The 72,089-nt window shown below is 34.0% G+C and overlaps 4 protein-coding genes across 4 annotated transcripts; 1 reads left to right on the forward strand and 3 right to left on the reverse strand.

Moving 5' to 3' along the window:
* Window positions 1-14,256: 14,256 nt before the first annotated feature.
* Window positions 14,257-16,204, forward strand: LOC133180362 (putative nuclease HARBI1). The gene is made up of 4 exons (XM_061314905.1): window positions 14,257-14,677; window positions 15,349-15,461; window positions 15,746-15,857; window positions 16,167-16,204. Exons 1-4 carry the CDS (start codon window positions 14,257-14,259, stop codon window positions 16,202-16,204), a joined length of 684 nt encoding a protein of 227 aa, XP_061170889.1.
* Window positions 16,205-16,386: 182 nt separating this feature from the next.
* On the reverse strand, window positions 16,387-19,682 carry LOC133180363 (uncharacterized). Its single transcript, XM_061314906.1, has 5 exons — window positions 19,474-19,682; window positions 17,631-17,695; window positions 17,400-17,546; window positions 16,766-16,885; window positions 16,387-16,646 (listed from the first exon to the last, which is right to left on the reverse strand). The coding sequence occupies exons 1-5, from the start codon at window positions 19,680-19,682 to the stop codon at window positions 16,387-16,389; spliced, it is 801 nt and encodes a 266-aa protein (XP_061170890.1).
* Window positions 19,683-20,518: 836 nt separating this feature from the next.
* Window positions 20,519-22,661, reverse strand: LOC133180364 (E3 SUMO-protein ligase ZBED1-like). The gene is made up of 2 exons (XM_061314907.1): window positions 22,119-22,661; window positions 20,519-20,890 (listed from the first exon to the last, which is right to left on the reverse strand). The coding sequence occupies exons 1-2, from the start codon at window positions 22,659-22,661 to the stop codon at window positions 20,519-20,521; spliced, it is 915 nt and encodes a 304-aa protein (XP_061170891.1).
* Window positions 22,662-38,649: 15,988 nt separating this feature from the next.
* Window positions 38,650-40,537, reverse strand: LOC133180515 (uncharacterized). Its single transcript, XM_061315017.1, has 2 exons — window positions 39,074-40,537; window positions 38,650-38,750 (listed from the first exon to the last, which is right to left on the reverse strand). The coding sequence occupies exon 1, from the start codon at window positions 40,446-40,448 to the stop codon at window positions 39,252-39,254; it is 1,197 nt and encodes a 398-aa protein (XP_061171001.1). The 5' UTR covers window positions 40,449-40,537; the 3' UTR covers window positions 38,650-38,750; window positions 39,074-39,251.
* Window positions 40,538-72,089: the final 31,552 nt, after the last annotated feature.

Genomic DNA, 72,089 nt, shown 5'->3' on the forward strand with positions numbered 1-72,089 from the left:
CTACACCAACAACAACTGCTGCAATAGCTGTTTGCAATCCACTGATAGGTATGCTTATAGGAAAATCTTGATTTTTTGCAAATCTGACATGTATGAACTCAAGTTTAAACAATAACATTTAGTGATCAAGACTGCATGCAGAATTATGATTTGCAATTAATGATCTAAATACTTGTTATTCATTATTTCAGACAACTCATCAGGCAGTCAAAACAAAAACATTTCTACATCTCAGCAGCCTGGTCAGCAGTGGCTTCCAGCTAGAACCCCAACAGTATGTTCTGTTTTAAGCTCCTCTGAGCTGAAAGCTCAAGTGAACTTTTCTGATCACCCGTCGTCCGTCTGTATACTTTTGACATTTTCAACTTCTCCTCAAGAACCACTAGGCCAATTTCAACCAAACTCGATACAAAGCATCCTTGGGTAAAGGGGAGTTTAAATTGTTAAATTGAAAGGCCATGTCCCCTTACAAGGGTAGATAATCAAGAAAATACAAAAATAGGGTGGGGTCATTAAAAATCTTCTCAAGAACCACTGGGCCAGCAAAGCTGAAACTTATGTGGAAGCATCGTGGGGTAGTGTAGATTCTAAATTGTTAAAATCATGACCCCTGGGGGTAGGGTGGGGCCACAATAGGGAATCCAAGTTTTACATAGAAATGTATAGGAAAAATCTTTAAAAATCTTCTTCTCAAGAACAGTGAAGCCATTATTTGTCATATTTATATGGAAGCATCTGCAGGTAGTGTAGATTCAATTTTTTTCAAAACATGACCGTGGGGATGGGATGGGGCCAAAATGGACGATCAAAGTTTAACATAGGAGTATGGAAGAAAAGCTTTTAAAATCTTCTTCTCAGGATTATCAAAGCCATGGTTGGTCATATTTATATTGAAGTATCCTCATGGTGTAGTTTGTTCAAATTATGACCCCCGGGAGTATAGTGGAGCCACAATGGGCGATGAAAATTAAGCATGGTAGTATATAGGATCTATCTTCAAAATTCTTCTTCTCAAGAACACCAAAGCCATGATTGTTCATATTTATGTGAAAGCATTCACAGAAAGCGTAGATTCAAGTTTGTTCAAAATCATGACCCCCTGGGTAGGGTGGAGTCACAATGGACGATCAAAGTTTAACATAGGAGTATAAAGGAACAATCTTCTCAAGACCAGCATAGCCATGGTTTGTTATATTTATTTGGAAGCATCCTCAGATATTGTAGATACAAGTTTGTTCATATCGTACCCACTCTCCCTTACTCCTTCTACCTTTTAGGGGTTGTTTGGGACCACTCATGCATTTAAGCTTTTTAATACTAAAATGATTATTGCTTTTTCCCTAACCACAGTACTCAGGTGAGCGATGTGGCCTCTGGGCCTCTTGTTTATTACATTTCAGTATTTGCACCTACTTTTAATGACTTGAGTAGTTAATTGGCTCTATACTATGACTGCCGTGCATGCTTCTTGAGAAAAACATGGTCAATAATCAGCACTTTTGCTATGAAGCTTGACATTATAGAGAATCAGTCAGCTGATGATCAAAATCTCTTGTGCACGTTATTTTGGGGAATTCTAACATGTTCATTTAAGGAATGTTTTTGACTTGTGCGAGTTATTGGTGTGTGAATCACACAGACTTGGCACATAGGCATATTTCATGAAGCACGCTAGGGTATAAGATAACAGATTTACTAACAAAAAAAAAACAAAAGATGAGATAACAAGCAATCACAACATGATAATCGACAATCATCAATGTGTTTGTTGAATCACTGATTCAAATTTCTGTACATAGAAAAAAATTAATTCTTTCAAAATTATATATTCCATTTTGATTTTAAGTATTAACATCATTATCCTTCTATTAAAACGAATGTACATAAATTCCAATCGCCGTCAGGGTTTTTACAGTTACCTCCAGTTTTTACGAAATTTTGCTTGGTGCTATTTTTAGCACTGGGGCATGTGGAGAAAAAAATAATGGAGTAAAATCAGCGAAAAATGCAATATTTAGAGAAAATAATTTTGGAAGGAAAAAACATTAAAGAAAGCAAAACTTCAGTTATGTCCAATTAATGCCCCTGTTTATGTTAAGTTATACTTTTACCATGCATGTCACAAGCAAGTTTCTTAGACCGTGCAGCACTGCTAAGATGTCTGGGTTTGTTTGTCTGTTCATTTGTGTGTCTGTTGACTTTCTGTTTAAAATACTTATACTCATCCATCAGTTTTAGTCATACATGTATTTAAATGAACTGGACAACGCCAATTCTGTATTTTGCATTTTGATTTTAGCAATGTGTTAAGGCAATTAAAATTTTCCAGGTGCTATTCCAACAAGGTCATGCTGGGAAGAATTGCACCATTTGTTTTGACCGAGAAATCAGTCATTTTTTCCTGCCCTGTGGTCACACGACATGTTTAGTCTGTGGTCTGGAGATAGAAACCCACAACAGAATGTTTCCGGTGTGTAGACTACTCATTCAGTAAGTAAAACCATTATTCATGTAATTTTGTTTCTTGTACCCAGATTTTTGTGAAATTTTACAGGCCATTGTATTAGAGATGATTATACATCTGCTCAATGTAGCTGCTGGTTGATTCTGGTTGGTTTATATCCTACTTTATCAATATTTGGAATTGTATTTTGTTTTTCAATATTTATGATTCCAATATTGTTGCATTCATTTTAATAAAAAAAAAATAATAATAATAATACCTGTAACAGAGTAATTGTGTATTAAATATAATTAAAAATTTCCTGTCATTGCAAGCATATTATATTTCTGAATTATTTGAACTCTCCATTTAAAATCACAATGGAGCATTGACTCACTGTAGTTAGAAGCAGAATTAGTATGGATTGTATTTTAAAGGTCTGTCTCATGTGATTTTTCAGGGTGTTAATAGAATGTTTCAATATCTTTTTTTTTTAAATATTCCAAAAAGAAACATTTATGATATTTAGGTTTAAGCATTGTTAATAAGTTTATTTTTATTAAACTGAGTGTATATTCTTTTTCTTGTTTGGTTATAAATAAAATCATTTTGGTTTTTGCACCAGCTTGCATTATGATTAACATCATATATATGAAAGTAAGACATTTTAAAAGCATTTCTAATAAGGAAAATTTAACATAAATCAGTCAACTGAACAAGAGGCCCAAGGGCCTTAACGGTCACCTGAGTATAAAACAACAATCCATAGAGTATAAAATAAACTGATAGAAGAAGCTTTTGTAAATCTTTGATCCTTGGAGTCCAGAGTCATGATTTGAACAAACTTGAATCTATACTAGCTGAGAATGTTTCCGTGTAAATATAACCAGTCATGGCTTTGCTGTTCCTGAGAAGAAGATTTTAAAATTTTTTTCCTATATCTTTCTATGTAAAACTTTGATCATCCATTGTGGCCCCACCCTACCCATGGGTGTCATGATTTAAACAAACTTGAATCTACACTACCTGAGGATGCTTCCACATGAAAATGAATCATCACAACTTTGCTGTTCTTGAGAAGAAGATTTTTAAAGATTTTTTTTCTATATATTTCTATGTAAACTTTGATCATCCATTGTGGCCCCGCCCTACCCCCAGGGGTCATGATTAGAACAAACTTGAATCTACACTACCTGAGAATGCTTCCATATAAATATGACTCACCATGGCTTTGCTGTTCTTGAGAAGATTTTAAAAGATTTTTCCTATATATTTCTATGTAAAATTTGATCATCCATTGTGGCCCCGCCCTACCCCCGTGGGTCATGATTTGAACAAATTTGAATCTACACTACCTGAAGATGCTTCCGTATAAATATGAGCAATCAGGGCTCAGCTGTTCTTGAGAAGAAGATTTTTAAAGATTTTTCCTATATATTTCTATTTTAAACTTTGATCATCCATTGTGGCCCCACCCTACCCCGAGGGTTATGATTTGAACAAACTTGAGTCTACACTACCTGAGGATGTTTCCATATAAATTTCATCTTACCTGGTCCAGTGGTTCTTGAGAAAAAGATTTTAAAAGATACCATTAACTTTTCACTAATTCTTAATTATCTCCCTTTGGAAGAAGGCGTGGCCCTTCATTTGAACAAACTTGAATCATCTTTACCCAAGGATACTTTGTGGCAAGTTTGGTGGAAATTGGCCCAGTGGTTCTTGAGAAGAAGTCGAAAATGTGAAAAGTTTACGCACGACGCACACCCGCACGACGACGGACGAAAACAGATAGCAATAGGTCACCTGAGTGACTCAGGTGACCTAAAAATCAGTCAAATGTAAGTTGTTTAGTTCTCGTATATTAACAATTAGGTACCGTCTCCTGTTATCTTTCCCTTAGAGGGCGCCACAGGCAAACTCGGTCCCGTATCGGAATACCCTCGCGCATTATCATTATCTAACTATCGAAGAAAACGTAAACAAACCGCTGTCAATCTCTTTTTTACCATGCCTGAAACTTGCTGTTGTGTACCAGAATGCAGTAATCGAGGTGGACATGTGTTTCCCTCTGATCAATCAAGAAGAAAAATTTGGATCCATGCAATTAAACGCGGCGAAACCCGTTTTTAAAGTTGGGAACCTTGGGAACCTAAGACACATGCTGTTGTATGCAGGGCACACTTTAAAGCTGATGACTACGTAACTGAAACTCAACACGGTATTTATTTATTTCTTAATCTGCTTAAAACTTTATCAACAAAAAATATTAAGAAAAAGTTGCATTTTCCATGTAAATACTTTAATTGCATGTAAATTAATTTACGATGAACCTGTTCCAGACACTGACACATGCATGCCAATATTTGACTCCCGCTGACATTCCCGATTACACTTGTGATCCAGTAAACAAGAAGCATGTCTGTCAGCTCTATGACACTTCTGGTAATCTATTTATGCATATGTAATAGGCATGATAAGAAATCGTCATTTGTTTACCTTTTTATTTTCATCTCACACTGTTTAAATCTCTGCATGAACAGATGAAGTCTGACAGATGTTAGGACTTTGTATAAGTATGGATAATAACGTAACTAATTACTGGCTAATTCACTGTGAATTTTAGAAATATATATATATATATATATATATATATATATATATATATATATATATATATATATATATATATTGAATAAATTAACATTCATATTTTGTATCTTAATAGATAATAAAATTTTAAACATGTTAAAAATTTGTTTCAAAATAAATAAATTATTTTCAAGGAACTATACCCCTGAGTAAAAGACTTAAGAAAAGTGCGGTCCTTAGTATTTTTTCCTGGGTTGAGCCAAGTCCCCATTCACAAGCCAGATCTGATAGAGCAAAGTCCAGGGGTATCAAGTGAAAATTAGCAGAGGAATTTTCTTCCCAGTCAGACGATTTAGAAATTATATACGCAAGTGATGAACATCAAACAACCGAAGAAGTAGTTTTTGATTCAACAATTGTAACTGAAGCTTCAGAGATACCCAAAGTTGAAACCAACATTTATTTTCAAAATGTGGAGACCCAAACACCTAAATATCCTCCAATGAGCATAGAAAATTTTACAAATGATGATGCTGGTGTTCATTTCTATACTAGCCTGGAAACACTACGGAAATTTTACTTTGTTTTGAGAACTCTAGGCCCAGCTGCCTATTATTTGAACTATGTGTATCATCAAGTTTCAAACATCAGTATTCCTGATCAGTTTTTCCTTGAGCTTTGTAAATTACGCCGCCACACTACAAATTTTGAACTGTCAAGACTTTCTGGCATTTCTGAAAAAACAGCCTCAAATGTATTTTTACCTGGATTCTATTTATGAATAAGCAATGGCGTGAAATTGATTTGTGGCCTTCAAGACATCTAGTTAAATATTTTTGCCCGTCAGATTTTAAAATAAAATTTCCAAATACAAGGGTAATTATTGATGGTACTGAATGTCCCATTAAGAAACCAAAACTTCCTATATCTCAGCAAGCCACTTTTTCTACATACAAAAACCGTAACACTGTGAAGGTTCTTGTTGGAGCAACACCAGGCGGTTTGACATCCTACATCTCTACAGCCTATGGCGGATCTACAAGTGATCGTCAAATCGTTGAAAGATATGTGCAATTCGGTCGATTCAATTATGGCAGACAAAGGTTTTAATGTGCAGGATATGTTTCTACACAAGAACATTCAAATTAACACGCCAACGTTTTTTTAAAAAGAAAAATACGATGTCCTGTGAAACTGTTATAAAAGATAGAAAAATATCCAGTAAACGTGTACATATAGAGAGAATTATTGGACTTGCAAAGACTTTCAAAATTTTAAGTGAACCAATGAACAGTTCAGAATCAAAACTGTCATCTGAAATTATATACATTTGTTTCATGTTGTGTAACTTGAAGAATTGCATTGTGCCATTATATGCATAATTAATCAGATCTAATAAACACTGAATAAAAAGAGTGTTTTATAATTTAAACTTTTATTTACTTATTGCAATTACACCTTCGTATGTTTTGTAAAACATTTTCTCAAGCAAGGCAGATTTGAAGTAAGTTTTGTAAAACTCATCCAATTTTTCTTTCATGTCATTTATAAATTTGTCATTTCTTTCGATAGAAAAGAACAAAATGTCATTAAAAGTGTACACACTCGTAAACACTCACACAGAGAAAGAAAAAAATATAATTTTATAAAGAATAAACTGACACGCCCACGAACAATGAACTTAAAGCTGCGTGTCAGAAATAAATATCAAAACAAAACTTGTTTAATGAAAACAGTAACTTTTGTATTAAACAATAATTAATTTCAAGTCGTTTTAAAAAAGTTCAAAATAGAATTTATACTTTCAAATACTCTTCACTATAATATAACTTTAGAAATGTTTTTTGAATAAACCAAATTGGGAGTTTGTCTGACAACTGTTCACTTATTCAACACTAATATCAGCACCACGGGGCTTCCGTACAACACTGTGTCCACACAACGCTCAGTAGCAGTCTAGACCGCCGGACTCACAGGTCTCCCACTTCTAACGTCTCTGTAGTCGTCTATCCATCCGTTAGACGGACGCTATGGCTTTACCATTGGTCTGTAGGGACGAAGTACACATACATGTAGTACCACCGCCGCCCCTCCGAATGCTCCGATCCTAGACACAAACTGACCACTCACATCTGCCGTCCTAAGCCCCTAGCCCCTCGTATACTCTTTGCCCTAAGCACTTAAATAAATTAAACGACTTTTCTAGAATACTATCAAATAACAGAATATATCCACCTACCTAACACAAGACATACAGACAAAAAGTAACAAACTCCTATAAATAGTAACGAAAACAAGCTTACCGGCTGGAGAAAATAGAAATGACCACACACAGAATTTCACCGTTCCCTGGCTACCGGTTCCAGACTTGTTTCTAGATTTCAACTTAAATAAAGAACGTCCATGGTGACCAAAACTGTAGACGTGGCGTGGAACAAGACTCTTTCACTGCCACGCGTCGTTTCCTTCTGACCCAACCAGTTTTCTACATTTAGCTTAAATACACACCCTCAAAAGTACGGAAACGCATAACCACTAAAACTCACGAGTAAAACACAAAAAGTCAACTTCATCACATTATGGTTAAATAAAAAGAGGTTACAATAGTAGCCTGGTTCCCTGTCCCTGTTATGCTTCGTATACTCCGCTTCACTTGGCATGGATGAGACAGGGGACCAGGCTATTACAATAGGTACTCCCCCCTCAGTGTGTAAAATACAAAAGGGAATTGTCATGAATTTCGGGATAATAATGACGTAGTAAAAGTGCATGGTGATTAAAAAAATTGAAAAGTTGCTCAACTAGTACAAACTTGTTTGAATATGCTGTACAGCTGCGAATGACACAAAGATTATTTTTATACATTTTGCACCGCACCATTCAGCATAAAGCCTACTCTACAGAAACCGGCATTATCCCGTGACAAAAATCCAGGATATCAGCACGTGGTTCATCTTGAGAGACCTACATGTATCTTCATTTTGATGACAATAATTTTTCATATTAATCACTTTTTTACATAGATAAAACCTTTGGATGAGCAAATGCCGCACTAAATTTTCTATTTAATTTTTTAAAAAATATTTTTGTTTTGAAGACGGCCTGGAATAAAAATGAACACTATTTCAGTTTTGAGTATCCTGTGCTTTCCTTGCATGAATGCTTTGAATTGTGAAAGTACTTTTTTGACATGCTAAATTTTGTTAGCGGCTGATTTGATGCTTTGCATCAATTTTACTTGTTGACACTGATATGATACTGATTTTTTTCCTTTTTACAAACGTTTAAAGCGTTTCCCTCCCAAGACATGCAAGATAATTCTGCGGGAAAAAAAACAGTGAGGGTGTTTCTTAAATGGAGATTTGGTATAGCTAATATTTGTAAATTAAAGATATGTTCAAAAAAATGTACGAATTTTTATTCAACACTTCGACCCTACATATGATACGTGATTCTTAAATTTGAACACATCAATAAATAATACGTCATAATACCAAAATGATTATGGATTCTCCACAGGTACTCGTAGACATGACCCCATCCCCCGATATTCAACCCCGGGACTTGTTGGACATTTTTTCCACACATTATATTTATTAATTACACTTATTCATCATATGTATAATAGGATAAAATCGTCAAACCCGAAAATAATCGCTCCACAAAAATACCCAACTACATGTATACATTATACACGTACGAGATAATATGGTGGGGTATTTTTTGTGGAGCGATTATTTTTGGGTTTTCGCGATTTTTCCCTATTATGAATGATGAATAAATTAAATATAATTAATTTCAGAAGTCCAAAAAGCCCCGGGTTGAATATCGGAAGGGGGGGGGGGGGGTCCTGTACACTAGGGATTCTCATGCTTCACAATTTGGTTTTTATTCTATTGTCAATTTGTTTTTTTTTTTTATTAATTATTCTATAGCGTGTTATCTAACATCATTATGCATGTATATGCAGAATGGCCCAAGTGAAGGGGGAGGTTAAGGTGCAACTTTTCTACTGTGTATTACATGACGAGGTGTCTGTATTTCAGTATGATATAAATTAGTTCCATATAATTTTCATAAAGGGACAGAAATATTTTTATTTCGAAAATATCTTTGATAAAAAATTTACATAGGAAAGGTATATGAAGTCATGAATACAATTGAATTTCCACTCAAGTGGTGAAAATTAGGTTTTGATTTTTATTTTTAAAAAATGCATAAAAGGGTTTGATATAAAAGCAATGCGTCAGGAACATTGTCAGGAATAACTCTTCTAACTTCGTCTTGGTTTACATTGCAACGACGTTCCAGTTCGCACCAAAAACTATTCGGACATCCTCTTTCTTCAGGCGCTTCAGTGCAGATATCACTTAAAATGTTAAGATTTTCGCTGCTATATGGTAAGCTAAAGCAACATTCTACATCTCCATACATAATAGGCTGGTTGTATAGCACATCTGGTATACCACAGGGAACTTCAGAATTTCTCTGCGATTTTATCCTATATGTATTCCATAGATGTTTGAATAAATCAAGCCTCAGTTGTATTAAGGGGAGAAAAGAAAACCGCAGACAGTTACACTGCTCAGGGTTGGCATCGTTAAAAAGTCCTCTGTCTCTCAAATCTTTGAAAATATTTCGCCAGAAATGTGTAAAGTTTTTCATTAAAAAACTCCAGAGCATCTCTATCCTTTGATTAGAGGTGGAAGATCCGTACTGGAAGCTTTTTTCGCCATGCATTGCATCTGTGTGGTCTCTCCTAAAGAATGTTTGAAAATCCTTTATAATATCGTTCTTAGTTCCATGATCTGAACGAACAACTCGAGGGACTCTTTTTAGTTTTCATATGTAGTTCATGTAGTATCTAGCAACAATTCTGGGGTTGTTATTTGTATTTGATGCTTCAAGCCAAAGGATTTTCCTCGAGTATCCATCGATTGCCCAATGGATACTAATTCCAAAAGGTTTCAGTTTATCATATCCGTCAATATGAATTAAAAAATTAGGTCCCTTATTGCAATATAACCTTCGTTGAAGACGATGACGAGACCTCTGAGCCACAAAATTTGGACTGATTGCTTTTAAAACTTTACAAATTGTTTCTTGCGTTGTTCTGACTTTGCACACAACATTCTCTAATTTCCACATTGCTCTATATCCCAAGTTAGCATATCCTTCTTGATGGAGAAAAATAATAGTCTCTATGATTACAATCAAAGGACTTTCCATATTTTTCCTTCGTAGACCCAACCGACGCAGAACTCTTTTTAAATGTCCGAAACTCAATGCTATACCATGGACACAAAACATAAATCCAATGACCTCGCTATACTTGTATCCCAAATGAAAATAATGTTGTATCAGTTGATTGATCTGTTTGATCCATGTAGCATACGCTTGAAATAAAATGAAATAAACAGATTCCTGTCAGTAGGCTGGTCATCTGTAATTTTAATGCAATGAATAAGCGTGTCAATGGAGAATTTTTTCTTTGGAAGCAATGTCGCATTTATGTTTTAGGCATTAAGTTGCAGTGTTTTAAATTTCATCCAAAAAAAAAATAAAAACTCCCGATATTGATTTCACCAACAACAAAAGCATGCGTTCAAATGAAATTAAGGTTTAAGGTATGAACCAGAATTATTTTTATTCCAAAATTGAATCATGTTATAAATAAATTTTGACACGTTAATAGAAAGAGCACTAATCACAACATGAAATTAAGAATATGCTTTATATCTAAAAAATAAAGTAATAAAATACTATTAAATTTTTATCGGAAAACATAATAAAGGACACTGTTTTAAGTTAAAATAAGTTGTTTATCTATGCTTGTAAAAATTTGTCCATCGATTTCCTTTTTCTTTTCAAATAACTGTTAAAAAAAACATGAGGAATAATAGTGGCGGATACAGGGATGTTGAAAAAAAGGGGATGCAGTGTTGGGTCGGGGTTGGGACCAACAGCCACACACATTCTGGACACAAAATGGGGCTTTCCACTCTAAATCCGCCAATAAATAAGGGGCATATATATGGAAAAATAAATGATCTCCCGCTGAAATTAACCAGAAGAACCCCCAATTTTTAATTAGATGATCCACAACTGATTGATCTATTCTAGGCTGTTAGCAAAGGAAAGACTTAAAATTAGCGAGGCTTTTTATATATGGTACACACGTGCATATTTGTACTGAAAATCCAAGGATAACAGAGAATTGTACTACTTACAAATGACATGTTCCCCCAAACGCTCTCTCTCCTCCCCCTCAGGATCAAATGAATCAGAACTGCTATTTGTCAGATGTGACTTGCCACATCTTACAAATCATACCGTGTAAATAGGAAAATCATAAGCCAGATATGAAGTCAGATGGAACAGAGACATCATGTTCTATTCCGTCTGGCAAGTCAGATGGTGTCAACCAATCATCAGCAAGGTCAGAAAGGTTAATCTGAATTAGGCACAATTCACACATGGTTTTTTCCCGAACTTTAGCTCCAGATAATTTTAAGATTAATGTGATATATTACATGGCCAAATCATGCATGGAGGAGTAAATGTCATTCCGTGTACTTGATTTGATTATGCCATAAAAGTGAAACAAAACAAACGAATTAGTTAACAACTAATACTAAGAAGTAAATTTATCTGAAAAAAATTGACACAATGTTGGTCTTCCATGCCCAATTCTTTACTTATTGCATAATATGCGTCATGCCCTAACCAGTACTTTTTGTGTTCAAATGGTACATAAGCTGCTTTCATAAAGAAATGGAAAGGTAGTAAGTTATTGCCGTTTTCCATTGTTAAATTGTAAACATAAGAAATTTTGAAGGAAATATTAGTGAACTACATATCTGACAAATCATACAATGTAAATGTAACACTGGAGTCCGATGTGAAATCACATCTGAAATCACATCTTACAAGTCAGTCCGTGTAAATAGGCCTTAATAAATAAAAAATGTACATATCTTTGAATGGTAATCAAAACAAATTCTTGTATATACTTACTTTCCGAGATCTTTTTAATTTCTTTTTCTCTCATGAACATTATTATGTGCTATCTATGAATCCCTTCAGTAAAATGAAGTCATGGTCTTAGGAATTCCCGCGCCCGCTAAGCTATTTCAGTACCAATACTTCTCCCTGGATATATCGACATATTTATGTCAAAATATCTCAATATATAAAAAAAATATATTGCTCCATGTATAATCAAATATATCGATAGAATTCAATCTCGTACATATGTCAATATTTTTCAAATCAATATTTTGTTCTGTCGATTTAACTTTTAGCAATAAAATCTATCAAACAGAAAAAAAACGCTTTAAATTATGTAAAAATATTTAGATATGACACAACATATAAGTAAAAGTAAATAGTCATAACACATTATATGTTAATAAGACAATAAAAAGTAAGACTATGTATGGAGTTATAACACAACAAGTGTAGAGCCATTTACGCTTCCGTACGTGGCGTATAACGTTAAGGAAATTAAATGATGATATATGTTATTTTCAGATATACAAAAAGCAGTCCTGCAATTTCCTTTAAACGGTTTGTAGTTAGAGTTAGGTATTGTGGGTGAAAACCATATTGCGATATATTGCAATATTTTACTTTGAATATTGCAATATATTGCGATATATTGCAGATACATTTACATTAATAAATGTGAATAACCAGAAGTCTCTGATGAGACTATAGCTCTACTGGTCTGTAGGTAAAGGAAAAGTAGCACTCTGATTTGAAACTTAGCAACATGCAGCAATAAATAGAATTATGTATCTTAATGTAGTCTACTTGTGTGTCAAGTTATATTGAAATCAAATAAAATCTGTAGGAGGAGTAACATTTTGAAAGTATTTCACAGAAATTTCTATTTAAAGTAACCATGGCAACACCGTTCACTGAAATCAAAAACTGATATATACTATTATGTATCGTAGTGTAGTCTACTTGTGTGCAAAATTAGATTGAAATCAGACCAAAACTGTAGCAGGAGTAATGTTTTAAAGCAATTTTACAGAAATTTCAATTTTTAGTTACCATGGCAAAACCATTCATCAAAATCAAAAACCGATGCACTAAATTATGAACCTTAGTGTAGTGTACTTTGTGTGCCAAATTATACTGAAATCAGACCAAAACTGTAGGAGAAGTAGCATATTAATGAAATTTCACAGTAATTTCTAATTTAAGTATCCATGGCAACACCGTTCATCGAAATCAAAAACCGATGCACTAAATTATGTATCTTAGTGTAGTGTACTTATGTGCCAAGTTAAATTGAAATCAGACGAAAAGTGTAGGAGGAGTAGCGTTTAAAAGGAATTTCACAGAAATTTCTATTTTTAGTAACCACGGCAACACCGTTCACCGAAATCAAAAACCAATGCACTAAATTTATATCTTAGTGTAATCTACTTGTGTGGCAAGTTATATTAAAATCAGACCAAAACTGTAGGAGGAGTAGCGCTTTAAAGGAATTTCACAGAAATTTCTATTTTTAGTAACCATGGTAACACCATTCTTCAAAATCAAAAACCGATGCACTAAATCATGTCTCCTAGTGAAGTCTACTTGTGTGCTAAGTTATATTGAAATCAGACCAAAACTGTAGGAGGAGTAGCGTTTTAAAGAAATTTTACAGAAATTTATATTTTTAGTTTCCATGGCAACACCGTTCATCGAAATCAAAAACCAATGAACTAAATTATGTACCTTAGTGTAGTCTACTTGTGTGCCAAGTTATATTGAAATCAGACCAAAACTGTAGGAGGAGTAGCGTTTTAAAGAAATTTTACAGAAATTTATATTTTTAGTTTCCATGGCAACACCGTTCATCGAAATCAAAAACCAATGCACTAAATTATGTACCTTAGTGTAGTCTACTTGTGTGCCAAGTTATATTGAAATCAGACCAAAACTGTAGGAGGAGTAGCGTTTTGAAAATTGTTTACAGACAGACGGACGGACGACGGTCACCTTACTATCGCATAAGCTCTTCTGGCCCCGCCGTCACCAACTTTCCTCAAGTCAAAACTCAGCCTCAAGTCTGAGTTTTTCCCTCAAATCACTTACCTCATCCTCAAGTCACCATCACCACATAAATCTGAGTTTTCCTCAAGTGACAATCTTGAGGAAATACTCAAATAATTAAGTGTAACTTAGACTCTACCTTAAACCTACACTCAAGCAAATTAAATATGGCGGAACGAAGACGAAGACGCCGGAGATACAACTTGCTTCGAAATAGGCCCTCAAAAAGAGTCATCCGTGACCGCCTTAATCCCTTAGAGATGTATAATGACGACGAGATTTTCGAAAGATATCGGTTTCGTCGGGCAACAGTTCTCTATTTGCTAGATATGATCGGCAGAAATCTGCTCCAAAGTACCAAAAACAATGCCTTACCCCCGCTGTTGCAGCTCCTTGCATGCCTAAGATTTTTTGCCACTGGAGCATACCACAAGCTTATAGGCGACAGTATGCATGTATCTGAGTCCACTGTTGGGAGATGCTGTCGTTCTGTGACAGATGCAATCCTTGGTATTCGATGGCACTTTATCAGCTTCCCCAGAGATGAAAAGGCAAGGCAAACAAAACAAGAATTCATCAAAATAGCTGGTATGTTCCTTACTTCTGCTTGTTTTTCTTTTCTACTTTCTTTTTTTAGAATCCACAATGAGTAACTCGTGCTCCGGAATCGTCGTCTATATCATGCAGAGTATCATTCGGTTGACCCCCCTTTAAAAAATATGTTTGTTTACAAGTGTTAGTTTTCTTAAAAAGGTTGTCTGACTTGAGCCAATTAATTTTTATGCGCAGAATCAAGAAAATTTATACCCAGCATGATGTACATGAATCTGAGTCCAACTCCTTAGCAAAGATCAATAAAAGTTAATGCTAATGTCATCAACAAGAAATAAACTCATACTTGAATGTGTTTTATATAAACGACACAGTTGTTTTAAAACCATTTTTTTTTGCATCTGACAGTCATAAGAAAAAAAGTTATATTTTTGTTCTCTTTTCTGTCCTCTTTTGCGGGAGGGGTGTGGGGGGGGGGGTGTCTGTCAAATTAAAAATCAGTTAATTAGAAAAATATTGGAACAAAGTTAAGAATTTGTATGTGGATATTTTTGAAATAGCTTGCATAAATATATCATATATTATTATATATTATATTTCTAATGCTTATCGATACTATTTGTATTTTATTTGACCAATGATAGTAAAATTGCAATGACAACTGATGAAGAATATTTATTATTAATATTTCTTTTTTCTATATATAGGTTTCCCAAATGCCCTTGGGTGTGTAGATGGCACTTTCGTTAGAATTATGGCTCCCTCTAATAATGAACAGGATTTCGTTAACAGAAAAGGCTATCACTCGCTGAATGTACAGGTCAGTATTTTTAAGATTAATTAATTAATTAAGCGATAATTTTATTTTTGGGACATTTAATTCTCAATTATAACTTAAAGTGAAAAGTGCCCCCTTCGTCATAGTTATAGTCATGGTTTGAATACTAAAATACATCCCAAAGTCTGGAATATCTGTATGCTATGGCCTTTTTTGCTTGTAAAAGGCCTTGAATTGCAACTAAGTTGGGGCTGACAATACTTCGACACAGCCCCCGTCCTCTTTTTATGCTTACTTTTTTTTATTTATTTATTTCCTATGATAAGTTGGTTTGTGATGCCAAGTTCCGCTTTACAAGCATTTGTGCCAACTGGCCTGGCAGCGTACACGACAGTCGGATCTTGCGGGAATCTGCACTTTGCCAACAATTTGAGAGAGGTTTAAAAACATTTTTTTGTTCGTTGTTTTAATGATAGTTTGGTATAGATAAGTTTTCAACATGTAAAAAATCCGAAAACAAGCATTTTGAATTTTGAATTGTAATTTAGCAACTAGGGTTGTTCTGTAGAAATATATACTGTCAAAATTATTGAAGGTGGGGGGGGGGGGGGATGCACACCATCCCTCCACCCCTTTTCCCGGTTAATACGGGACTATATGCAGATTTCAATGCATTTAAGAGTTGATGTAGTGTGTTTGACATAAATTATGAAAAACGATGACACTAAGATTAAACTTCTTTTTCAGGTCATGCAAGTCATCCAAAGAACATCAGCTTAATTTGAAAATACGATAAAAACCAACACTTGTCACGTGAAATAATAACTGGTTGAACAAAAATAAATAAGTTTGATAATTTTACTGATACATGCATTATTGTATTTGTTGGTATGCTGCCCAGATAATCTTGAATCAAAAGTTTACGATCCCCAACAACTCGTTGAAAGGAGACTACAGATTTGATTAACTATATGCCTGCTGGATTCAACAGACATTCCGGAAATTCAGAATTAAGTTTGCATATTAAATAAGATTTCTTCATTTCAAGAAATTCAATTTCAATTTGCAATTTCTTTTCCTCTGTTTCCAATTTCTTTTGTTCTATTCCAAGCTTCTTCGTTTCTTGCATCAATTTCTCATTTTCCAGTTTCAGATTTTCAATTTCCAACTCCTCAAGGATATCTCTATGTGCCCTCTTTTTCTTCCTTTTTTCCGTAGAACGTCTCTCTGTGTATAAATACATGTATATAATAAAACCTACATATATTTTTTCCTTTACTGTCTATTTAATTTATATTTGTATTTACATTTTTTAATAAACCCATCATCCTAAATAGTTTATTTACCATTAGATGAACTTGAAGCATCGCCGCCAGCACCTCCCTCATCACAAACGACGCCTGTCACTGCTGTTGAAGCGGAACTTTGACAAATCCCTTCTTGTTGGTTAGAAAATATAAATGGTTCTACAAGTCAAATCAGAATTATGAAAATTTTTCTCTTGAATAATAAGAAAAAAAAAATGAGGTCAGAAGAAACGAAGAATAAGTGGCCATAACTTTTTGCCGTTATCACCGATTCCCTTAAGTGCACAAAAAAATATAGGAAACAGATAGCTATCACATATCATTATAACTTTTATAAACTAAAGATATACGCGTATAAGGTAAGTTTTTTTTTTAATTTTAAATATTGAAATAATTTTCTTTTTAAAAACGGGACCCGTCATTTAAAACTTAAGCATATTTACTATAAACATGGAAGAATTATTATATTGCATGCTTAATTAGATTAAAGATTAGATAAAACACTATTTTGATGTATACATTCTTTTAAAAGTATATGACAGAGACGTAAATAATTGTTCATTATGCCTTCTCATTAACTTCTCACTTAAACTTCGCATACACCAACACCAACAGTTACTTTGAATTACAGAACGACCCGGTTTTGCGGGATGCGATAAAACATAATTATTACCATCTGAATCAATCCCACCGATCAACCCTACAATGCTCGGACGCGTATCCATGGCCTGGTAAAGGACCTCCTCAGCTTGGGTCATTGGTGCCGGTGGTGGACCTCCTCCTGTCTTCGGGCGACGAATTCCATCAATTTTATCTTTGGCTACAATTTAAAAAGTTTTTTTTTTTAATTTTATTTCTCTCAAAATCATCGATTTAAATGTTGAATAGTCAATACAGTATTTACCTCTTTGTTTTATGTTGTCATATTTTTTGGAAATTGAATCTGATGTTCTTTCATTTCTGAATTGTCTATAATAATTAAAAAAAACGTTTAAATATTGAAGTGATACATGTAGATCAAGGTAAATTGATTATTATTGGGAATATTTTCCCCCTCCTTTTTTCTACATTTTGTTAACTACTAATCCGTTTAAGGACACTTTATACTACAAGCATACATTTTTTTTTTCAATATCATTATCAATATAGGATGCCAGTCATTTACCATTGGCGACAACAAGGTATTGATGTACAAAAGCCAATGTTCCTTTCTAAAACGGGGCAAATATATGCAAAGTTTTTAAAATCATTTACCTTGGCCTAATTAAATATTAAGAACGTTTGAAGGATTGAAAAATTAGTAAACAGTATAGATTTAAGTTAATTTAAATTTTAGATTCAAGGGCAGATCATTCAAATGGCATAAAAATATCACGCAATAGGAATTGTATAGTGTTCAGTGTTGTTGTTAATGCCGGTGCAATTCAGCATACACCGATATGGGACAAATGAAATCGAATCCACTGCAGGCGTGGATCCAGGGTTTTGCGATAGAGGAAGCGCTATTAGATGGTAAAGGGTGTAGGTGCCCTTGGGGGCCCAGAGGCGATCGAAGCCCATCATAAGTTTATGAGAATTTGTCATTCTCGTACCATATTTTGACACATAAATGAATGTAATGTAATAACCTGAATTATTCCGATGTTTGGCAGTTAAAACCTTTGTTTTGATTAAGTCGGGGAGGGGGGGTCGATTGGATCAGCGCTTACTTACAAAAAAGTGAAAAATTCATTGATCCTTCTCTGAAAAAGATATTTTAGTATTCTAACATATATATTCCAGCAGGGTTCCTATGATATAGGAAATAGAAATATAATGATTTTAAAAATTACATGGAATTAATGTGATGCTTGTTTGGTGTTTTAAACTCTTAAAAGCCGTTGCCAGTTTGATTTTTTTAAAATTCAAAATAGAGTTAAATTTTTTATTGGGTTGCACTGAAAGCGAAATAAGTTATATCAACCAACTAAAATTTGATACTTTGTATCTATCTTTTCCCTATCTTAAAGAGTTCTGTTTACTAATTATGTAAATGACATACTGTAAAATCGATTTAAAGAAACATATATGAGAAGTGTGTTACAATGACATCCCCCTTTCAAGTTTTAACTTTCAGAATTGAGTTCGAAGAATTAAAAACTTGGCGGTTTGGTCTTACACACTAGAGATATTGATTATTTTCAATCAGTCATAGGCCTATAACACAAAGTAACTTTCGTTGAAGCATTAATATTGCATGCACATGCATGATATTATTTGTGCAGAATTTATGTACATGCATATTATGAAAACTATCTGATTTATTCTTTTTTATGTCTTTGTCCTATCAATCATGCAACTCTTTCTCTCTTGTGTGTATGTATATTGTATTACATGTATATGACTATACATAAATGTTAATTTACAATGTACTTTCTTTTTGCCCCATGAGGGCCCTTAATTGGTAAATAAACTAATTGAATTGAACAATGATATTTAAACAACTGATGAAAGAGCAATATTACGCAGGAAAAATGTATTCATTAAGTACAATGTATATGTTAAATTTATTTTATATGTTGATTTAAGTTTAAGTCTCAATCGAGTACACAAAAGAAATTAAAAACTTCATGTATAGGACTGAAATAAACGAGGATAAATTTTGTGCATACACCTCCTACTAAGGGAGATAATAGCGAGTCATCTGGCTACCCAAGAGCAACTCGGGTAAGTTGAATGTTGATATACATGTACCTTATAATACTTACAGATTGAGTGTGTCCGTAATAGACTGCCACGTTTCCTCCTTTATTTTGCTATGTTTCCCCTTTACACCTGCCCCTTTTATTTTGCCAAATAACTGCTCCTCAAACTTTAGCACCTCTTCTATTAATACAATCTCCTCCTCGGAAGACCAGTTAGCATCCCTCTTTCTTTTTGCCGAAGATATTAAACTTTCTATCTCTTTTTCAGCCATTGTAAAGAAATACAAACACAGACGACAAAATTTTATTGCGTAAAAAATCCGCGAAATCGCTCGAAATTTTCTGTGTACGTACTCAGCTGAGTTAAGTGTAAATTTTCAGCCTCAACTGAGGTATTCCTCAAACCGCTTGGTGACGGCGAATTGAGGAAAATCTCAGTTGAGGCTACCTCAGTGACTTGAGTTGAGATTTGAGGTTGAGGTAAATAAAATTTTGGTGACGGCGGGGCCTGGTCTCTGACCAGTAGAGCTAAAAACTAATAAATTGTATTAAATTTATTTATTTTAGAAGAACTCTTTACTCTTTTATAGAAAAATATGACACTACAACAACTTACAGAACACTTTACTGTATATAAAATTGAAATAACAGTTAAAATGATAAAAAATAAAATAAGAAATCTGAGTGTTTGCTCATTAAAAACCTGAAGTTCTGTCATTTAGCATTACTAGGTAAACAAAAAACAATAAATCAAGCTCATTAGGCCTCAACTTTCATGACTAGATTCCAAAGATTCAATAAAACTGAGTTGAAGTACTCCACAATTACTGAATCACATATTCTTTTTTAAAACAAATTAACATGTCTACATGCTTTGACTTGAGATTTGCCCTTTGGACAGACACTATGTCCCCCGCTGTAGAAAAGACACGTTCGGATGGCACACTTGTGCCTGGTATGCACAAGTACTTTTTAGCAAGTACAGCCAAAATTGGGAACTGTCCTTGATTTTCTTTCCACCAATTTAATGCATTAGCATTCACTGGGATACCAGGGCAGCTCTTGTACTGCAATATTTCATCCTCTGCTTGTTGAAGCTTAGACTTTTTCAAAGGTGCACTTTAGTTATGTAAATATCACCAAGGATGTCACCAAGGGTACTAGATGAAGGTTTCGATTTTGACTCAATTTTCATGATCTTTGGAGGAATAGGATTCTCCTCAGGAGGGTGAGGAGCAGAATCATTTGAAACTGTAGCCAATACAGGCAGAGGAGGAATCTCTAGAATGGGTGGATTGTCAGCATTGTTCACTGGCTCAGTCTTCAGTAATCTTTGTGTTCGTGTTAGAAAGATTTCCTGCCCCCTCACTAATGTGTCAAAAACTGACAATCGATCCTCCTCAGGTAAATAAGGTAGTGTTTTGAAACGAGGATCAAGGGTTGATACTTTGTTCAACATGTTTTCTTTTGTAGCATATCCCTAACAAAAAATACTATAGTAAACTATATTTAACTATAGTTTACTATACTTAGCTATAGTGAATCAAAGTTCCAAAGTTTTTACTATGGTGAATCAAAGTTCCAAAGTTTTCACTGTTGTAAATCAAAGTTCCAAAGTTTTTACTATAGTGAATCAAAGTTCCAAAGTTTTTACTATAGTGAATCAAAGTTCCAAAGTTTTTACTATAGTGAATCAAAGTTCTAAAGTTTTCAGTATAGTAAATCAAAGTTCCAAAGTTTTTACTATAGTAAATCAAAGTTCCAAAGTTTTTACTATAGTGAATCAAAGTTCCAAAGTTTTTACTATAGTGAATCAAAGTTCCAAAGTTTTCACTATAGTAAATCAAAGTTCCAAAGTTTTTACTATGGTGAATCAAAGTTCTAAAGTTTTCACTATAGTAAATCAAAGTTCCAAAGTTTTTACTATGGTGAATCAGAGTTCTAAAGTTTTCACTATAGTAAATCAAAGTTTCAAAGTATCACTGTACTATTTCAACGTTTTCACAATAGTTTATCAACTGATTCAAGTATTTAATAATTTTTTGCTTATTTTACCGTTTTTAAGGGGATGGAAATGAGGTTGGGTGGGGTCTGGGTTTTTTTGTGCATTTTATTTTAAATTTACAAATCAGTTAATTCAAATGCAATAATTACATTTATAAATTATAAAAAAAAATTACCTTTTTACTGAAGTTGATGGAGAAGGCATATTAGTTCTAAATGACGCATATTTTATTTCATAGTTTATTATTGTCCATTATCCATAAAAAAAGACTTACACTGCATCTGCATTAAATTAAATACATTAAAATGTTGCTCATCTATGGCGCGACAGACAACCTTACATTAAAATTCATTTCTTGTACCTTCATTTAGGGGAAAGATCGGGTTTATAAAAAGTTCTCTGAAGCTTTTATGAATTTTGAACATTAAATATCCTAAAATATCAAGAATGAAAATCAGAAACATTACTTCCATGGGTTTTTCTATAGTAAATCAAGGTTTTAAAGTTTTTTATTATAGTAAATCAAAGTTCCAAAGTTTTTACTATAGTTAACCAAAGTTCCAAAGTTTTCACTATGGTTAGTCAAAGTTCCAAAGTTCTTACTTTGATACTATAGTTAACTATAGTAAACTACAGTTAATTATAGTTTACTATCGTATTTTTTTCTTTCAGATTCAAAGACATTGACTTTTTTTATGTTTACTATTGTTGGAGAGTCACCTTCTTTTGGGAGAAGAACATGATCAAGTAGCTGGTAATGTATAAGCAAAATAATGGAAGCTGTAGGACTTGTTTCACTGCACATTGTTGTGGCCATTGCCTTCAGTGGTTTAAAACAGGTAATAATATCCTCAGAAAGGGTAGTTTCATCATCAGTGAGAAACTTTAAGTCTTTATCCTTGTTTTTAAGATCCTTGCTTACCAGGACACTAAATACAGCTGCATGCATAGATATATACCCATCAAGCATCTCATATGCACTGTTCCACCTAGTAACATCAGTAACAAGTTTGTGATAAGGAAGTTCCAACAGAGATGCTTGTGTTTTCAGCATTGCAGATGTAACACTACTCCTGTGGAAAAAACCAACGATCTTTCTGACTCGGGCAAGAAGACGTGCAACTGATTGGACTCCCAAACATTTCTGAACAGCTAAGTTTAGAGTATGAGCGTAGCATCCAAGATGGAGTTCACACTTGAGTAGATCTCCTGCTTTAGTTATATTTGTTGCATTATCTGATACCATAAAGAGCGAGGTCCTTGGTGTGTTCGATTGATCCAAAGCTTTAGTAATTGCCTCAGCAAGGTTTTCACCTAATTTAAAAATTAAAATAATAATTTCAAAAGTAATTTTCATCACTTAAGTTTCTTTTAAGAGTACAAAATTGTAGGAGGAGTAGCGTTTTAAAGGAATTTCATAGAAATTTCTATTTTTAGTAACCATGGCAACACCGTTCATCGAAATCAAAAACCGATGCACTAAATTATGTATCTTAGTGTAGTTTAGTTGTGTGGCAAATTATACCGAAATCAGACCAAAACTGTAGGAGGAGTAGCATTTTAAATGAATTTCACAGAAATTTCTATTTTTAGTAACCATGGCAACACCGTTCATCGAGATCAAAAACCGATGCACTAAATTATGTATCTTAGTGTATTCTACTTGTGTGCCAAGCTATATTGAAATCAGACCAAAACTGTAGGAGGAGTTGCATTTTTAATGAATTTCACAGAAATTTTTATTTTTAGTAACCATGACAACATCTTTCATTGAAATCAAAAACCAATGCCATAAATTATGTATCTTAGTAGAGTCTACTTGTGTGCCAAGTTATATTGAAATCAGACTAAAACTGTAGGAGGAGTATCGTTTTGAAAAATTGTTTACAGACAGACGGACGGACAGACAGCTAGACGGACGATGGACACCTTACTATCGCATAAGCTCTTCTGGTCTCTGACCAATAGATCTAAAAACGGTGTTCTAATATTTACTCTTATTAAAAAAGGAAACAAATATATAGAATGTTTTTAAATCAGTTTCCTTTCCGATTGATAATAAACACTAGATTATTTTTTTATTCCATAACAAAGGCGTTTTATCATCCTGGACGTGACTTTCTTGAATACCTAGCAAAGTAATAATTTGTTCACGCCAGGCAAGCTCTTCTTCTAATTGAAAATGAAGTACTACTAATTCGTGACTTATACAAAAGTCAGAAGTGTCAGCCCAACGACAGGTCGATCCAGAATATTGGCAGTTCGGCTCAAACAAAACCGTCGTATTTGTAGGAGTTACTAGGACTCCGTAAAACATGGTTTAAGGTAAGGCGTACGTGTTTTAATTCTGTTGTAATCGTAACAATACGTAGGCGATACCGTTGAAGACTACAAGTTTAGCTTTTTAAAAAAAAAGCTGAGAGTCAGCCACTGGAATACAGAAAGTTTCTTTCTTGTTTTGTGATGGTATATGATTTGTTTTATCCATCATGTTGTGTTCATCAAAAGTCAGTGTCGTCTAAGTTAAAATTCACCCAGTCGTTTTCTCATTTGTAAATAATGCTGTACATAATAAATAATAAAGCATAGAATAAATTTTAGTTAGGTTACATCGTGATCATTATGATGACTTCCAATTAATATCTTTTGGGGCGGACATCAGATAAAGTTCGTCTCAGAAATGAACAAAGCCACTATGATCCTAATCATTGAACGTTGAAGAATGTATACATTTTCATTTTTAGTTATATTCTATAAATGATATAGATTATGATGCTTAAACGGAAGGTAGACCTTGGGTTAGATTGTGTTAATTTAATTATAATTAGATAAAAGTTTTTAATAGTGCAGGTTCGAGGCAATGCATGAGAGGGGAAGGGGAGGGGTGCATACTGTATGTACATGTATATTTAATTCAGTTTCTAAATTTAAGCATCCATTTTAGTGTTATTAGGAAAGAAAAGAATTGCTTCCAAAATAAAGTAATAAACTGGAAATTCAAAATATGTTATACATACAGTACGTATACCTTAAAATGATACTGGATTCCATCTCGCTCACTCTCTCTAATGAGGGGGGGGGGGGGGGCTGTCTATAAATCCGCGCAGTTTCTCTCAACAATCACAGTTCTACTGTGGTCAGTTCCTCACCTGTGGGCGCGGTTCACGTGCACAAGCGGCACTTACATGTCTATCATCGTGTAAATTATAAGACTTTACACATCTTAAGTGATCTTCTGACGTTTTCATAACTTTCATCATTAAAGTGAAAAGAGATTCTTTTTTTACACTGTTTTGGGACCTTTGTGCAAGTGGATTATTGTGTGAATTCCGAGCCGTACATGTCTTATGCAAGGTATTGATCGAGGGAGTCTTGCATCAGGCAATCAGAGGAATACACACAAATCCGTGAACTTGCAACGGCGATTGAGGGTATATATATGAAGTGTTAAATGTGTTCTGCATATAAACTTCTCATCTTCTATAAGAAGCACTGAAATATTTTCATAGTATCATATTTCCCACTTAGAACAATCTCTTCTTTAATTTTTCGTTGAGAACGACGAAGAACAATGCAGTCTATAAATAAATCGAGGCGCGTCTTTGCTTAGAGGGTGTTTGTGAAGAATCACGCCCTTTGGTTGGAGCAAATAGCACGAGTTTCTTTGGAACAAGTCGTGTACATCTTTTCCCCAGAATTCCAAATTACGCAAGCGCACTTGCAGTTTCTTCCCACCGTAACTAGTCAGCCCGTGGGCTGACTAATCAATAAAAGCGTTAACGAGGTTCGCTCCTGAGCTTTTGAGCAGTTTTTTATTTTAACCTATATTTAAAAAAATCTGCGTAATGTTTTAATTCTTACAAGAAATTTGGATTCTACAATGCCAAATAAACTAGATTCAGTTAAAACTCCATGATTAAATTCCATACCAAAAGCATTAAGTGAGGAACTATATTTTGTGGCGGAAGGTTTTTTTAGAAGAAAATGATCATTTTTTTCGCTTTCGAAGTATTTAAAGTATGTTAGTTTGGATTCCTATTTTTACATGCAGTCTGCAGACAGAATTATTTTGAGCAGTGAACTGTTTTATACTGGTCCTAAATTATATATTTAATAAACTGTCATGAATTCAATCATCATATTTGATCAATAAATCAAATATATTGTGAAAATCAAGAAAAAAATAGCCCGAATTTAAGCTCAAAATTAGCACTATTTTAGTAATGTTTAAAAATTAACATCACAGACCCCCACTTTTAACTTTCTTTTCTGAATATACAAGATACCTTTAACCATTCTTCTTAAATTCAGTAAAATGTCATTACTTTAAAATGAGTTTTTTGCTTGTTAAATTTGTAATGATAGCAAAATGAAATTTTTTGAGTGCAAAAAGGTCAAATAATTGAACGTGCGGAGTTCTTTAAATTTTTTTTCGTTGTCAAAAATTTTAATGCGTCTATTCAAGATGAAATAAAACTGTGTTTGTTCCCATAACTTATTTGAATAAAAAATATCGGAGGAAAAACTTTAAAAAATGATTTATGTGTAAGACGTTTTTACAGTGCAAAAAGGTCAAACTAAATGCTCTGTAGCGCCAAAAGAAGCGCATCGACCCCAATTTTCTGTTTTGATTTTTAATTAAGGTATGTGTATAAATTCTAAAAATATACTTGATAAAAAATTCTCATTACTTTTGATGTCAGGATCCAACCTCCTTAAAGCTATTATTTTCATGGAGACGGATACAACATACAGAAAAGTGACTTACTACTGGCAAGAAATTATCTGACATTTGTCTACGAAGACCCATAAATCTGGAAACAAAAGTAATGTGTAGCGCCGACCGAGCGGTCGCATTTAATTAAGTCTTTATTTTGGTAGCGTAAAATCCTTCCTCATCTCTTGAAATGAGACTCAAGTTCATCTATTCTACAGTTTATTTACACATCTCACAACCATATACAATCACTAATATCAATCACAAAAAATATCTAAGTTATATAATCCAAATAGTAACATGAGCGAAGTTTATAATCAAAGTGTCAAAGTCATAGTACTGAATCCCCCTTAACTCAGTTTCAGCGCGGTATTTATACTAAAGATCCGCTCCTGACAATAAGGAGCTCATATTTTGGATCCCTAAGATTAGGAGTCAATGTATCAGTTACATAAATTAATATGGCAATCAGCAGGCGGTATATAACATAGACATGTGGGGTAATTGAGATACACATTAAGGATAAAGATACAAAAAGTGTAAAAATAATGTCAATTTACGAATTAAATAAAGTAGCATATTTGAGACCGCTACAAATGCAGCACTTAGTTTATAATGCAAGTCAATATTTAACCCAGTAGGGATTATGCTTTTTAATGTGACACTAGTTGCAAAGGCCTTCTGGAGGCTCATCCTGGTGTGCCAGCCTTCAACCTGAAGAATTGATTTAAAATTAAAGTCATACCAAATGATTTTATTTCAAGTTGTACATTGTATAGAAGTAAAGTAAATTTTAGAATATTAACAAATCTTTAATTTTCTTAATATATTAATACCTCATTGTTTGTCCTGATGGACTGGTGGAAAATACACCAGGATGAAACTGGCCAGGTACGATTGGTAATCAACGTCCTCTGTACATAGTGAGAGGGAGTGCCATCAACTTCCTCACGCACTTGTTGACATCATCTCTCTCTCTCTCTCTCTCTGTATGCAACCTGAATGAAAATAAATACAATTTTATTGAAATCTGAAGATTTTTTTATGTCTTGAAAAAAAAAATTTATATATATATATACTTTTTTAAAATCTTTTATTTTTTTATTATATTTCAACATAATTTTAATTCTATCAGAAAGTGTAGTTATCTTTTTCGTCTACTTAATTATATCTAAACTGTAGTCCGTGTTCCTGAACTTCTTTGTATAGCGCCTTGGACCAGTTGAACACACGCTCACGGATCCTGGCCTGGGGGAACACCTCCTGTAGTCCCTTCCAGATCCCTCTCTCGAAGTCGGCAGTTATAAGGGAAATTGATTTAATGTTTCACCATTAAAGTATTTATGAAAAATAAACAGTTCTCTTCTTCAAATTCTGATTTTCCTTATTTTTTTTTTTTCAAAATTATACTTTTTCATATAAAAATAAATTCTAACAATTGTAAATAAAACCTTGGATACAAGTTGACTTCGGTTTTGGGTACGAGTTGACTTTTGGGTTCCATTCGGTTTGGGAACGAGTTGACTGGATACCTTTGTTACATGAGTTACAACTACCTTCCTTTGGAAGTCTCTTACAATGGTGAAAGGGCAACTCCAGCCCACGTAGCAGGGGCCTTGAAATTTCTAAAGTAGGTCATCATGGCAACAACTGACAAAGTTTGATAACTCCAAGCCAATTAGTATCTGAAATATTTTAAATTTAGCCATGAAGTTGCAAAAGTAGGCCACAGTGACTTACTTTTTGGTTGATACTCTCTGAGGACTCAAGGTATAACTACAGAAAAAATTTGATGATTCTAAACAAATAAGTATCTAAATATTCAAATTAAGCAATGAAATTGTAAAAGTAGGTCACGGTGACCTACTTTTTGGTCGACACACTCCGAGGACTTAAGATGCATCAACTGACAAAGTTTGATGATTTTAAGCCATTATAGTATCTGAAATATTTAAATTTAGCCATGAAATTGCAAAGTAGGTCAAGGTGACCTATTTTTTGGTTGATACACTCCGAGGACTCAGGATGCATCTACTGACAAAATTTGATGATTCTAAACAAATAAGTATCTGAAATAGCCATGAAATTCCAAAAGTAGGTCACGGTGACCTACTTTTTGGTTGATACACTCCGAACAACAAAATGCATCAACTGACAAAGTTTGGTAATTCCAAGCCAATTAGTATCTGAAATATTCAAATTAAGCCATGAAATTGTAAAAGTAAGTCACGGTGACTTACTTTTTGGTCGACACAATCCGAAGACTCAAGATGCATCAACTGACAAAGTTTGGTGATTCTAAGCCATTTAGTATCTGAAATAATTAAATTAAACCATGAAATTGCAAAAGTAGCTCAAGGCGACCTACTTTTTGGTTGATACACTCTTAAGACCCAAAATGCATCAACTGACAAAGTTTGATAATTCCAAGCCAATTAGTATCTGAAATATTCAAATTAAGCCATAAAATTGTAAAAGTAGGTCACGGTGACCTAATTTTTGGTCGACACACTTCGAGGACTCAAGATGCATCAACTGACAAAGTTTGATGATCCTATGCTTCAAAGAATCTAAAATATGCCTCTAAAACAATTTGAAAATGAATACCTGTAAAATTCCAAAAGTAGGTCATTGTGACCTATTTTTAATGAATCTGTTTTAAGGCCCCCAGGTGCATCAACTTCAACGGTTTGATGATTCTAACCCTCTTAGTGTCTGAAATAATGTTTAGAAAATGATTAGCCATAAAATTGAGAAAGGTCATGGTGACTTACTTTTTGGTTAACACACTTCAAGGTCTCACGATGGGCAAAATCATCCAAAGCTGAGAAACGATGCAATAGTGAATCTTTCTTTAAAAGGTAGTTGCTCAGATCAACTATTGGTGATTGTTCACGAGATTGAACTGGGCTTGCTGTTGGAAAATGAAATCCTGATTGAGGTGAAGTGATGCTTACAGGTCTCGAATGATGTGAGGCGTCCTCATGTTGAACTTGGTTAGGTATCTCTGAGTGGTTGTAGACCTGCGAGTTCACTTAAACTTCAGTTCCTTCTCTGGCCGTCTGTTCCACTCTTTCTTCTTCAATGTCAAATCGAACACTTCCGTGTGATCCACGATCATAATTTCCATGGCACTCACTTCTGTGTTTGCCACAGCTGCTGCTTTTTCCTTAGAAAGCATATATCAATATCAGTAGCTGCCTTTTGTTTTTCCAGCCTGCTCTTCCAAATATTTCAGTCTTGTTTGCTGGGTCTCCGCTTTCACCCGTTTTTTGAGTATCTTTGACACTGTCCTTGAAACTTGTGATGAAGCCTTGGATTTAACTTCAAACTTCTCTGAAAGTCGTTCAGCTGCGTTCAGTAATCTATCATGTAGAACATACCGAAATGTGAACACTATATCTTATCTGAATGTGTGCTATACTGGGACTCGTGCTGCTCCAGTTTCTGTAGAGTTGATCTGTGCGTCTTCTTGCTAAAAAGTTTGCCAAGTCTTGACTTTCTTTAAGGAACTGTTTGAATCTGGCATTTACATGGTCTTAAGTACTTCCTGTCCATATTATCACTATCAAAATTTGCTGTGATGTCCTCTGTTTCCCTCCATGAACTAGTGCACTTTTCTTGCAGATTCGGAAACTTATCGTCAAAGAATGATTGGCCCTTCTCCGTCAAAGCCCGAACTCTGAGTAGTTTATCCTCACTGTCTTTGACCTATCGCCATAATCTCAGAGGTTCATGGTCATATTCTCTTACTATTCTGCATCTGTGCAGATAGTTTACCAACAAAAACAATCAAGGTGGATCACTCTTTATGGTAAGTGTATGGTTAGAGACTGAAAAAAATAAAACGACAAATCTAAAAAAAATTCCTACAATTCAGTTATCCAAAATTAACCTCATTTTACATTGTAAGTAAAACAACAATTTACAGACAAACAGGACAGACTTGTAATGAATACCATGTATTTGCCAGAATTTAGTGAACATTTTTTCTAATTTAAATGAAATCATAGATTGACCTATCATAGAAATACTAAATGCACTCCGAGTTACATACAGATGGGACATCACATGAACCGAGGATCAATACAGCATTTACATTCATAATAGAACCTTACATAACCAATAACTCTTGTAATACACATAAAGATATATCTACCTATCTGATCAGAAGTAAATTGAAAAAATATAATGTAACACAATACATATATACATGTATAAAAATGTATCCAAGAGCAAAATTTAAGACATGTGCCAAATTCCAAGTCTGTCCTCCGCATATCTTTTTTTTCTTTTGCGTTTGCTTTATAAATAGCTTTGTACTAACGATGTAAAGGCTGTATTGATATAATAACGTAAACTACCCTATACTATACTGTATATAAGTATATATTCTAATAACTCCCTCCAAAAATCATCCAGGGGGCTTCACCTTTCTTCTTCCAACCATTTTTGCAATATTCACAGTGGCCGATTCGCAGTTTATACGTGCTTTAAGTTGACAGGTTAACGCTTTTCGATCGAGTCAAGAGCTACGATTGGTCAATATATTCGCACTGACAAGTCCATGGTCTTAATCTATCTTGATTTGAATCTGGGAACCTTGATACGAATTGAAACAAACCAAATTGTCTATTGCAATTTTGGCCATGGACAAAATGAAACTGCATGAACAAGAATAACCATTTTATATTCATAATATGTACTTGTAAACAAATAATTGTGAAAATGATTTTATATTTTGTGTTTAGTGTGTAAATTCCATTAACATGCTTAATTTGTAAGATTGTGAATCTTTCCGTCAATAAATGAAGGATGTACTATTTTTACCCAATGCTCGCTATTTGCTTACATCTGCTATGCTGCAAATCATGACCGCTGGAAGCAGTGTTAAGTTATATTTACAGTACTTTCTTTCATTGTAAGGTATTTATTGTAGAGAGGCGTGGCAGACGAGTCGAGGAGCGACGAGACCGTCACGCCTCTCTGTACAATAAACCCCTTGCAGACGGGAGAATGTGTCTGTTAATGTCTTGTGTCATGGCGCGGTACTTTTTCTTTTGATGTTAAACATATTTTAAATAAGATAGAAGAGTTGGCTGAATTCCAACGTACTATAATTTCTAGGGGCGGAGCTTAGCCGTACAATAACTTCCAATGTACTGTATAATAACTTCCAAAATAACTCGATCCTTTTTGAATATTTTTTCTTCATTTTCTGTAATTATATACAACCTATGCAGAGGAAACACGAGAAACCGCAAAATTCAACCCCCTCCCTTCAATCTGAAAATGCATACGTGAGAACCATTTTCAAGAGGAATACATGGAAACTCAGTTAACTGCTGTAAACAAAAATTTTTAAAAATACATAGAATTTCATGTATTCAAATTAAAACAGATAATTGAAATATGACAATATTGAAAACACGCGCTGTTCGATGATTCCCTTAATAGCATCTGTTTTCTGGGTTCCTGGAGTTACATGCAAACGGATACATGTTCGTATTTGCATGTATTTGGACTCTTTCACACTACATTCCATACTTTTGACACTTTGGCTACAGAACTTGACTCAGATTTCCTCAGGACATGCAAGCGTATTCCTAGTAACAGTAATGTAGCGGATCAAAGTTTCCAGTATTGTGCCTGTGTATCTTATGGTTTTTGAAATACTCGCACTGCTTAAATTAATCCACCAAATTTAATTGCACACTCGTTTAACATTGCTTGATTTTTCAATGTAATCATCTCCTTCGTACTTTTGCTTTATTTGAACACCATGTACACCACAGGCGCTTGACGTTTTAACCTTTCTTTTAATAAATAAAAAATCCCCCATACTATAATAATAACAAGGTTCGTCTCGGTCGCCATCTTGAATTTTTCAGTTTAGCTATTTCGCCTCAATTTTTAGTCTACAATGTGTTTAAAATTAACGGATATAACTGTTTCCCTCAAGTACTTACTTTAACTATGCCTCCACTTTCGGGCAATTCAACTCAAATCACATTAATCCTCTATAATTCTTAAAATATCGCTTCAAACTCAGTCTTCTGCTACCGATTCCGTAAAACTTAGAAAAGGGAGGATGTAAGTTGATGTTAGAACGTCACAATCCGGGAAAGCCCTTTCTGATTGTTGGATATCTTGAGAGTTATATTAAGGTCAAGAGCTAGTAAATAACTTTAGACTAACTGTTTGGTGCTAGATTCATTATGACGTCATAATCAATTTCAACTTTCTTTTTCCCGTACTTTACGGCTTTAATATAATTATGTAGAAAATAAATATTTTAATGAAATTCAATTTGAAATCATGTGAAAAGTAATCCCGATAACTATATTCAATTTAATATTATTTTAAGGAAGAGGACAAGAGCATAAAAATTACCGTTTTCCGAGAGACTGTAGGCAGTCTGGATACATTTCCTTTGTCTGATATAGAAAAAAACTTCCATATTGATGGCTGCTTTTCTTAATTTTTCATTGAAAATGACAGTTTAAAATATGATTTTTTATGATCTTGTTTATCTACAAATTATGTCCCGAAACACCTTATTTGACCAAGCTAAAGTTATAAAGCATCATTAAAGGAATTTATTTCTCAAATTTGAGAAATCTGTAGGCACCTTTCATTTACTAGATCTTGACCTTAAAATAGCAGTAAAAAGAGCTGTTCGATCCTTGAAAAAAAAGGAGCTTGAGCAGTTCTAGACTACTTGTACGTATTATATAAATAACTTAGTAATATACGTTGATACATCTATAGTCCTCAACTGTTTGCAAATAAATATATATTCAGCCTAAAACTGTGTACTTTTTCAACTGCTATTTAAGGAACACTGAAATATTTAGGCTGAATTGTATACATTGTATTTTACATACAGAGGCGTGTTACTTACCTGAAAGTAAAGAGGGGGGGGGGGGTTAAATCCAAATAAAAATTCAATGATATTGTCAAAACATAAAAGCGTTTACAATTTATTTCTAAAATAAAGGGGGGGGGGGGGTCTGGCAAATTTTGAAAATAAATTTAATTGTCCTTCACTGACATGGAAATAAAGCTGTTAAAAAAATTGCCAGCCCGGCCCCCCTCCGGAATCAATTGGTCCTCCCTTAACAATAAATGAATGGCAATATAATTTGTGAGGCCACCCGTAGGTTCTATAGGCGAAACCTTGATTGGGGGGGGGGGGGGAAGCTCCTGGCTTGTACAAATATTTCAATCACATTCTTGCAGAAAATAACATGATATTTAGCTTTTCTTATGAAAGACAAGACAGTAATATTGTTTTTAACACGAAGTTTAACTTTCTCGAAAATTTATTGTAAATGTACTCTAAGAGGCATGTAGAATCTTTTACCGCTACATTTGTATCGTCTGCTCTCTGTTATAATATGATTGCGCCCATGACAAAAGGGCCTTATGGCAATTTTGCTAAAACAGAGAAATAACGTCATAAAGATGTGACGTTGCAGACGGTGAGCGTCGACGCAGATTTTTTTTTATCCACGTGTTTTACGTTTTGACACGTCTAGCTTTTGTAATTGTTCTCAACAGTGAAATAATTATTTATTTTCATTGATATCTTTAATTTACGTCTGAATCTTTTAGTCCACTGATATTAATTAAAATATTCAGAATTTATTGAAGACTCGTTTCTTTGAGCACTATCGCTATACGCCGGCGTCTCTGATATAGGCCTTTATTCATTTCCTATACACTGTACATATATAGACGCTTAAGACAGGGACAAGGTGATTTTCTGAATAATTGAATATGGATGAACGAATGCGATTTTGATATATAGACAAATCAGAAGTTACATATTAGACACGGGTATCTTTTCAAAATATTGCAGAGGAAATCGTTTTTCTGTTCGTGAGATCCGCTCCACCATTCTCAACACCTACATCACATCGATCATCCGTGCATCTTGCCTTTTTGTTGTAAAATGCATTAATGCCAAAAATGTGAAACTTAACACATTTCTTCCAACAGAAAAGCAAAGTATTCTTGTAAGTTATCACAAATCTACATGAATCTAGCAGAAATACTAACGAATGACAGATGCGATATTATTTTTAGAACTATAAATAAAAACAGGAGAGGTAACTCTGACAATAGAGGTACTAGAGAAGGCATTCATTTAATTTTTTTTTTATATAAATTTGCTCCCCGTAGTATAAATAAAATATTTTCAAAAAATTCTTTTTATCAGCAGCTCAAAACACATTTTAATTGTATTTTATCTATAATTTCTTTTAAAAGTATTTTTTTAACGCTTTGGGAACTAGATCCTGTAAGAGTGAAAGAGGAAAAAAATTATAGAAGAAGAAAGATGCAACATTGAACCAACCTTTCCATTTTATCTAAAAAGAAATTTGTTACATGTGTATCCATTTATTTTGACATGAAATTATTTAAATACTAGTAAGTTGAATTTTAATTTTGATCATAAATTTAAGTAAAATAAAATGAAACTTTTAAAAAAATTGTTTCGCCTTATTTTTGTTGTTGCCACTTCCGATTAATATACATTGTAAGAACTTGAAAACAAACAAAAAATACCAAATGAAATAAAAAAATTGTTCTAACTTAAAAAGAAAGAACAAGTTTATGTTAACCTGATATGTAAGAGAGAGAGAGAGAGATGTTACATTTAATCTAGTTTATTAATATATAGAAATGTGAAACTTTAATGAAAAGGCAAATTTTCAAAACAAAACAGTACCGTATCATGAAAATAAATCTCTTATGTTTGGTTTTTAAAACGTATATTTATTTTCAGGTACTCGAAATAATAACTTTTTGGTACTCGCGTTGTGCTTTTTTTTTAAAAAAAAAAAGAAGTTCAAAGGTTTTAGCTTCATCTGAAGATTTTAGTCACTAAAGTCAAATACATGTGATCCTTGCCATTCATAATACCACAGCATGTATGTCATTATAGTTTCTATTATCAATCTAAGACTCGTTTTATTATATTAAAATTATATCTCAGTTATCGGTTTGGTATAATATTGCTTACTTGTAACTTTCCGTTGAATTATGTAAACGAACTGATTTTCTTGTTCGGATTTATTGGTAAAATAATTCCTATAAAGTTCAAGTTTTATTTATGCATGCAATGTACAAATCAAATTATGCTGAAAATACAAATTGCACAAAAGATGAATATGCTTACAAGTTGTTATACACACACACACAATCCAACCACTGGTCATCATGGATCTGTCCCCTTCGTTAATGCATGTATGAATTAAAACCAATACACTTGTTTATAATTTGTCAACCTACTTTAAAATAAAAAAGTAATTATTTAAAAATTTTCGTTGCTGTGACTGAAAAAATATGTATCGTTTCAATTAAAAAAAAAGAGAAGACTTTCGTTACCACATGCAGACAGAAGTCTTTCTGAATTTTTGTTTGAAAAAGTTTTATTCAATATTGTTTAACATGCAGTGTATCAACTTAATGTCCTTAAATTGATGTACAGTGTATACGGTATTAATTACATTTCACAAATGTTCTGTCTTTATATTTAAGAAAAAAAACAACGAATTAACGAATTTTCACTACCCAGTAGCATATAGTTTATTGTTGTTCCCGAGGACTTTTTTGAAATATTTTTTAACTTTCACATTTGGAAAGATTTATCGTTTATACTGGATTCAAACAAGAAAACTGACATCTTGACCTATCGAGAGCCATGCTTAATATAAAATGATTTTCAAATGAATTCTACAGGTTTCTCAAACGATTCTTACAGGAAATAAATATTTTGGTTTTGAGAAAGTAAACTGATATTGAACAGAAGTCGCTTGCTTGTAGGGTTTTTCTGACATTCCAGCATAGTGAAATGCAAAACAAAAGCAAAAACAAACACTAATTGCTAGCGCTCTCGAGCGCTAGCAACTACGCTAGTCTATTTTCCTGGAATACGCATGCTCGACTTCACGGCAGGGCATTTTGGGAACACAACTGTAGATAAACTGTACCATGTAAATTTCGTTTAATTATCTGAAAATACATATGATCTGAGGTTTTATAATGCCAAGACTGAAGAGATCGATTATTTCTAAAAGAATACTAAAACCTTAACCAAGTTTTTCTTAACTTCTTTCTGGCAAGCTCGGCAAACAATCTCGGATATATATGTTGCCAACCTGATTAAAATCTTGGCCTTGTGCAGCGATATATGTGAGCGGATCAGAGGATATGATTTTAATCAGATTGTATATGTTACCGGAAAGACCCGAGAAGATGCGATTGCTACAAAACAGTACTACACTGGATAATTTTAAACTAGGTGGCCATACCTAGGTTCTACTGATCTCTTTTATTTCACCTCAAAATTGAAATAACAGTAAGCTACAGAATGCTTAAAGCACAGTTAATGACTTATGCCATCGCCAATGTGAAGCCCACTTTCACCATTCATTCTGAATTGAGACCCCCCCCTTTCCCCCTACCTTACACCACCCCAGTGCACCACTGCGACTAATAGATTAATAATTAATCGATTCAGCAACTTAACAAAGGTTTCAGATATCTACTTCTGTGTTTTATGATGGCTAACGCGATAGCTCACCCATCTTTTTTAAAAGATAAGCTTGTAATTCTATATACCATTGATGGACAATACTTATTACAACTATTATTAAATTATTATTATATTATAAAGATATTAAAAGAGACAATGAGTCAAAATATGATTCTGGAAATACTCAATAAGATACATTCACTACCGTAAAGTAACATTACAAGGCAAAGTCAAAATCATTTTCACTGAAAACTTTTGACGTTGGTGCAAAAGTAACATGACGTCATTATTTACCTGTTAAAGTATCATTGATATAAATGAAGAAAAAACCTACTTAGAGTTGACGTAGGACCATAACAATTCAGATTTGGCAATTTCTAACCTTGCTCTATTAAAATCCATGAAAAAATCAAAATGTGTAAAAATTGCCATAAGGGCCCTTTTCCCATGGGCGCAATCATATGTATAATGTTCAGCAACAAGTATTTGAAATGTTAGTGGCAAAAATAAGTTTAAAATCATATACTACAGTGGCGAACCCAGGAATCTTGAAAGGGGGGGGGGGGGGGCGACCAGTTTGGGGTTTGGGGCCCACAGCCACACACACAAAAAATTGTTTTATTAAATCTTATTTACATTTTGGACACAAAAGGGGGGGGGGGCGGGCCCCTGCCCCCTTCTAAATCCACCAGTGTACTATTTGATCAAGCAATTTGACGATAATTAAACTTATTTTCTCAAAGGTCTTATAGAATTATTAATGCGTTATAGAACACTTACTATGTGGGATTTTTTATTTATGAAAAGAAAGGTTAAAACGTCAAGCGCCTGTGATGTTCACTTACGATGGACCAAGACCTGTGACGTAATGTCGCGTGCAGATTGGTGCTGAAGGAGTAACTATGCAATGACCATGACACAAATACAAGTTATAGAAAAAGGAAAAACCACAACGGTGATATTAGAGTTGGTGTCTTTCTACAAATATTAGCAGGTCACAATATAAGTTCATAAACGAGATAAAAATAATCTTGTTCTATAGAAATATATAGAAAATATATAGATGTGGTAGGTTAAGAAGGATGTGATTCAGTTGAGATGTTCGTCAATGCTGCGACATCTCATCATTTTAACGATAGAAAGTTGTCATATTTTATATTTGAAGTAAAGCTAAACTGAACATTTTGTTTAAAATGTAATCAGCTGATTGAATTGCTGGGAAAAGAACACCTGTTTGAATTTTAAATTGGTCTGTTTGGATACAGGAAACAAAACAATTTTCACGCCATATAAATTATCGCGACTGAAAAATCCTAAAGAGATAAATCGGGAAATTAATTTTTCTATTATAATATCACAATATTATTTGTTTTCATCCAGATTTAATGATAATTGCCAAATTTAGGATATATCTCTTGTGATCATACCTGTGCTTTACATACTGAACAATTGTGTTCTTTATCAGTTTAATTCAACTTTATCAATTTAATTCAAGTAATTTCATCTCTTTTTAGTATGTACAGCACAGGTTCTTGAGTGTGATCAAGTACAAATAAGCATCTTGTGAAGAAAAGTATGATCTATTGTCAATATTGCAGATATGGTAGGCATGCTCTCGGTGTAGAGATATGTTCTCACTGTTATAAATTGCTCTAAGCATTCCATGTCTTCCTCAGCCAAAGCTAGGTCTTCATCTATAAATGAACATCAGTGTTGATACTTCTTTCATTCGAAGAGCTGTTGATACAGCGCATAGCATTTCAGGAAAACGACAAAACATATCATACGGAGAGTTCACAGTAATTTGTGTACAGGCAGTGTAGAACTCCCATCTTTGATCTGAACAAAAAAAGTGTTCTGTACTGGAGAAGAGCATTGCTAATTAGATACTTGTTAGACCTAGGAGATAATGAGAATGTGAATGTTGAATGGTCAGACTTTGATAAGAAACCCTCGCCATTATCTCTGTGCAGTCTCAGTCCCAGACTGGTGCAACTGCGGATTAATGACCTCGAAACCATGTGTAGTGTTGAAGACTTTATTCTGATAATGGCTTCACAAGAGGTAAATGACTGAAAATAAAATTGAAATAGACAATAAATTTCTAGCTTTTTCTACAAATAATATTCACTCATAATTTCACAAAAATGACCTCATCAATTTTGAATACACTATGAAATACAGGCCTAAATTACTTAGAAGAATTTTGACAATAGATGCAAACACTGTATAAACACAAAGACTTGGCTTAAGATCAATGGTAAACAAGAACAAATAATCAGCCCGAATTTCCTCTATCAAAAATGACAACAGATTTAAACACATGGAAAATATCATTGCAAAATATGAGAAAAGTTGTTTAACACATTAGACATATGCACATATTAACACTCACATCGCTGTGGCACCTCACAGGTATCAAAACATCAAAAAACAACAAGGGTTAACACAACCCACATTTGCACCAGCTCCGGCCATGCTGAATCCCAGACGTATATAACAAGACCGGTCTTGGCGGAAACAAGATATCCGGAAAGCGTGACAGCACACTCCCCGCCTGACTAGACTAGTCACTACTCATTAGTCGGAGCGTAGAGAAGGACCACTTCTGTGACTGGTCGAAAATACTCCACTGGGCGTCCTTGCCGGATGACTCTAACTTTCACCTTTCGAACGTTTCCATCTTCGCTTTTGATTGCTTCTTCCACCAACCCTAATGGCCACTCACATCTGTTCATATCTTTGTCTCTTAGCATGACAACATCTCCTTCTCGTAGATTCTCCTTCTCATTCTTCCACTTTCTTCTGGATTGCAGATTCTGTAAGTACTCATCTTTCCATCCTTTCCAAAATCTGTCCGCTAAGACCTGCACATGTTTCCAATTGGATTTGAACATGTCTCGAATGTTCAGGTCCAGGTCTCGAAGAGGTGGTACTTCATCTCCCTCTTTCTGTGTGAGCAATACATTCGGCGAGAGAATCATTGCATTCTCTGGGTCTGACGATACAGGTGCTATTGGGCGAGAATTGATGATCATGGAAACTTCTGCCATAAAGGTGACCAGAACTTCGTGGGTTAGCTCCTTTGCAGAATTCTCCAGTAGTAAGGCATCTATGATCTTTCTGGCCACACCTATCATGCGTTCCCAAACGCCTCCGAAATGTGACGAATGAGGTGGATTAAAAATCCATGTGCTTCCTTCGCTCAGGAGGAACTTCTGAACGGCTGGATCCTCAACGTTTACAGCATCTGTGTTTGAAGATGTAGATCCAACAAAATTGGTTCCTCTGTCTGACCTATACTCCAGTACTTTGCCTCTAATGGAAACAAATCTGCGCAATGCATTTATGAAGGCGGACGTTGACATCTGTTCCACAACTTCGATGTGCACTGCCCGGACTGTGAGACATGTGAACATGATTGCCCATCTTTTACTATTTGCACTTCCACCACGTGTTCTTCTACTGACAACATTCCAATGTCCGAACGTGTCAACTCCAACGTAGGTAAATGGTGGAACTGGTTGTAGGCGACAAGAAGGAAGATTGGCCATGATTTGTGTCTGTAACTGTCCTCTGAGTTTCCTGCAGGTAACACACTGGTGTAAAATGGAAGATACCAATCTTCTAGCACCTATGATCCAAAACCCCGCAGTGCGCAATGCTCCTGCTGTAATGTGCCGCCCCTGATGATGTACCTTTTCATGGTAATGCCTAACCAGCAATACTGCAACATGTGAGCTCTTAGAAACAATGACTGGATGTTCCATGTTTCTTCCAAGGTTAGCGTTCTTTAGCCGTCCGCCTACTCTAAGTACTCCTTCTTCATCAATATATGGGTAGAGTGAAGACAATGGACTGTCATTATGTACTGCTTTACCACTAGTCAGACTCTGGATCTCTTTTCCGAAGACAGCCTTCTGGACAATCTTTAGGATCAGCAGTTCCGTGGCACTAAACTCCTTCGCAGTTGTATGACTTATATGAAATGTTTTCTCAAGTGCCGCTTTTCTAAGCCTGCACATACCAAGAACAAGCCTTTCCCATGAGGAAAATTTACAGAACCTTTTCTCCCAAGAGGATGGGCTATAGGAAGAATTTTCTGTTTCTTCTACTTTCATTGCTGCAATCAAAGGTCTGACTTCCACATCATCATCAGGTTTGACCATTTGAAAGCTTCCATCTATGTCCTGCTTGGAAAAGGAAACTTGAAAGGGAGGTTTCCACCATTGACAGTCTTTTATATTCTTGGCCAGAACTCCTCTAGTCCCTACATCTGCTTGGTTTTGCTCTGAGGGAATATAATTCCATTGCTCTGCTCTAGAAACACGCAGTATCCTGTCTACTCTGTTACTCACATATGTATAAAACCTTCTTGTTCTGTTGTACAAATATCCCAAGACAACCTTGCTGTCAGAGTAGAAGTATGTAGCGTCAACTGGGACATCTAATTGTCTGGTTACAGCAGTAGCAATTTCGGATGCTAATACAGCAGAGCAAAGCTCCAGTCTAGGTATCGTATGTCCGTGTTTGGGTGAAAGTTTGGATTTTCCAAATACAAAGCCCAACTCATGTTCATCATCTGTCCTAAATACTTTTAGATACGCTACTGCTGCCACAGCTTGTTCTGAGGCATCTGAGTACACATGGAGCTCTGTCCTGGTGGCCTCACTGGTAGGAATGGAAGTAAACATTCTAGGAATCTGGAGGAAGGATAAATCACCTGCACTATTCTTCCATTCTGTCCATCGTCTCTCTAATTCCCATGGTAAAGGATCATCCCAATCACAAGACAGGTCCATCAGCTCCCTGAAAATCATGCGGCCCAAAAGAATAAATGGAGCCACAAAGCCAAGAGGGTCAAATACACTGTGGAGTGTAGACAAGACACCTCTCTTAGTACAGGGTTTCTCTTCAAACTTCACTTGGAATGTAAAGTAATCATTTTGCAAGCTCCAATGTAGACCCAAGCTTCTTTGTAATGGAACATCATCCATAACACTTAAGTCCATATTCTCTAGATCTGATGATCTCTCTTCTGGTGCGAATGCATTGACAACATCCATATTATTGGAAGCAATTTTATGGAGACGTAAATTTCCACCAGTCAATAGGGCAGCTTGTGTCTTCTTCATCACTTCAATAGCCTTCTCAGGCGTTGTTGTAGATAGCAGTCCATCATCAACATAAAAGTTATTGTTCACAAAGTTTAACACATCCTCACTTGTTGTAGGATCTACACTAGCTGCCTTTCTCAAACCATATGTGGCAATGGCTGGAGATGGTGCATTTCCAAAGACATGTTTGCACATTCTGTATTCCGTAAGTTCCTTACTGGGGTCATTATCACGATGCCACATAAACCTCAAATAATTCCTATGCTCCTCTGCGACAATGAATCCGAAGAACATTTGCTCAATGTCTGCTACTATAGCAACTGCATCTTTCCGGAAACGGAGTAACACACCAACAAGACTATTGGTCAAGTCCGGTCCGCAGAGCAAGACATCATTCAATGACGTGTTCTCAAACTTTGCTGAAGAATCAAATACGACCCTCAGCTTTGATGGTTTCTTTGGGTGGTAGATCCCGAATATTGGCAAATACCAGCATTCCTCAGAGGGCTTCAAGGGTGGGGCTAGTTCCGCATGCCTTTCCAATATCCCTTCCATGTAGGCATGAAAGTGATCTCGCTTGCCAGGATTCCTGTCCAAGGTTTTACTCAAGATCCTAGCACGTCTCAATGCCACTGCTCTGTTATCTGGTAATCTATCTCTAGGAGTTCTAAATGGCAGTGGGGAAACCCAGCTTCCTTCTTCATTCCGTTTACAGTGCGCCTCCATAATCCTTAGGAACTCTCTGTCTTCTATTGATAAACCCGGTTTATCATCATCAGCTGTACGCTCAAAAAGTGAGGTTCCAAAGTCATTTGGTTTTCTGGAGCCCAGTCCATGACCTTCACTGTATGTGAAACTGCTTGTGCATGGAGGCATAATGGAAGTTCTTCCATCTCCAACTAAATGTGTCTTCTTTACACAGAATTCATCTGGGACATGGACCTTATCCAAACAGGCTTCTCCAATTAGGGCCCAGCCTAATGGAAGCTTCTGGGCATAAGGCGAGCAGCTGCCAACTCTCTGGTCTAAAACATGATGTGCTTCCACCAGATCCCGTCCCAGCAAAAGTAATACAGGCGCCTCATTCAGAGGTGGAATATCGGACGCAATATCTACAAGGTGAGGGTAGTGTTGCGCGATTTCCGGTGTTGCTATCTCATCCCGATTACAAGGGATATTATCACATTCCGTGATGGTAGGCAAATTCAATGTTTGTGTTGAATCCCAAGATTCGATTACAAGCCCATTAACTTGCCGTCCATAAGTGGGTACTGTACCAGAACAGGAAGTTATTGTGTAGCTCCTTGGTTCAGAGTAAATGTTCAACTTATCGAAGAATTCACTACGGGCTAACGACCTGTTACTCTGATCGTCGACTAATGCATACATGACAACAGCCTTCTCCCGTTCTCCATATCTGTAAACTCTAACAAGCAACATTTTGGCACACGATTTACCAGAAAATTGTTTCCCACAAACTTGTAAACATGAGGCTGAAACTGGAAACATAGAATCTGTTGTTGTACAGTCTACAGCAAGTTTCTCCCCGCCATGCTCCTTGTGCGAATCTCGGACCTTGACATCAATGGGATGAAGTGCACTACAATGTTCTGTACTTCCACATACACTACATTTTATGTTCACTTTACAATCTCTGGCCATGTGTTTTGCACTGCAGCAGCGAAAACAGATTCCTTTTTCTTTCAACATTTTCTTGCGTTCTGGAATCCTCTTAGAATTGAATACACGACAATCCTGAAGCGAATGAGGTGTATGACTGTTTGCATGAATCACACAAACCTGCGAAAGTTCTTTACCAGTCTTTGTCACAAATTCAGTCTTCTTTGTTCTCACTGACACACGCTCTCTGATATTGCTACCACTGTTCGCAACAGATGTCACATGCTCCTTACTTTTTGGTTTAAACTGACCATCATACTGGAAACCTGGGTCGTTGCGTATGCGGCTCATTTCTTGAAGAAACTGAACTAGGAATGTGAAAGGAGGATATGACACATCGTATTTCCTTTTATAGGTTGAAGCATGATTCGTCCATTTTTCTTGCAAGTTGTATGGAAGCTTGTTGATTATAGGTAGAATACCTGATGACGAATCAAAATAGGATAGGAGAGTAGCATATTTCGGGTTTTCCTTGGCTGCCTCAATCTCAGCTAGTATGTCTGCCAGTTCATAAAGCCGCTTACTATCCTTTGTCGTTAATCGCGGAAAATGTTCCAGCTTGGTTTTCAGGGCTGACTCAACGAGTTCCGGTGACCCGTAACGTTCCTCCAGTCTCTCCCATATACGTTTTAAGCCTCTCTCTGGATAAGCAGCATTTGCAGCCCGTATGCTTGAAGCAAACTTACTTGACTCCGGTCCTAGAAACTTTAACAGTAAATCAACTTCCTCAAAGGGCGTAACTTCTAGTTCTTGCGTTATGCTAAGGAAACTTGCTTTCCATGTAGCAAAGACCTCTGGACGATCACTGAATTTGTAAAACCGTGAAAATAGAAGGTCCTTCTTCAACAAGAACTTGGTAAGGTCTCCAACAACACTGCTATCATGAGTCTGTTTCACTTCATTAAGTTCAAAGGGAGCTGCATGAGGGTTTAACGAGCTTCTGTGTTCATTATATTCAGGGTTTGTCAAAGGTGGTTCAACGGTTACTGGCAACGCAGCACTTACCACATTTTCCACTGGGCAGCTCTCATAAATATACTTTGCTGTTAGCTGTGTCTTGTCAACTGGTTCTTCCAGCAATGACGATACTGGAGAAACACGCCTACTGTTCATTCCTGTGTTCTCAAGTGCTTTCACTTCTGCTTCAGCTACTGCGAACTTGCGTTCCTGTTCTAATAGGAGAAACTCGGCATCTAACTCCTCCTTCTGTCGAGCCTGTTCTGCTTTGTGCTTGGCTTCCATTTCCTCCAACGACGCCTTTTGCTTTCGTAACTTTAATTCTCTGGCTTCATATTGTAGTCTGGCTCGGTGAGCCTCCACCTCCATCCTCTTCTGTGTCAGAATGCTGCCCATCACCGATGTTTCTCCGACCTCTGACCTTGTGTGTAGGCTTGCAGAGCCTCTTTGAGACAGTCTCTCTGTGGCATCAATTCTCGCCTCCCGAATTTTCCGACACAATTCCCTTATAATGTCCTGACATTTGACCTTTAAAAGTTCTTGAATTCTTAACTCCGATAAACTGTCCACAGTGTTTGTACGTGTAAGGTAGGCCACAAAATCTTCAGATTCCTCTCGGTGTTTCACTTGTAATGCCTGTAGTTGTCTATCTAAACGTCTTAAAGATTTAAAGTCAGATTGTGATCTATATTCATCAACTTTCGCTGTTATATCTTCAATGTCAGACCAAACAGCGTCACAATTATTAAGATATTTCCTAACAGTGTACTCATATAGGGCTTGGCCTTTTTCTGTTTTTGTTTTAATTCTACTTTTGCCCTGAAGTTCGTCATGATCCTCTACTTTAATACTGCTTATAGTACTACTGTCTTTATCAGCCATTTTGTGTCAATGTAATACACTTATCTTTGCATTTCAATATTAATTAAATGATGTAATCTATACATACGAAAAATGACCACCCTTCTAAATGAGCATAAACATTTCAGAGTACACACAATAATGTTTCAAATGCTGTACACATGTACAATTGAAAAAATAAATTTTCTTTCACAGTACACAAGTGTGACATTGACAGTTGACAGAAAAATGATTGTCGTCAAATTCGCAGCAAGATAAAATTCAAATATCTACTCAAGCATTATTTTGCTGCGTAATTACAGCACAAATTTTCAAAGCATGCTTAAGAAAAATGCAATCCTACTTATTGACATATCACATTCCTGTAGCACCAAATTGTTTGACCATATACGTACAATTGAAAATGCATAAAGCCACTGAATATTAACAGTTATACATGACAATAGTTCATGTCCAAGAATATTGTACTATATAATGGAATGTTCTACATGTAACGGAATGTATACAGAATGTTCGACATGTAACGCAATGTCCCACGCAACCGACAGGATTGGATGCCTCTCCAGGTAGGTATGGTCCGCACGCCACTGTCCAAGGGAAGTGGGAATGGTAGGCCAAGCCTCAGGTAGAATGATCCTGATCTGTGTCGAAGCGATTCATTTACTGTGCAGTCTCAGTCCCAGACTGGTGCAACTGCGGATTAATGACCTCGAAACCATGTGTAGTGTTGAAGACTTTATTCTGATAATGGCTTCACAAGAGGTAAATGACTGAAAATAAAATTGAAATAGACAATAAATTTCTAGCTTTTTCTACAAATAATATTCACTCATAATTTCACAAAAATGACCTCATCAATTTTGAATACACTATGAAATACAGGCCTAAATTACTTAGAAGAATTTTGACAATAGATGCAAACACTGTATAAACACAAAGACTTGGCTTAAGATCAATGGTAAACAAGAACAAATAATCAGCCCGAATTTCCTCTATCAAAAATGACAACAGATTTAAACACATGGAAAATATCATTGCAAAATATGAGAAAAGTTGTTTAACACATTAGACATATGCACATATTAACACTCACATCGCTGTGGCACCTCACAGGTATCAAAACATCAAAAAACAACAAGGGTTAACACAACCCACATTTGCACCAGCTCCGGCCATGCTGAATCCCAGACGTATATAACAAGACCGGTCTTGGCGGAAACAAGATATCCGGAAAGCGTGACAGCACAATCTCTGAAAGACGAGAAGCACCCGTTTGAGGAAAAACTACCACACCCGGCACTTGCAAAATCTATCGTTCACATAAAAACGAAAGATGTGAAAATTATTACAATTACATTGTATTATACCACTAATCGTTGCCTAGTACAGAGAAATATGTGTCAAAAATGGACACAAAAAGAATTTGAACAAATTCGGAATACCATTGATAATGTTATAAGGGAAGTAACCCCCAAAAACTGTTTGACAAAAAAATCAGAAAATTGCCCTCTCTTAAACTGACCAACCTAGATGTCGATGGAGAATCGAATTTAACTGAAAAACCAACTCTAGATGATAGTGAGTATACAGTTCAAAATGAGAGTCAATCCACAATTCTGGACGATAGTCAACCTACACTTCCTAATGACAGTCAGTCTACAATTTTAGATGAAAGTGAGACATTGCTTAAAGGATTCGATCGGATCGTTGATAAGATAGAACCAGAAGTTGATGTTTCAAAAGAACTTGAAGTGAATAACAAAACAAATGAAAAAGATGAACCAACTATGTCTGTAATATTACATGCTCTTCACAGGATGGAAATGAAGCTAATTGAGTGTCATATGAAATACAGTGAAAAAATAAACGCATTAACGGAGACAGTTGAGAGATTAGAAAAGAAACTAGACAAAACTTCTGAAGGAGAGCGTGACAGTCCCATCTTGAGAAAATTAGACCAAGCAAATGAAAGAGAGTTGTGGAGAGGACTTATATAGGCAGTGCCTGCTGTCCAATCCAGTTATGTTTAATCATAATAAAATATTGTTTAAAAAAAAAGAGAGCTGAAACTTGAAAAAATGTTAAATCAAAACAACACTACAACTGAACAAGTTAAGCAGAGAATACAAGTTATTGACATAAAAGTGAACAATTTAGAAAACAAGCTTGACGAGGCAGCAAATATAACAGCACAGAAAACTTCACAGGAAAAAGAAAGTACAGTGGACTCGATAAAAGATCATGCAGACAAAAGTAAGGTTCATTATGTTTCCAGTGATGATGAGATAAGTAACGATCACTCTGTTCCAAAGAGACAGAACCAGGCTTCTCCTAAACTACCTATCGAGAAGGCAAATCATGAAAACGATATCTGGATAGTGGGGAGTTCAATTGTACGAGACTTAAAACCAAAACTTATCAAGAAGTACAGGATTACCAAAGTTACAACCCTTAGAGACAAAACTCTTTATGGGGCAATGAAATTCTAAGAGGAAGGAAAAGTGAAAGCTCAAGTGATCACATTACAGATTGGATTTAATGATCTTGAAAATAAAGATCCAGATGAAGTTATTCAGGATTTTGAAGCCTCGGTACAGAGGACACTACTTCTACCAGAGAGTGAAATAGTTGTAAATGAAATATTACCAAGATTCTATGAAATACAGCCCAATCTAGGATATATGAATCAGAGAGAAAGAAGTTTAATGCTATGTTGAAGGATCTATGTGCAGAGAAGGGGGTGAGATATGTAAGTCACAGCAACATATCCCACATCCATTTATTTGATGGCATACATCTAAATAGACACATTGGAACTAGTCAATATGTGAAAAATATCAAGGAAATTGTGAATCCTATAATATGTGCGAAAAATGATCATGTTGCTAACACCTTGGAAAGAAGCTACCCATTTACAGAACAGATTGGGAAGAGAACATTGGAAGACATTTATTCACATAAGGATTCCTCCTTTAACAAGTCTAGTTCCTTCCCCTACCAACATCGTCAAAATACAATACCTCGAACCTTGACTGGAAGGTTTTCGAACCATTATCAAAGCTCTAGAAATTATGGTGAAAAGAGGGATCATACTATCGCGAATGGAACAGAATTCCAAACGATATCGATGTGAGACTTTTACGGTTAGCCTTGGGACTGGACTATAATTAATCCATAATTATGAGTTGTGCTTATGTTGTAACTAAAAAATATGGCTATGACATACATACATATATGAATTACATAAATGTATACCATATACCCACTATTACTCTGTCATTTGTAATGATGTATTGATCAACAAAGCATGTATTTTACTCATACATGGAACATGCACATAATGTTATTTGTAGTTAATATTTCATTTTTTCCTATATATATTAGACTACAGCTTACCTAGTAATACACTTGTTCAAAATTTTTACTTTTCATATGTACAGGGGTACTTATCTAGGTTTCATCATTTTAAAGTGTATTTCTTTCTTTCATATGTAAAACTAGGGAGATTCTTTTTATGTGTAAAATTTGTACGCAGGGGATGTATTTACTGTATTATTACATGTTCTATATGTATATCGATGACAATATTTCTTAGTGTATATGGGCTTGAAAGTGTATTATTACTTATTACATAATTTAGTAGATGCACCAATGTTTCATGATTGTGCCATATAGTACTAAAGAATATTTGCATTAATTGATGCATATACACAATTTATCAATATCATCTTGGAATGTTCAAGGCTTGGGAGACGAATGCAATGAAGATTTTTTTCTATCATTTCTGAAACAAGACATAAATATACTTCTTGAAACTTGGAAAGGTACTGACCCTAATATTTCTATACTACAATATAATATTTTACAAAACTGTAGAAAGAAGAAAAAAAAGATCTAAGAGATTTAGTGGAGGAATCATCATTGCATATAAAACTATATTTCATAAGGGAATAACTGAAATCAAAGATGCAACATCTTCAGAAAATAGATTATGGTTGAAACTAGACAAAACTTTTTATAATTTTTCAAAAGATCTTTATATGTGTGCTTGTTATATTCCACCTGTGAACTTTGTCTACTATAATGATGATTTTTTTCTGAACTTGTAATTGAAGTATCAAAAGTATTATCTAAAAATAACTGCAATATTCTTATTCTTGGAGATTTAAATACACGAATTTCAGATCATGATGACTGTATTATTAATGATAATTGCTTATCTACAAACTTAGAAGACCTATTACCAGATAACTATAATGTTGATCATGATATGCCTAGATACTCGGTAGACAGAGTCTTTAATGCTCAGGGTAGACAATTACTAGATTTTGCATTGCCTCCCAGGTTCGTATTTTGAATGGTCGATTTGTTGGCGATTCTGTGGGTAATTTTACTTGTTATAAACCTAATGGAGCTAGTACTGTTGACTATGCTTTGGCCGATGTGGACCTTTTAAATAATATAATTTTTTTTCAAGTATCTGATCCCACATATTTATCAGATCATGCTCAAATATCTGTGTATATTCAGTGCAATAAGCTAAATAGTGAAATTACTTCTAGCTCAAGAGCTTTACAGTTGAAATTTCTGAAATGCTCGTATAAATGGGAAAATATTTCAAAAACTAAATTATTAGATGCTATGTCTGATCCTAAATTATTAGAACAAATTTTATCTTATGAAAATACAAATTATGAACAAAATGCAGAAGGTATAGATAAAGCTACGGAAGCACTGAATTCAATTTTACAAAATTTAGCAATGAAATCTTGTAAAATCATCAATTGTAAGAAAAAAAAACCATGGTTTGACACTAAGCTTAAAGATTTGAAAAAAATTGTGATAATGTTAGGAACTAAGGTGAAAAATGAACCTTTTAATTCAAAAATAAGGCGTGATTATTTTACTCACTGTAAAAAAAAATGAAAAAAATGGTAAAACATAAAAAGTATTTATTCCAGAAAGAATTATATGATAAATTATTGAATTGGAAAGAAACAAACCCCAAACAATACTGGGAAGTGCTTAATTCTCTCAAAGGAAATAAAAGCTCTAATAATACAGCCGACATATTAGTTAACATCAATAAAGTTATAAACCATTGTAAGACTCAAGGTATACGTAAAAAAAAAAACAATAAAGAGTTTCAGAAAAGGATTGAAGATCATGTAACTCAGTATAAAACTTTTTTAGAAGAAAACCTAATTACTGACCAACCATTTACCATCACTGAAGTTAAGAACTTAATTCATAAGCTTAAAATCAATAAAAGTGCAGGACCAGATCTTGTTCCAAATGAAATATTAAAACATAGCTCAGTGGTTACTTGTAAATCTATAGTTAAACTATTTAATTTAATATTGCATACTGGAGAATACCCATCGGCATGGAGAAAATCATTTATTGTTCTAATCTATAAATCTGGAGATAAGAATGACCTAAATAATTATAGAGGTATCTCACTTCAGAATTGCATAGCAAAACTTTTTAGTGCTACACTTAATAAAAGATTAATGCTACATTATGATAAATTATTCTAAAAAAAAAACAATTTGCCTTTAGAACAGATCACAGAACAACAGACAGCCTTTTTGTTCTTAAAACTTTAATAACAAAATATATTGTTCGAACTAAATCAAAAATATATGCATGCTTTGTAGATCTGCGCAAAGCATTTGACACTGTTTGGCATAATGGCCTTTTATACAAATTAATGAACAATCAAATTGGTCAAATTGTTTTTAAAGTTATTCAAAGTATGAACAGATCATGTGAATCAGCTGTTAAATTCGAAAACACTCATTCCAATTATTTTAAACTTGAGAGAGGGGTAAAACAAGGGGATAGTCTAAGTCCAACATTATTCAACTGTTTTATTAATGATCTACATGACACATTTGATCAGTCATGTGATCCACTTATTCTCAAACACACACACGTATCTAGTTTAAGCTTTGCATATGACCTTGTTCTGCTCTCAGAGTCCCATACTGGTTTACAGAATACACTGAACAAATTGCAGAATTATTGCTTAAATTGGCAACTAACTGTTAATACTACAAAAACAAAAGTTTTAACTTTTCAAAAAATATATAAACCAACTCCTGTTTTTTTATTATGATAATCACCCTCTTGAAGAAGTAAAAGAATATAATTTCCTTGGAACAATAATTGATCACAAAGATAGTTTAAACAAAGGAGTACTAGAGCTGTCTAAGAAAGGCTTAAAAGTAATATTCTCCCTAAGAAAAATCTTCTCCAATTTCACACAATTACCTGTGAATTTGTCTTGTAAATTATTTGACACTCTTATTCGCCCTATTTTATGCTTTACTAGTGAAATCTGGTATATGGATGATTATCTTCCTTCATACAGAGCAATACTTAGAGCAATGAAAAATAACAACTCATGTGATAATCTCGCTTTACAAGAAAAATCTGTCTATGAAAAAGTTCATGCTAGATATTGTAAAACAGCTCTAGGACTCAACAAAACAGCAAGCAACATTTCATCATTGTGTGAACTAGGTAGACTTCCAGTTTCTTCTTTTATTAAAACTCAAGTTATGATGTACGTTGTACGACTAAACTCTCAGAATGTAAACCCCATGATTGAAGAATCATATAATATCAATATGTCTTTGCATGAAGAGGGATTTTACTCGTGGCATACCCTCACACTGTCTATATATAAAGAAAATAATTTAAATAGCAATGACTACAGGAAAAAAATGAAAAATTTGACAACATTCGAAATTCTGGTTAAAAAGAAGTTGAAGAAAATAGTACTAGATAATTATAAAGGCAAAACTATGGAAAAAGTATCCAAATTCACAGAAAACTCTAAACTGTATCTGTACAGTAAAATAAAACACAATCTTAATATGGAAAAATATCTTATGCTTGAAAATAGTTTCAAGAATAGACAATTACTAAGTTTCGAACAAGTGACCACTGTCTACTGATTGAAACTGGTAGACATAAGAAAATACCTCGACAACAAAGAAAATACCTCGACAACAAAGATTATGCACTTCATGTACTGCTATTGATGATGAATTTCATTTCTTTTTACAATGTAATTTGAATATACAAGCAAGGAATATACTTATAAAAACCATGTTAGATAATTGTTCCTCATTCTATCTCAAATCACCCATACAGAAACTTGAATATATACTTAGCCCAACAATTGAAGTTATACCGGCTGTTTTCACTTTTATAAAACAATCATTAGAATTAAGAAATAAAAGGTCCACATCGGTGTAACATATAAGGAGTGAATTACTTAAATTGCGCCTATTGTATAAGTAAATTCATTGTTCTTTGTTTTTTTCTTATTCTGAATTGTATTGCTTGACCCATATGGGTGTATTATGCAATAAAAAATATAATCCATCTTTTAAAGTGTTGTTTCTTTGTTTGTTTATTGTTGTTTAACCTCCCTCTCGAAAATCTTTCACTCTTATGGAGACGCCACCACTTGCTGGTGGAGAGCTGCACATTTTTTACCTATACTCGGCACTGAGGGCCATTGAGCAGTGAGGAATCTTTTACGGGACCAAAGTTTTTACTGTCTCATCCGAAGGATCTGTCTCCACGTCCCACAGTGGGATTCGAACCCGCGAAGTAAGGATCAACTTCTTACTCCGCGACTCTGGAGGAAACGTGCTAACCACTGCGCCACGCGGGCGACTTTAAAAGTTTTGAAAAATAAATAATCGGTCCGTAAGTGGCATAAAAATTATCTGGATTAAAAGTATTTCCACCACTACCCCTCATAAGCAAATACGTTGAAACTGTTTTGAACAAATGTATACATGAAGAAAAGCCTTATAATTCTAGCTCACCGTTGATTTTGATTATGAAATAGTGTTATGTCTGTTTCCCTCATTTCGTCGATACAGACTCTTACTTCATTTTCTGCCTCTATGGTAATTTTTTTTCGTTATTTTCCAACGACTGTTAAACTGGCATCTTCAGAAAATAGATGCACGCAAATATCTTTCAATGAATAGTGAACATTCAAGTTTCTGCAGGCCAGTGATCAAAACTGGGTGATTCTTTCTTTCATTGTCAACTAAATTTGAAGTAATTTGGTATGCTTATCAAATTTACAGGATCATTCCCACGGGCTTATTGAAAGATAAAGTGCAAATGATTTAGAAAATTTCCAGCTTTTGGAAACAACCACATTATTACATTCAATAGAAAAAAAGTAGGCACAACTTATTACCAAATTACTGATCCCTAAAGACTATATAAAGTTTAAATCGCTTTGCGTTAGTTTGCACTTTGAAATTTAAAGCGCCTGTTTTCTATATTTCCATATATTGCGATTAACAAATGTTCAGAAACCATTTACATTTAAGACTTAAACTGACCTTCAAAAACTTCCGGGTTTTAAATCCATTGATAATTTTTCAGCATTTTGTTTCTTTGTGTACTTATTTACATGTATAGATGAAGAACTAAGAAAACGATATTATTGCATTTTATAGGAAAACATTGTACCACTCTCAGTAGCGTAGTGATTTTGCAGTCTTTCGAGATCGGAGCTTCTGGTTCGGTTCTTCTAAGAAATTTAAATAGGTTGTGATAGGACCAGTATAAGAAACAAAAGTCACGGATCTTTGTTAGGATGGAATTAGAAACCTGCTTAGTGACCATAAGTGCCAAGCAAAAGTCAAAATTTGATGTCCTTCTCTGATATTTAGTGGTATCTCACGTAAGTGAAAAATTCTTCGAAGAACCCAAAACAAAGGAATAGTGAATTAATGTTTTTATTCTAAATGCAGAGGATATATATATATCAGAGAAAGTGTGTGTGTTTAGGATTTACTGCACAATTTAAGCTTGTCTAATTATTGGCAAAACTTGCACCAAAAATTTATGGCCTTTTCAATCTCCTTAAACAGATTAATATATTGTTTAAATCTCCGAGTGTTGAAAATACCCGTATTGTGTATATCTGTCTCCTTGAATACTAATCAACATATATTCAAAAAACATACAAGTTTATGACATAGGGCGATCTTTATACAATCAGGGGTAGAGAATTTGGGAATCTTTTCCTTCTATGAATGTTAAGGTAAGGTTTCGAAGAGAATTTGTTGTTTTCTTAATTTTAGTGGTTTGTTTGTAAGATATATAGACACTTGTATTAAAAGAATACTTTATAAGATTATGTAGACCAAAGGATTCAATATTTTTCGCACCTTCATGTATCAGGAAATAGGAACATAGGATATAAACGGAATGATATACCAAATGTTTTAGATTGAAATATAACGATAAAATTAGTCGTTCTCGAAATTCCAATTAACAATGCAAATCTTGAGCAGAGCCAACACGGGCCTGTAAACAGAGGTGGGATAAGGAGCCCTGGAGGAGTACGCATTCCCCTGACTACCCCTCAAATCTTTTGTCATGATCAAGTAAATGGAAAATCCGTTGACACTTCAGTGTATACTTAGTACATGTCAAGCACCTCAAACAAACGATTTTTACCAATACCAATGTTAGTATGCGCTCCAAGCCCAGGCTTCATGGCTGAGTGACCATGCTAATGTGTTCAAATTATTATACCCCGCTCCGAAGGAGAGGGGGGTGTACTGTTTTACACTTCTGCGTCTGTCTGTGTGTTCTTCCACAGGATGAAATGCTCCCATTAAGCTTGACTTAATGGTAGCTTAAAGGTGCTTAATCGTAGCTTAATGACTATCTTTAAGCCACCATTAAGCACCTATAAGCCACCATTAAGCTGCCTGGAAACAACCATTAAGCCACCATTAAGCCCAATATCTTACTTAATGGTGGCTTAATGGTGGCTTAATGGTGACTTAATGGTGACTTAATTGTAGCTTCCAGGTCCTTAATGGTTGACTTTAGATAGTCTTTAAGTCACCATTAAGCCACCATTAAGGTAGACTTATAGGTGCTTAATGTCCAAACTTCATTAAGCCACCATTAAGTCACCATTAAGCAACCTTTAATCTCAATTTAATTTGCCTTTTTACAACCTTTAAGCTGGCATTTTGCATATTTAAGGTGATATTCTGCATATTTAAAGGTGGCATTTTGCATATAAAAGCTCTCTTGAAGTTGCCATAAAGTTTCTTTTCAGGGTATTATGTGAATGAATAGGAGCTTTGTTCACATTAATATAGTATTTTTCCACTTACTGTTAAAATATTCTTTAATGGACTTTTGAGCTTGAATACTGTTCATTATCTCCATATATTTCATAAATAATCGAAGGCTCAAAAGGAGAGTTATATTCTTTTTCCCTTCATAATATTATTCTGAAGTCAGGTGCCAATTGATTTTCATTCCCTTTAGTTTTGAAGGTTAAATGAATTTTTGAATACATGCATAATTCTCCTGTAACAGTTTTTTTCTGTAAAGCAGACCTATTCATGAAGAACTAATAATTAATCAAGGACAACTATTCATTGTGGATCCTTTTTATTAATGTTTTCGTGCATGTATCCACAAATGAAAAGAAAGAAAATCTCACTCTTGCTCTCTTTTCTCTTGAAAAACCCACAAGAGTTCAAACAAAGAATAAATTTATCTATTTAATTGTACATTTGATGAAAAAATAAATACAAAAATAAAACATCTATGACAATGAGCTTAAGAATATAAATAGATAAGTAAATAAGGAAATCTGTGGGATATTTCTTTAAAGAATAAATAAATACAAAATTAATAAAAACATTCTTGCTAGTGCTGAAGACATTCACAAGCTAGTTCTTCAAGGAATAAATAAAAACATGTGAGTAATACATCCAGGAATTATCTTTGAAAATCACAGTTATAACTTATCATATTGCTCTCCTTCTCCTTAGAATTCAACATATAATAATAATTAATTAAATATCTCTAAGAGCTCAAAAATGTTATATATATTTCTCAAAAATAAGCTTTCTATCTGAATTGTGTGTTATTTTTCTCCAACTCATATAAATACACCAGAGATATTACTCTCCTGTTATAAAGGACAAAAATCAATTGATAACAAGGTCCTATGCCCCTGCATGAGCAAAGTGGAACAGTCATTAAATCAGCTGATGTCACCCTGTTCCTCTTCCTCCTCCTCTTCTGCACTGTCTCTCCAGCTACTACGTATTACCCATGATGGACAGCTAGCAGGGGGCTTTCATCTGGATGGGATTTCCAGTTGTACTCTTTTTCTTTTAATCCCCTTCAGATGGATGGGCAATGTTCTTTCATATTCCTCTTCAAGGACTTCCTTGGCCTTTCTAAACTTCTTCTTCTGCCAAGACAGGTGTCGAACTTTAAAAATCCTTTCGCCATTCTCTATATCAGACTCTTCTGATGACATGTAGTCTGGAGTCAGCAAAGGTCGTACCTTTTCCTTGGCGAGAGATGTAAAGGAGGCAGTTTTGATGGCCTTTTGCAGTCGTATGCATTGCTGAAAATAAAATATGGAAATGTTAAGTATTACATTTTAATATAAATCTAGGGATCAATGCATTTGTGCTTTTTTCAAATCCTCAACTGGAAGGGGATTGTGTATAACAAATAAGATATAATTTTTTTTCCAATTTCCATATATATATATATAGAGAGAGATATAAATAGACCTATTTACTGGCTATGAGGACAATAGCAATTTCATCATCCCCCAAAACGGTCACTATTTCCCAAGGCTCTGCCAGTTTATTCATCATATTTTTATGAAGAAAAAAAATTCACAGAGGTATAATAAAATTTACATTGTTATTTTTATTCCTGTAAAAATCATCTTTTTTTTCGGGGAGGGGGGGGGATTGATTATATTTTTTTTTACGTGAACTTGTCTATCAGAATATCGTCACTTGAAGTATCAAACAGAAACTATGTGTTTAGCACCTCGGCTGAATCTCTGTATAAAAAGAGTAGAAATAGTATACTTCTAATAGAGGTGTAACGATACAGCAATACACTGATCATATTGATTGCAAGGGCTCACAATATGCTTATCGTATCTCCATGTATGCATCGTGATACAGTTCAAGATAATTCTCATTATTTTGGTTAAACCTCCTCATACAACCAAACAAATTTTAATGTTTTACAAATGCTGAAAAAAAAGCTATTAAAGAAAAAAAAATACAATGTCGAGACTATAAATCCACTTTTTATTAACTTTGGGCAGGGGTATCACGATATTTTTTTTTAAATATTATCTGTATTATAACTGTGGAGGTTAGCAAAGAATAGTATGTTAAGACAACTGTAAATGCAATTTTTGAGAGCTGTTCATGTAGTGCATGACCGTATTGTGATATGTATCGTATCGTTAGTTAGCTTGCAATACTCAGGCCTAACTTCTAGTAATTCAGATAAATTCAACCCTAATTAAATTCAGCCGCTGCTTTAGGGTTCCTTGACCTGTAATAAATCTACTACTGAGCAAATCTCATTTTATGTACAATGATTATTTTTGTTGATCTTCATACAATTTGAAATTTCTAAAAACATTTTAAGTATCAAAACCATCTAAAGATCTAGTTATGATGACAGTTACAAAGTTTTATAAGATCTAGAAATGTATTCATTTGATCTCATTTTTAAGCTGTGCCTTATAACTTTGATTCTTCTGTTGGTCTGTTGGTGGTGGTGGTTGTCATTAGGGTGGGGGAGGGGGTGTCTTGAGAGTTGATAGATCATTTAATTTATGCGTGATAGAACTCTACAGTTTCTTTATTATATAATTTCTACATTATATCATGTCTGTTCTAAAGAAGTATGATACACCTCCTGTTAAAATCAAGACGGACTTTTCACTACAAGAGTTATCCTGCAAGTGAAACAGTTATCTACCCTGTCATGCTATGCTGGGGATTAAAATCACCTGATACCCATTTTAAAATTAATCATTTCATGTTGAATTTAATGATAAAACAAGCAATTGATCAATGGTAGGTATAATGAATGAAATTCTTAAACCAATTATTTGCAATAACATTTATTTGCAATTTGTTACTTTGAAAGGGCAGCAATGAAGAATAGACGTCAATGTCCCATTATTATTTTATATCATGTAAAAGTATTTCAAAAATGTCTTGATCAAGTCTTTAAATGTACATGATAGAAGACATTTAGATGTGAAATTGATTTAGGAATAGCATATTCTTAAAAATGGGTGCAAATGGCGAATAATATACCTCTCGTCTTCTGCTTTGCCTCCTGCTTGTTACAGCATGTCTCTGGTTAGTTCCTTTCTCTTTCCTTCTCTCAGAATCCCTTAAGGATTTAAAGTAGCGTTGACATGCTCCTGCAAAGGATGAAAATTATCAGTAAACATTTTTTCATAAAAGAAAGCTGACAAATACTCTATCAATAGCACACTGCAGTAAGTTCTTGTACAAGGACACTGACACTAGTATGTAAATTGGGACTTTTGTGTGATTTCCTGGTTTTCGTTTCTTTTGTGTTAGTTTAAACTAACTAAGCCAACTAACAAGAATTTTTCTAATAAATTTCAACATAACATCAATAATGAAAGAGGAGACTGGTTTCATTTTTATCTTTCATTTTATTTTGATTCTTTGTTTATTATTTGTCTAATACAATGGTATTTGTGCTATAAGCTTCTGTAATTTGTAATTTGGCCTAAATTTTGCCCTGAACTGTTTAGTGAAAAATCCTTAAGTGGATGACTGGAATGAGTTTTTGACTTTAGAATGCTAATAGCATTAAAAGGTTTAGAGAAGCTCACCTTCTATTTCAGCTGTGGAAAAAGGACACTTTTCCTTTCCACCATATGCATCTCTTACACCCCTGGTGATTCTTTTTGTAGTTAGTTCATTTTCTGTGCCATGGAAACTAATAACAAAGGAAATGATCAGTTAATTCAATGAAAGAAAAGTTCAAAGGCATTTCAAAAAGAGAGAATTGAAAAAAAATTATCTACCAATGTGAAAAATAGTTCAATGTTTCATTAATTATGTCGAAAGCAGTCGGTAAATCTAGAACTCCCAACGTGTCAGTGTATGTTTTTAATTGAAATTTTTTTAACATAACAAAAATTCAACAATTTGAGTAATAAAATATTTTTTCGTAAATTTTAGGTTAAATTTATTTATATTAGTATCATGTCCATCTTAAAAATAAAAAAAATTACATGCTAGAATATGCACATGTAATGCATAGCAGATACTGAATTGAAAAATTTCTATCAATCAGTTATGGGCATGAGTATAAAAAAAGTAATTAAAAAAAAAACTTTAAAAAAATTGTAATTTTTAATTTATTTCAGGTATTTCATCCTTCAGTCATCCTACCCCACTTCATAACTCTTGCACAAATGTCTTCAGCTTTAAAACTTTAAATAAAATGTTATTTTAATTTATTTCAGGTATTTCATCCTTCAGTCACCCTACCCCACTTTAGAACTCTAGAACTCTTGCACAAGCATCTACAGCTTTGAAACTAAAAAAATTGTAATTTTAAGTAATTTTGGGTATTTCATCCTTCAGTCACCCTACCCTACTTTAGAACTCTTGCACAAACATCTAAAGTTTTAAAACATAGAAACTTTACACTGATTTTCAAGGAATTTAGGAAAATCATTGACAGTGTTTGCAAAATGGGTGGATAATGTGAAAATAACTACTGAAATATCCACCAAATGTCAATATTTCTTCTTGAAAATGAACAAAATATTTTAATATAATTTAGTATCATCCTATTTTCAGAGATAGCAAAAGTACAGTTGAACCTAATTCTCTAAAATTCAATAAGACCCAGAAAAAACTTCGAGATATCAGAGATATTGAGACACCTAGGTTTAAGTACTTAAAAATATGTGGTTTGGACTTTCAAATCACTTTGATATTTCCATGGTTTTCGAGATATCATAGTTAAGATGTCAAAGTTCAACTGCAAATATTAAGTCGGTTGTATTTTTTAAGCCTAAATTGGAGGGATTGACCCGCTAAAATAGCAATCTTTTTATAACTCGTGTAGAAGTCGGATAAAGAATTCTGGACCAAAGTTTAACTCCCAAAAAATCGACTTATAGGCGAGTATATACGGTATATATGCAAATGTGTAAAATTTCTCTCTAGTTGTAACTCACACGTAGCCCAAGGCCTCATAAAAAATCTACTCTACATAAATCCAGGGTATATTTTGCTTATATTTAGTGTGACCTTGCAACTGTTAAAATAAATTCTGTCCAATGCACTTCCTAATCTAAATCATCAACACGCTTAATACCATCAAGGAAAAGGAAAATCAAAGCGTCTGAATGACCTCACACACGTTTTTATGAAAAAACAAAAACAGATGAAAACGGATAAGAAACGAATCAAATAAAACAATATATAAATTAAAAGTGGTATAAATTATTTTAGTCGGGCTAATTTTCATGGGTCAGTCGGCTGAGGGCAAACAAACAATATTTTAATTTAGGCCTTAGTGTGAAAAGAGTACCCAAACTATTTTTTTTAAAGGAAATATTCAGGAAAAAAATCAAACATGTTTAATGACCCCCTTCTGATTAGTGGACACACATAATAACTCAAGTCTGTTTCAAAACACACTATATTTAGGCATAATAATAGACTGACCTACTTAATAGAAGAAATGTGCTCTGTATATTTATAAAGTATATTTTCTTTACCTCACTTCCTTCCCCATGTTGTAGCCAAAGGTTACATCTCCTTTCAGCAATGTTTTATACACATCTCTTGTGGCATTCTGTAATTAAAAAAAATATAAGTTAAAAAATGAAATTGCACTACATGCTTTTCAAAATATTTATTTTCCCACTAAATAAAAAAAAAATCTCAGCACAGATTTTACAGTTAAAAGTTAATGCAATGATAATCAGTCTATCATTTAGAACTTTTAATTTCTTGCTTAATTTGATTGAAGTGGAAAATGTATACTAATTAAACTAGATGTGCCATAATGTCATGAATGCCCCCACAGGCAGCCAAAATTTCAAATGCCATTATGATATTAAGTTTTAATTTTTTTTTTTTAACACAAAGGATTTTTTTTTCTAATTTCAAGGGCCATAACAAAGATAGTAAAGTGTCCCGCCACAGCATGATACACCCATCAAATATTGTTCAATTACCATAAACAGTGCAGGAAAATCATGTCAACTTTGATACAAAGATTTAAATGATTTTTCCATTCCTTATAATGTTTGATGTACACACATCTCCTGTGGTGAGTTATCTCCTCACACTAAACTCACTAAATTTTCTGTTATCAAAATTCTCCTTTCCATAATTTTTACTAGCCCTGACCATAAAATCACTAGCCCTGACCAAACTTGCAAAGAAAGGGGGTGTACAAGGCGAGGACAATCCCCTGCTCTGGGACAAAATATTTCTCAATTTTCAAAGTTCACGGAAAAGTGATATTTCTCTAAAATAATGTTTTCCGTAATGTCTTCTTCAACACATTTGATTCAGTTATTTTATTGAATGACTTTTTGATTGATAATTTGTTTTTATAGATGACAGTAAAGCATATTTAGTGGAAAATGGGTTTATTAGAGGCATAAAAATGATTTCTGAATATGAATGGGTCAAGTATCTATTCTTCATTAACCTATATATGACAGAAAAGTAAATGTAAAATATATTTCATGTTTCCAAAAAATGGAGTCTGAACCCATTCTATAAGAAAATCGGACATTTCTGGAAAAAAAATTTACGCTTCAACAAACTCTTTATTTAAATCACACTGACATCAAACAAAAAAATTTACGCTTCAACGAACTCTTAACTCTTTTCCCCCTGAAGCAATACATCCTTTACCCCCTGATGGCACCATTTGACGCTATGCCCCATTTCCCTGTTGACGACTTTTGACGCATGTATACAACAACCCTAAATAGCTCTGCAATTTCCCCTATTTCTAAAATAAATTCAGCTCTAAATAACAGCCAATCATGTGTATTAAACATTAGGTAATGTTACTATATTTAGTGAAGTCACATCTGGTGTGAATTCACGTGAGATTTAGCTGTCTGAAAAAAATGGCGTCCTGTCTGTTTACAAGAAAAATTAGGCCTTGTTACAAGTAGAGTTTGGCCTTAATATTGCATATTATGAAACATTCCTTGGGTTTTATTAGCATTCACAATGTTAACATCATTCCTAAAGATTAATTTAACAGAAATAAAAATTTACAATGAAAATTAGAAGGCAAAACTTCGGAGAATCTTACACAATAACAACAATGGCGGTCACAAATTTCCATGTGTTTTATGCATGCTAAATTCAACTATCAGCAAAATTTTACATCTGAGCATTGCTTTAAGTATAAATTTATTTTCCCCAAGAGACTTCTGCAAGATATGGTCAGCAAAATAAATATCTAAACATTGTCTGCATGAACAAGATCGCGAAGTTTAGCAGGATCTAGTCTAGATAATTACCTACCTTTAGTGAACTATCATGATAATATTAAACATTCAAAAAAAAATCTAATGAACCTGTTAAATAATAGGATATTATATTCTATGTTTACAGTTATGTTTTAAGAAAAATGCTTTAGAAAAGTTTTCTCTCAAAGTGAGGATATCAAGATTAATTGTAGAAAAATTAATTTCACCTGGTTTCACCTATATTGTGAATTGTAAATGAATAATTTTTACAAAATTATGTGACAATGTTAAAGTTTAATCCATTCCCAAAACATTGATATATAATATGTGACACTTTAATGATATTTAAGTACTTAATTAGCATGTTCTAAATGTAATGGTCAGTCATTTCTAATCAGCCAAAATGGCTTCAGGGGGCAGCCAGACAAACACTCTAGGGAAATGGCAAGTGCGTCAAATAGTGGCAACAGGGGGAAAAGAGTTAATTTAAATCACACTGACATCAAACATGAAATTAGCAGACTTTGTAGCATAATGGTGCATTCAGTCTTTCGCCTAACTGTGAGCTTTGGAGAGAGTTTGAATCATGCGTGAAGCTTTTTTTTTCACATTCCTTAAAAACATTAGTGTAAAAAAATTATTTGTCAATAATTCATTAAACAAAATATAGGAAGCAAATGTGTAAAAGATTATATTGACAATATAATTTTTGAAAAATATAACTTTTCATGATCTTTTAGAATTGAAAAATGTCTTTCCCTAGAGTAGGGGATCGTCTGCCCCTTGCACTCCTTCATTCTTTATATCAAATGGTCTGCTAAATCAAACAAAGTAATTTAACTTTTTAAACCATTCATAAAGGATTTTTGGTTTAATGATGTGATCATGGAATTTGCTTGGGTGATAATTTGCTCAGATGCAGAAGGTGTTAATGCATAAAATTATCACAAATTGAAAAACCTAAATCCTTACAGTTATTCCTTACATTTACATGATTCCATATATTAACGAGATAGATCCAACCCCTGCCCTTCTTTCCTTTCTCTCTTTTTCTCACCGCGCACATGATTTTTTCTAAACTGCGCATATTGATTACACAATAGTGTTATGAAGAAATCAAGTTATTTTATTATTTTTAGTTCTATCTCAGACAAATTTGAACATGTAAATAAATAAAGATCATCTCTAGCACATGTCAAAATTTACTTTGACAGACTGTACAATAGGTAGCAGCCAATTGAGTCTGGTAAATTGGGACATGCAAATATTATAGAAGCCTTAAAGGATATACAACAAACTTGAATAAAACAATTCCTAAATAAATTAATTAAAGAATGCATTATTCAGAAACTAGTTATACCAATTGATACTGCACGAAGCTAGTTTCGACGTAACTTGTCTACTACAGTGTGGCAAGAAATAGCGATTGTGTGATGTGGGGAAGTTTTTCCTTTACAGAGTGATGACTAAGTTTACAAACGGACAAAAAAGAAAATGTCTTTAAAAGTTTTTAGAATATTTCTGCGAAAGACTGAAATGAGGATTAACATTTATTTCATCCACATGACCAGTCGGCCTAGTTCAAGTGCATTCACATGACCAGGCCACAGTTGGGTCAGTTGGAAGTGCCTTAGTGTCAAACCCTGGGTTAAGAATCAATAACCAGAAAGACCTTAATGGCATCAAACATGAATTTTAACTAATTTCATAATTGCTTTTGAAGTAGAAACAAAATTCAATAATAAAAATAAAATATAGACACAAACAAAATGTCACAAGATTTGGGGAGTTATGTCATTGTCCAAATACAACAGGGTTCAAATGAACTATATTCCATATCATTGAAAGTTAACATGTTCATGTTGAATACTGATCTTACAAAAAGTTTTAAGATAACTTACACTACACTCTGAGGATACAGGCAGCTTCTTTCTCCGACCAATCCTATCACTCTTGGTAGCAGAAGATTGAGATGTGGGGCTGGAGTTGATGTTGTCCATCTTACCACTCAGCTCATTCAATACTTTGACCAAGCGCTGAATTGGCACGGCATTGGAATTTCTGCAATGAAGTCGATCAGCATTAATTAAATATCAAACAAGATATATTTGTAAAACACTGATGCCCCCATATGACAGCTTTTGGCGAAATTCACTTTTTCTCCAGAAATGTAAATATGAAGTATTCATGTTCCTATGCTAGCTGCCTCCTCAGTCTTTTTCAAGAAGATATACAGTCAGGGGCATAATGCAAACAACTTATTGTTAAAAATAAATCAAATGAGTTCTTTTTTTGTCATAATGAGTTACCACTCTTTGCTTCTGACCTACTTTTCCCAGCATTAGTAACTCAAACACGTTATTTCTCAAAAATAGTTTCAATAAAATGATAACTTGTTCAAGTTATTTTGTGTCATTCCTCCCTAACTTTACAACCCGTGCACCAAAGGTTTTTGTTCGTGCACCAAGACAAAAACAAATGTTTGATTAAATTTAAACCTTGCTTAATCCAAAAAATTGTTCAAAGACTTGGGAAAATATTTGGAAAAATTGTTTATTTATTGAGAAAAACTTGACCTTAAACCATGTAAATTAAAACCTCAAAATAAGGAGTAAAATGCTATTTATTTCCACCTCCTCACCAATTCTCCATTAGAGTCAGTGCACTGCATCAAGTATTAAACAATGGAATCCCAAAATGCAATGCATATTGGCAGGAAATACAAAACTCCCAAGAAATCAATGTCTAAGTAGGATATAAAATTAACTTATTTAAGTTATAGTTAAAAGAATTTCAGTGAGTGTAAAATAACTTATCTAAGTTCTTTTTCTAATAACATGTTTGCACTATGTCCCTGATCATATAGGTCATTCTTTGATTTACAATTTTTCACCAATTATTATATAACTTTCTTGATTATTGTTCATCAATCTGAGAGAGAATGTAAATCCAATAATTGTGTGTGTGTGTTTTTTTTTCCTTTTGAAATGAAGGAATGGTTATCCAACAACTAAACAGATTTCTGATGACTTGTGTGGTGAACTAGGGTATTTAATCTTGCAAGTTCAAGCACCGCTGTTTGCTAGTGAAACAATGTACATGTATTTGCTATGGACTTGAAGAACTATATACCAGTTTCATGACAAGTGCAGTTTTTTTCCTAAGAGATCAGCTGAGCATAGTGAAAATTCAAGTCGGATATTTAGGATATGGGTAACCCACATCTATTCTTGTTTACTCTCATGCACAGGTCCAGTACAATCAGTATATTTAGCTAAGTAGCTAGAATTACCTACCGTAGCTTTATTTAGCTACCTCAGGTAGCTTTATTTAGCTATTTCAATGCAACTTTTCACAATTTTGCTTTCTATTTAAAACAGACAAAAATCGCAAGTAAATGTCTACTAATATTTATACAAGGGATAATCTAAAAAGCAGTCCAAAGAAGAGATAGTTTAAACAGTGCTGCGTGTGAACACTTTTATGCAAAAGATGTATTTCCATTGTTTGAGTCATAGGCACTCCCCAGCTTAATTATTAAAAAAATATATATCTACTATACTATAAACATAACTGTTATGTTTATAATGCAGTAGATATAAAAAAATTTTAACAACTAAGCTGATGAGTGCCTATGGTTTGAGTAACTGAACATCACCCTGTTTGCGTTGATTACTTCTTATTGTACTGAATGATTACCAATCAATTATCATGTTAACCGAAACTTGTCGTTATTTCATTCAAGTAGAAGTGTTTGGTGACAAATTAACTGTTGAATATATAGCCCAAAAACTTTTAGAACTTTGATTGCAACTGACAGAAAAAGGAAGCAGTGAGTGATGTCTTCATGGTTTTCATATAATTTCAAGGTTGATAATTATCAAAGTGCCATTTTCTGCACATCCTGAGGAAAATGCCAACTTAAGAAATAAATTTGATTTAGCGGCTAAATAAAGCTACCTCAGGTAGATAAATAAAGCTATGTAGGTAATTCTAGCTACGTTGGTAAATCTAGTGATAGTATTAGACCTGATCGATGCACATATGAATTAATTTGATCCCATTCAAAATTTTAATGTCCACTATATTTTGAAAATCTATAGTACGAATGTCCAGATTTTTTTTTTTACTATTTTCTGGAACTCGTTAAAATTGAATTGATATTTTAAAGATAAGAACCTAAATAATAATCATAAAATTTTTTTAAGATTGTACAAACATACCATTATACCATATAACACTGCTAAAATGTATATATCCACTTTCAATTTGTTTACATTTGAAGCACTTTGCAACAAGGAAAATTGTAACGCATTCTATTGCTTTTAAAGATAGGAAAAACAACTTTCTTCTTGGATCCCGCGGGCACTTTTGACCATGCCATATTTTGATCACTTGGCAACTGACTTGGAGTTGGATGCCATTTTAGCGCGCCATTGTCATCTGGAATTTAGCGGAAACCAAACCCGACTTATTGAACAGAGCTAAGGCTGGGAGTTTCATAGGTGGTTTAGTCTTTGTCTCGATTTTTTTTTCTTTTACAAATTGGATACCCCTTGCCATCTTAAAAAATGTATGAACTTCTGTTTCAAATAGATTTTTTCAAAGATTTTGTAATTAAATGGGTTTTTTTCTTATGTAGGCTATTAAAAATTGTGTTTATTTAAAGTTGCCCCCCTCTCTCTCTCTCTTAAAAAAATCCCCTACAATTACATTTTCCTTCGAGAGTTCTTCTGTCCTCGACAAATTATTCGACACTAATTCGCTATCGCCCTGAAAACAGGCCCTTATTGTACGGGGGGGGGGGGGGTTGAAGTTTTATTAATCCTATGAATTGCATTCCATGAAGTATTTAAGTAAGAACTTTAAGCATGTTAGAATATTTCAGTACTGTTACTGGATTTAAATTAACTTTTGTAATAAGTTTAGATATACCGAACACCAATTAAGATCCTCTCCCTTGCATTGTTTGTAATGGGAAGTACACAATGGTATACGAAATGCAATTGTTGTATTCGACAGAAAAGTATTAGAACAACAACAAATTGTGACGGTCTAAAACACGTACTAACGTACCTAACTTAGTGTTGAGTAGATAATAAAACTGCCTTGTTTGTTTTAATGTTGGAAATCTTACTATAAATCAGGGTTTTTGTCGTTTATCACTGATCCTTATGCAGCTTCTATTTGTTCGGATAAAATAGTCTACTCTTGTTTAAAAACAAATTATCATATGAAGTTTAAAATATACTATTTTTTCTTTAGAAGAAAACAACAAGAAAACAAACAACCAATATGGCTGCCGAACAAAAAATGATTTTTTCCCCCTTATTTTAAACGTTAAAAACTTCTGATTATTTGACTGGCCTATACTTTGATATGTAAATTTATTCAATAGTAGCTAATATTTATGCATACTTACTCCATGATTGACACAAAACGCTTCCCCGCCTTAGGTTTCAAGCGTTTCTTTCTCATTGGGGACTCTTCTTTGGCGTGGGTAATCTCTGCATTCATTGGACAGAAAAGTCGCGTGACTGCATTAGCCAATCATATCACAGCAAGGGGACGCTATCTTTTCCCTCCCTCTGATCAGGTGATCGAGCTACACCAATGAGAAACAAAGGATCTCATGCCAAACGACGCCATTTTTCGACCGTTAAAATCAACGATTTCAAGTCAATTATACCATCAAGGCGGAGTCAATTTAATTATATAAGTATGTTTTTCCTAATAATCATCAATAATTATGTTTAGAGAGACTTCTATTTCATTTTTTCCCTTACACAAGCACAAGAATACCACAAATTCTATTTGAAAACACCCATGCTTACAATAAACAGTTCAAAGAAAAAAAAAAAACAGAATATATTTTCGATTATTTTCTCATCTTACCGAATATTAACAGGTTTTTTTTTCTGCAGTGTTATTTTATGGAACTACATACATTCAAAACCAGTTATTTCTGCCATCATTTATTGTTAAATATGCTCTTGCTAGGTCAGAAAGCTTTTTGATGATTTCCTTTAGATTTGATAGTGTATCCGTATGATGATATCTTCGCTATTTTCTGAATTGGTAAATGCATTTCATTTTCTTTTCATTAAAAATTTAAGATGTATCTTTTATAAAGAAAGTTTTTGATAGCTTAAAATTAAGATAATGGTTAGAGTCTAGTCAACATGCCCCGGCAGATTTCTTAAGAATTGTGAATTGTCGCATTTGAAAAAGAAAGATAAAAAGCTTTTTTTTCCCTGGCAAATATAATTTAAGTGTGTGTATTTTAGAGTTAACTGATATATTGAAAAGATTTCCGGTCCCATATTCCTATTATATGTGTTAAAAGATTGTTTCTCAAAGAACAGGTTGATTTCCAAGATGGCGGCCAAAGGAGGTTAGTCGCCATATTGGAGTTATACAAGCCAGAATTCCTTCATTATTCAACCAAAATAAACTTGTCATACTGGGTGACTAAGTGAAGATGACACAATTTTTCTTACAAATTCAATACAAGTTTCCTTAAATTCGTCATTGGTATTTTAAAGATTTTTGCCCTTATAATTCTGCCATACAAGTTTAAAATTGGTTGCTCAATAAAGAAATTCGCTAGTTGGACCTAGATAAAGCACGTATACCAGCATCCTGTGTTTTGTTTTTTTCAAATTATACTGTGTGTATAGAGGTAATGGAGCTAATGTTGAATGTAAAGTATTTAAGCTACACATGGCACGTAAACTATGTATTTCATACTGCACTGGGTTTCCATATATTATAAACCGGAACTCTCAAACTTTGGAGATAAATTTGGATAACGACTTAACAAATAGCCTAACGCTAAACGCATGTTGCAGCAGCTAGCTAGGCTTTAGCTTCAATGATTGGAGAAAATGTCATTAAGCATTCGAAGAAACATATGAATAAGAACTCGGATTAACTATAGAAATGAGAGTCACGATATAACTGGACACCCAGTAAAAATGGTGGTACATCTAGGTAATTTTTTGTTTCCCTGTGTGGGAATTAGTTTTTAAAATACCTATCGTAGAAGATATTCAGTAAGAATTCATTAGACATAAATGGACCAGGACTGTTCATTTACATATAAATAATAGCTTAACCTGCACATTTCACAATTTACCTCATTTTAGTCATGCTTATTCTTACACCATGTTTAGGAATAACACAGTTAAACTAAATAATTTCTGTGGACATCATATATGGTGTAGTAAATTAATATAGTTAATGATCAATCTTGCCACAAACATCTTTACCAAAGTATCATGTAAGAGATAGAAAAGAGGCAACTTCTTTTATAAACTTTATTATACTTTATGCTTTTTGACGAAGAACAATGACAGTATTAGTTTTTTTTATGAAACAATAACAGTACATAATATTCAAACAGGTTACAACTTATAATGATAATTTATAAAACAACTTCATTTAAACATATTTAAAGTTTTTATGCATGTGCAACATAATGAAGTAAAGTGGGTGGTACTACAATTTCAGTCTTTGACATCCTTGATGTCCATTAAGATCCTTTCACTCTGAAGAATGCTCTTCGTATGGTAAAGAAATACTTCTCCATTCCACTTCTTGGATGCATGCTTTCTTTACTAAAATGTACCAAGTCCTCACAATAGTCCTTTGGAAAAGTAATGTCCTTAAAAGCGGATTAGATTACACCCAAGCTTCTTCTTTAACAGAGTATTCACTTTACGTCTTTGATGTTCAAATGTTTCCATTGTCAATCCTGGAGTGTACTTGGGATTTGGTCTTCTTCGTACCACCTCACCAAAAAGAATTGTTTCTATACCATACTGTTGCAAGTTATTTCTTAGTTCCAATATTAGCCTAGCAATTTGAGTGGGATTGGAGGTAGCACTGATATTATTACCACCAATGTGAACAAATATACAGTCTGGTTTGAATTCCTCTATCTCCTTCCAAAAATGGTCTGGAATATTATCTGCTTTCAGACCGCCTTTTCCCCAGAATTTAACTTCACCTGGCACTTTTAGATCCCCATGAAAATGTCTCTCCAACCGAGCAATGTAACTGCTTCCTAGCAAACCAAACTTTACCATCTTGTTAGTTCAAGGGAAAATTTAGGAATGTGTAAAAAGTTCCAAAGTTCTTTTGGTTGAGGCTTATTATGTGTTTATTTAACTAAATCAAACCTGTTCTAAGTGATTTAATTATCAGCAATTAAAATTCTGAATGGTCATAATTATAGAACATGTAGAAAGGAGACAATTATTGACATTGCCTTGAACAGCAATTCACTTTGATGTCACATTTTTTTATCAGGATCATGGGACCCATGATCATTATTTAATCTTTAAGTCTTATTAATTGCTTAAAATGACCTTTTACATTTTAATGGTGTGTAGTCAAGGGATAAATCTTATTTTAATTGTCAGAAAATAACAGCCCAATACGTATTTTTTTTTTATCATTGTTTATACCATACAATCTCTAGACACCCTTTTCTTGGCGGAATTAGATATGAATTGCAAAATATATTTATTATTTAATTTTATGACTAGCAAACATGATCAAAGGACTATATTCGGTAATGACCAATATTTGCCCCCAAAATCAAACTTTGACATAGAATTATATAATTTATGTTTTAAAAGAGGGGGATATCTGCAGACTTCAAGTCACTGAATATTTTCATTAGCCATGACACCATATATTAGATATGACTTCAGGAAAATGACTTAAATTCAAAATTTCCATGATTTATACAGAAAAAGATGTATATTACATTGATATTTTGAGTAAAAGTCATCGAGCGCAGGTCTGCTCCAACTCAATATTTAGATATGATGTGTAGAATGATTATATCAATGAAATATGTCAATATTGTTCTGGAGCAGGCCTGCGCTCTATAAATTTTATAGTAAAAATTGAACAAATTTTGTTCATTTTTCCCTCTTTCTGAAAAATAACACAAAATGAAAATAGTTTGTGATGTCATAGAAACAAAAATTGCCAATAACCTACTTTGAAACTATTCTATTTTTTGTTAATTAAGATTTCTCATGCAATTAAGCTCATTTCCTAAAATTTTTGACATATAATTTCTGTGGGGGCAAAACTATGCATATACAGCATATAGTTCTTTTGGTAATACTATTAATTAATTTCAATGTGTACCTTATGCTAATAGGTATATTATTATGTTGTAGGTTTAATAAAACAATCTGAAATCATGCCATCACACTGTAAAGAGTGTCCCGAATGTGGGAGTACTTTCACGAAAAGAAGCTTCAGTAGACATGTGCAGAAATATTTTGATGATGTCAAAAATTTATGGATTCCTCACCAAGCATCAGACACTAAATCTTTGCCTAATCTTTCATCACCAATTTCAACCCCTTCTTCATGTCTCTACAGTATGTCTGATGATGATTCTGGTA

The sequence above is a fragment of the Saccostrea echinata genome, unplaced genomic scaffold, assembly GCF_033153115.1.
Source record: "Saccostrea echinata isolate AGI-Se365-2 ecotype Australia unplaced genomic scaffold, CSIRO_AGI_Sech_v1 ptg000006l, whole genome shotgun sequence".
In the NCBI taxonomy this organism is placed as follows: Eukaryota; Metazoa; Mollusca; class Bivalvia; order Ostreida; family Ostreidae; genus Saccostrea; species Saccostrea echinata.

Excerpts from the sequence above, each read along its gene's own strand:
- LOC133180362 (XM_061314905.1), top strand. The coding sequence starts at position 14,257 with ATGGCGGAACGAAGACGAAGACGCCGGAGATACAACTTGCTTCGAAAT. Across the intron at positions 14,678-15,348 it reads AGAATTCATCAAAATAGCTG|GTTTCCCAAATGCCCTTGGG; the intron begins GTATGTTCCTTA and ends TTCTATATATAG. Across the intron at positions 15,462-15,745 it reads ATCACTCGCTGAATGTACAG|TTGGTTTGTGATGCCAAGTT; the intron begins GTCAGTATTTTT and ends TCCTATGATAAG.
- LOC133180363 (XM_061314906.1), bottom strand. The coding sequence starts at position 19,682 with ATGGCTGAAAAAGAGATAGAAAGTTTAATATCTTCGGCAAAAAGAAAG. Across the intron at positions 16,886-17,399 it reads CGGTGGGATTGATTCAGATG|AACCATTTATATTTTCTAAC; the intron begins GTAATAATTATG and ends TTTGACTTGTAG. Across the intron at positions 16,647-16,765 it reads TGCTTCAAGTTCATCTAATG|AGAGACGTTCTACGGAAAAA; the intron begins GTAAATAAACTA and ends ATTTATACACAG.
- LOC133180364 (XM_061314907.1), bottom strand. The coding sequence starts at position 22,661 with ATGGTATCAGATAATGCAACAAATATAACTAAAGCAGGAGATCTACTC. Across the intron at positions 20,891-22,118 it reads AAGGTGACTCTCCAACAATA|GGATATGCTACAAAAGAAAA; the intron begins GTAAACATAAAA and ends ATTTTTTGTTAG.
- LOC133180515 (XM_061315017.1), bottom strand. The coding sequence starts at position 40,448 with ATGGAACATCCAGTCATTGTTTCTAAGAGCTCACATGTTGCAGTATTG.